The 72,089-nt window shown below is 43.1% G+C and overlaps 2 protein-coding genes across 11 annotated transcripts; both read right to left on the minus strand.

The window, feature by feature from the left end:
- Positions 1-2,590: 2,590 nt before the first annotated feature.
- Positions 2,591-34,499, minus strand: LOC118389859 (CMP-N-acetylneuraminate-beta-galactosamide-alpha-2,3-sialyltransferase 4-like). Of its 10 annotated transcripts, none has more exons than XM_035779779.2 (13): positions 33,346-34,499; positions 27,619-27,704; positions 21,604-21,675; positions 20,787-20,862; positions 17,770-17,922; positions 14,061-14,135; positions 13,342-13,439; positions 12,869-12,932; positions 12,559-12,654; positions 12,245-12,434; positions 10,512-10,655; positions 5,113-5,265; positions 2,591-4,667 (listed from the first exon to the last, which is right to left on the minus strand). In XM_035779779.2, exons 3-13 carry the CDS (start codon positions 21,623-21,625, stop codon positions 4,578-4,580), a joined length of 1,161 nt encoding a protein of 386 aa, XP_035635672.1. In that variant the 5' UTR covers positions 21,626-21,675; positions 27,619-27,704; positions 33,346-34,499; the 3' UTR covers positions 2,591-4,577. The 10 variants fall into 10 exon arrangements, with proteins under 10 accessions (XP_035635672.1, XP_035635674.1, XP_035635677.1 ...); XM_035779781.2 differs by having other exon boundaries at positions 17,770-17,930; XM_035779784.2 differs by lacking the exon at positions 17,770-17,922 and adding an exon at positions 14,623-14,681 and having other exon boundaries at positions 33,346-33,749.
- A 22,121-nt stretch (positions 34,500-56,620) lies between these two features.
- On the minus strand, positions 56,621-66,387 carry dcps (decapping enzyme, scavenger). The gene is made up of 6 exons (XM_035779788.2): positions 65,930-66,387; positions 65,325-65,475; positions 60,740-60,885; positions 59,914-60,027; positions 59,643-59,753; positions 56,621-59,204 (listed from the first exon to the last, which is right to left on the minus strand). The coding sequence occupies exons 1-6, from the start codon at positions 66,185-66,187 to the stop codon at positions 58,938-58,940; spliced, it is 1,047 nt and encodes a 348-aa protein (XP_035635681.1). The 5' UTR covers positions 66,188-66,387; the 3' UTR covers positions 56,621-58,937.
- Between the last annotated feature and the right edge of the window lie 5,702 nt (positions 66,388-72,089).

Raw genomic sequence — 72,089 nt, forward strand, 5'->3', positions numbered from 1 at the left:
CTTACTGTCTGCATATTTCAAAACATGGAATATGAGGGTGTAGTGAGATACATAATGGGCTGAACGATTCTCATCACTCATCTTGAAAAAAACGTATTGTAATGACCTGACTAGATCATAAATGAACAATTGTCCAGACAGAGGCTTGAGTTTGCGAATTGACGGTTTATTAAACCAACTTTACACAGGCTACTGTTTGGGCCGTAGCACACGCCAAATAGATGACAGATAACCCACAAGCCAATCGTGACCTTCTCTTGTGAAGCCCAGACGTAAGAGAGAGAGAACAAAGGCTGAACCTGGTCTTAACTTCCAATGCTCCACCCCCCTGCCCAACCCCCCTCCACGCCACTCCGCCAACCACCAGGATGCCCGGCATCAGAACATTCCAGGCATTCCCGTGATTGGCTGATAGCAGGTTGATTGACATGTCGGACCCCGCAAACACCGGGTACTGGTCAGTACAACACAACCACCTCCTAGCCTATTAACACATAACACACAGCTGTCTGTGCGGGTCGCTACAGTATATTAAAAACTTGGAAGTCAATCAATCCGCCATCATTGACACAATGGAAAATGTTTTATTATTGAAATAGGATGGGCAACCGAGAAAAAAACTAATTGGTAAAATTTAAGGCAAAGCGGCAAACAGTAATGCAGGCACTAAGGTTGGGGGTGTGAGCATGCGGGTATGAGCAGATGAGATGCAGGCACTAAGGTTGGGGGTGTGAGCATGCGGGTATGAGCAGATGAGATGCAGGCACTAAGGTTGGGGGTGTGAGCATGCGGGTATGAGCAGATGAGATGCAGGCACTAAGGTTGGGGGTGTGAGCATGCGGGTATGAGCAGATGAGATGCAGGCACTAAGGTTGGGGGTGTGAGCATGCAGGTATGAGCAGATGAGATGCAGGCACTAAGGTTGGGGGTGTGAGCATGCGGGTATGAGCAGATGAGATGCAGGCACTAAGGTTGGGGGTGTGAGCATGCGGGTATGAGCAGATGAGATGCAGGCATTGTTTGTGTTTGTCTTTAGGAGGTTTTTCGTATGCTTTTGAAGTGCAAAAAAAAGGACTCTAATGAATCTCTCCAATCTTTTACAGGAATGATGTGTCAAGCTCGAAGCTCCTATTTGGACACTGAGGTGCTGTGGGGTATCGCTTCACACCAGTCCTCTCCCTGGATAAGGGCTTCTATGAGGTGAACTACAACAGCTTCCATAGCATCTATGACACCAACACGCCCTGCTGTAGTGCCAAATATCTGGCAACCACCACAGCCAAAAAGGTCCACCTCGAATCAGGTCTGGTGGCACTACCAACTTCCAGACAGTCTGTGTCATCAATGTGACAGCCACTTTTCAGCTATTGTGTATTTTCTAAAATTGATATCTTATATTGTCGCATAATTTCCCTACTCTATTCTCGACCATGTGAATTAATGAATTAACGGCTCTATTCAATCTGTAGAGCTGAAAATCCGCTTTATAGTGATTGAGAATTAAAGACAATGTTTCTGTGGTCTGGGAGACTGCATTCACGGTAAGAGCTGCATATACGTTGGCTCAATCGGAACTTAGTCTACCTTTACATTTTAACACGGATCTTCGGCGATAGGGATTGAATCCAGGCCTAAATAAATGTTCTTTAATTTCAAAATAGGACAAAGGTTTCCAGAGTGAAAAGCAATACGATGCTATGTGCAAAGGTCACCTACAGGATAGGGAGGAATGTGTTGGAAATCTGTAGCAGTTTTATGAGAACATGGCAAAAACATTGTGTCCAGTTTTTTGTGGGTTAGGTAAATATTCCATCAACATCCCATCAAACATACACAGAACATGGTTGCCATGTTATCAGAATATAAGATATTAATGTTCTAGTCATTTTAGTACTGGCCAATGATTATGAAGATGAATCTGATCCAACCATAAGTTCATACATTGTGCATCTGGCCTGAGAGGATGGAAGTTCAATATGTAGCTAGGTAGGCAAATGTTAATTAGCTGGCTAATCGTTGCCCATGAACGGAAGTTAGGCTAGCGAGCAAGAATTTTAGCCAGGTAGCCTAGGATAACAAAACTAAAAGTAAGTACTGTAAGACAACATGAAGAGAGGAGGATGGCATTGGCATTTCTCTACAAGTAGGGTGAGTCAACATGTTTTTTCAACTTACACACAAAAATCAGTACCATGGACAACTACATGATATTTATCTTATGTTGATTGGACTAAATCGTTTTTGGAATCTTTTAGTTGGCACTGTATTAGACTAAGCAGAGGTGATTTGTTGAAGTTAAAATGGTCCTGGAATGGTGGAGGCAGTTCCTGTTTCTTTGCAACTTGCGTTAACTCTCCGGTGTTCTAAATCAATAGCTTTTTAGTAGTCCAAAAATGTTGGAAGCATTAACTTGATTAACCATGCTGTAGGTCATGTAACGGTTTGTTACATGCAATATGCTTTGTGGACTTCACCGGACAGATGTTGCTCTCTGGTTTTGTGATGAAAAACAAATGTGGTTGAATTTATTCTGCCACTGTGTCTTCTTATTGTCTCGGCCTTAGGCCTATATATCACAGTGGCAAGGCAAATGAACTAACACTTTATAGAGACAACACCGCAATTACAACAACACACAAGTCGGAAGTTTACATACACTTAGGTTGGAGTCATTAAAACTCGTTTTTCAACCACTCCACACGTTTTTTTTTTCATAAACTATAGTTTTGGCAAGTCGGTTAGGAAATCTACTTTGTGCATGACACAAGTAATTTTTCCAACAATTGTTTACAGACAGATTATGTCACTTATAATTCAATGTATCACAATTCCAGTGGGTCAGAAGTTTAAAAACACGAAGTTGACTGTGCCTTTAAACAGCTTGGAAAATTCCAGAAAATGATGTCATGGCTTTAGAAGCTTCTGATAGGCTAATTGACATTATTTGAGTCAATTGGAGGTGTACCTGTGCATGTATTTCAAGGTCTACCTTCAAACTCAGTGCCTCTTTGCTTGACATCATGGAAAAATCAAAAGATATCAGCCAAGTGCTCAGAAAATAAATTGTAGACCTCCACAAGTCTGGTTCATCCTTGGGAGCAATTTCCAAACGCCTGAAGGTACCACATAGCCGCCATACCTCACAGGAAGGAAACGCGTTCTGTCTCCTAGAGATTAATGTACTTTGGTGCGAAAAGTGCAAATCAATCCCAGAACAACAGCCAAGGACCTTGTGAAGATGCTGGAGGAAACAGGTACAAAAGTATCTATATCCACAGTAAAACGAGTCCTATATCTATATCGACATAACCTGAAAGGCTGCTCAGCAAGGAAGAAGCCACTGCTCCAAAACCTCTATAAGAAAGCTACAGTTTGCAACTGCACATGGGGACAAAGACTGTTATTTTTGGAGAAATGTCCTCTGGTCTGATGAAACAAAAATAGAACTGTTTGGCCATAATGACCATCGTTATGTTTGAAGGAAAAAGGGGGAGGCTTGCAAGCCGAAGAACACCATCCCAACCGTGAAGCACAAGGGTGGCAGCATCATGTTAGGGGGGTGCTTTGCTGCAGGAGGGACTGGTGCATGTCACAAAATAGATAGCATCATGAGGAGAAAAAATTATGTGGATATATTGAATCAACATCTCAAGAGATCAGTCAGGAAGTTAAAGCTTGGTCGCAAATGGATCTTCCAAATGGACAATGACCCCAAGCATACTTCCAAAGTTGTGGCTTAAGGACAACCAAGTCATGGTATTGGAGTGGCCATCACAAAGCCCTGACCTCAATCCTATAGAACATTTGTGGGCAGAACTGAAAAAGCGTGTGCGAGCAAGGAGGCCTACAAACCTGGAGGAATGGGCCAAGATTCACCCAACTTATTGTGGGAAGATTGTGGAAGGCTACCCAAAATGTTTGACCCAAGTTAAACAATTTAAAGGCAATGCTACCAAGTACTAATTGAGCGTATGTAAACTTCTGACCCACTTGGAATGTGATGAAAGAAATAAAAGCTGGAATAAATCATTCTCTCTACTATTATTCTGACATTTCACATTCTTAAAATGAAGTGGTGATCCTAACTGACCTAAAGCAGGGAATTTTTACTCCGATTAAATCTCAGGAATTGTGAAAAACTGAGTTTAAATGTATTTGGCTAAGGTGTATGTAAACTTCCGACTTCAATTGTAGGTTGTAATATGGCTTTTTTCTCCTGCCTTGGCTCCCCCAGTGATTTTCCCCACCCACTGCTACTGTGTGAAGTGTGCTCCTGGGACAGTCCCAAGATCCCAGATACCCATGTTAATCCCTAAAACACACTGGATGTGTAGGAAAAGATAGTCCTTTTTCAGTGTCCCAACTATCTTCCTTTACTGTGGTCCTGTGCAGCTCAGTTGGTACATTAGTCTGGATTGTGTGTTTGATTCCCGCTGGGGCCACCCATATGGAAATGTATGCTAATTTTATACCACGGCTGTCAGCCAATCAGCATTCAGGGCTCGAACCACCCAGTTGATAATATATTATATACAATTGTATCATTCACTTGTGCACTACTCTTAGTGTTGCATTGGTCAGGAGTGAGGGTGTAGGTATACAACAGCACCAGAGTCCTCTAGTCGCTTCAGAGCTTTCACCTCATGGGAGAGGTTGTGGTACGAATTCTGTCAGGAAGAGGAGAAATTTAAAAAATCTATTGATTTTCAAATATGTTAACACACCATGCAAAGTGGTTTGAAATTGTTCATGACAACAGAACGCCAAAGTCACTCCTCTGTATCAATACATTTAATTTGATGTGTCTCCACATGTCATATTCAATGTTATTCATATGTGACTTTGCATAGTGTTTTAGACAAGACAACTGATTGTTGATAGTCCAAGGGCTACATCCCAATTATCTTTCCTTCCTCCCAAAGTGTGCTCTCTTTCACTTGCTTTCACTGATTTGAAAGGAAATTACTGGTTTACAGAATTTGGTGGAAACTCCCTCTGGCCCATGCATCCACCAATCCAATGCTTTTAGATTTGTGGGAAGTAGTGAATGAGTGTACACTTCAGAAGAATGTAGATATTGTTGAAGCACCCCATTTCAATTTCCTCCCTCACCTTCATAGACTTCATGGTGTCATAGCCATAGTAGTGAATGGGGTGCTTCAGGTCTTTAGACTCTGGGTAGCCAAATCCAGCGATGTGGATCACGTCACAGTAGTTAAGGGCCACGTAGATGGCCAGAATGCCAGTTGTAGGGTGCGCTGGGATCTGTGAGGACAAGCGCAAGAGACACATTAGAGATATTATATTTTATTTCACCAGGAGGTGGCAGCACTAGTGTGTAAAAATAGTAATGAAAGACGATTAGTCTTCTCCATCACTACAACATCAGTTTTAATATAATAATAATATGATATTTACCATTTAGAAACGCTTTTATCCAAAGTGATTTTCAGTCATGGGTGCACACATTTTACACATGGGTGGCCCCAGGTATCGAATCCACAATCCTGGCATTGCAAGCACCATCGTCTACCAACTGAGCCATAATGCCTAAACACTGTACATACTTACAGCCGGTTTCACACACACAGGTGAAGCCTAGTCCTGGAGGGGGGTAGATCACCTTTGATATTGCAGATATATTGTAGGTTCTATGAATTTAATTGTTTGCATAATTTCTAATCCCCCTTATTTTAATTTTCTTTATACTTTTTCCCTCCTACCCTACCATCCCTATCCTGATTGGAGTAAACTGACGGACAGCAATACTGCTACTTACAGCTATTTTCGCTCACATCTACGGTACCTGTATACACTGTTGTTAAATGTTTGTGTGACAATGTTACCGTTCTTGTTTACAATGTCCTTCATAAATATTATACCCTTCTCGTAGTTTTTCCAAGAAATATACTTTTTTTCTCTATCAGTACATTGTGGAGTTTAGACATATTATTTGCTGTAATATTAGATCTTCCTTTTCTGGAGGATGAAATTGAAATTGTAGCCAACTCTGAAAGACTTCATTTAAAAAGGAAGATACTTTAAAGAGGGACCCATTGTCAAGGTTTTAATCTGCAAAAAAGCAGAGCCCACTCTTAAACATAGGATGGGGCTATCTTATAAGGCTTGCTCGAAAACCAGTTTGGATTTAGATACAATTTCAGTAAAATAGAGGCTTTAAGGGAGATATTTTATGCCTTAATATTTAATTGTTTTAAACCTCCAAACTCAAATATGCTTCTATAACGTTATCTGGTTTTCCATTCCAAATAAAGTGAAATATGTTTTTTTTTCGCATGATTTGAAAAAGGATTCTCCTGGAGTCGGTAGAGCAATGAATAAATACACTATATATAACACTATATATACAAAAGTATGTGTGGATTCTGCAAAAAAATTGTGGATTCAGCTATTTCAGCCACACCTGTTGCTGATAGGTGTATACAATTCAGCACACAGCCATGCAATGTCCATAGACAAACATTGGCAGTAGAATGTCCTTACTGAAGAGCTCACTGACTTTCAAAGTGGCACCGTCATTTATTTATTTTACCTTTATTTAACCAGATAGGCTTGTTGAGAACAAGTTCTCATTTACCACTGTGACCTGGCCAAGATTAAGCAAAGCAGTTCGACACATACAACAGATACAGTGGGGCAAAAAAGTATTTAGTCAGCCACCAATTGTGCTAGTTCTCCCACTTAAAAAGATGAGAGGCCTGTCATTTTCATCATAGGTACACTTCAACTATGACAGACAAAATCGAGAAAATCACATTGTAGGATTTTTTATGAATTTATTTGCAAATTATTGTGGAAAATAAGTATTTGATCACCTACAAACAAGCAAGATTTTTAGCTCTCACAGACCTCTAACTTCTTATTTAAGAGGCTCCTCTGTCCTCCACTTGTTACCTGTATTAATGGCACCTGTTTGAACTTGTTATCAGTATAAAAGACACCTGTCCACAACCTCAAACAGTCACACTCCAAACTCCACTACGGCCAAGACCAAAGAGCTGTCAAAGGACATCAGAAACAAAATTGTAGACCTGCACCAGGCTGGGAAGACTGAATCTGCAATAGGTAAGCAGCTTGGTTTGAAGAAATCAACTGTGGGAGCAATTATTAGGAAATGGAAGACATATAAGACCACTGATAATCTCCCTCGATCTTCATGCAGACTGACAGCACCTTGCAGACTGACAGCACCTTGCAGACTGACAGCTCCCTGCAGACTGGCAGCTCAGGCTGCTCCGAACAGGCAGGAGGCTCCGGCAGCGCTGTAGAGGAGGAAGGCTCTGATAGCGCTGAACAGGCGGGAGACTCCGACAGCGCAGGAGGGAAGGAAGGCTCTGGCTGTGCTGAACAGGCGAGGCGCACTGAAGGCCTGGTGCGTGGTGCTACAGGATCGAGGACACGCACAGGAAGCCTGGTGCGGGGAGCTGCTACCGGAGGACTGGTGTGTGGAGGTGGCTCTGGATAGACCGGACCGTGCAGGCGCACTGGAGCTCTTGAGCACCGAGCCTGCCCAACCTTACCTGGCTTGATGCTCACTCTAGCCCGGCCAATACGAAGGACTGGTATGAACCGCACCGGGCTATGCACCCGCACTGGAAACACCGTGTGCTCCATAGCATAACACGGTGTCTGCCCGGTCTCTCTAGCCCACCGGTAAGCACAGGGAGTTTGCGCAGGTCTCCTACCTGGCATAGCCATACTCCCTTTAAGCCCCCCCCAATAATTTTTTTGGGCTTGAGTTAAGATAAGGGAGGTAAGGCAATAAATAGGCCATGGTGGCGAAGAAATTACAATATACCAATTAAACACTGGAGTGATAGATGTGCAGAAGATGAATGTGCAAGTAGGGATACTGGTGTTCAAAGGAGCGAGATCAATAAATAAATACAGTATGGGGATGCCACCTGTCATAGGATGCCACCTTTCCAACAAGTCAGTTTGTAAAAGTTCTACCCTGTTAGAGCTGCCCCTGTCACCTGTAAGGGCTGTTATTGTGAAGTGGAAATGTCTAGGAGCAACAACGGCTCAGTGGCGAAAGGGTAGGTCACACAGGCTCACAGAACAGGACTGTGCTGAAGCACGTAGGGAGAAAAAAAGGTCTGTTCTCGGTTAAAACACTCACTACCGAGTTCCAAACTGCCTCTGGAAGCAACATCAGCACAATAACTGTTAGTCGGGAGCTTCATGAAATGGGTTTCCATGGCAGAGCAGCCGCACACAATCCTAAAATCACCATGTGCAATGCCAAGCGTCGGCTGGAGTGGTGTAAAGCTCGGCGCCATGGAACTCTGGAGCAGTGGAAACGCGTTCTCTGGGGTCATGAATCACACTTCACCATCTGGCAGTCCCACGGATGAATCGGGGTTTAGAGGATGCCAGGCCAGGAGAACATAACATACCCAAATGCATAGTGCCAACTGTAAAGTTTGGTGGAGGAGGAATAATGGTCTGGGGCTGTCTTTCATTGTTCAGGCTAGGCCCCATAGTTCCAGTAAAGGGAAACCTTAAAACTACAGCCTACAATTACATTCTAGATGATTCTGTGCTTCCAACTTAGTGGCAACAGTTTGGGGAAGGACCTTTCCTGTTTCAGCATGACAATGTCCCCATGCACAAAGCGAGGTCTCTACATAAATGGTTTGTTGAGATTGGTGTGGAAGAACTTGACTGGCCTGCACAGAGCCCTGACCTCAATCCCATTGAACACCTTTACGATGGATTGGAACGCTGACTGCAAGCAAGGCCTAATCGCCTAACATCAGTGCCTGACCTCACTAATGCTCTTGTGGCTGAATGGAAGTAAGTCCCAGTAGCAATATTCCAACAGCTAGTGGAAATCTTTCCAGAAGAGTGGAGGCTGTTATAGCAGCAATTGTGGGACCAACTCCATATTAATGTCCATGATTTTGGAATGAGATGTTCGACAAGCAGGTGTCCACATACTTTTGGTCATGTATGTAAACTGAGATATCACTAGAAAATGAATTAGGGTAATCTTCTCGTAAATGGAGAGGTGTTCTCAGAGAAGTAACTGTTATTTATTATTTTACATAAAGGTTTTTGAACAATACTTTTACCCATCTTAAGTTGAAAAAAACAGGCACAGATTCTAGACGTACTGTATCAAATGCTTTCTCAAGATCTGCTATAACGGTTATACATGGTTTACCTGCATTCTCATAGACAACTACTACAAATAATAGAAAACTAATGTTGTCTCCAATATATCTTCCCTCTAAGAATCCCGTCTGATTGTGATGAATTTAGCGTCTGCTAAATGGCATATAATGAATAACGTCCATAAATACCTTTTTTAGTCTATGAGCAATACATTTGGCCAATAATTTTGCATCACAACACTAAAGGGTCTAACTCATTGTTACCATCTTACTCATTGGTTACAAAGGACAACTAGTAACCCCAAGGACCAAAGCTCAGACACCAAGGTCTGTAGGTTCCAAAACATAGATGACTCTCCACCCTTTCAGTTATTTCCCTTACAAAACAAGGTTTGTTTTCTTAGTCACTCCTTCCAGAGAAAGAAGGAGACGAGAGAGGAAGGATAGCATCAGTGACCCAACTCCTAGCTGTGACTAATGGGAGGAGCGCTCTTCCCTAAAGTGACCTCATCAAGAGTGGCCATGTCACAGTCATTAAATAATTTGATCAAGTTTACAAGACACAGGCTAAGCTCTACTATTTAAAAAAAATGTTATATTGAACAGATAGAACAGTAGAGAGGAGACAGGAAAGATTGGAGGAGATAGAGCCAAAGGGCAGTGGGCGAATGCAAACCCATGCCGACTCTGTCCCTAGTGCAGTGGGGTCAGTGGCGAAACCACTGGACCACACAGAAAATGCATCCTCCTGTCTTCCCTTCTTTGAGGTAGTCATTGATCAGTGTGTGATTGTATAGGTGAAAGCAAAGGTCCCATAACATCATACCTTTCACCAATCCGTGAAGCGGTACAAGAGCGACAATTCTAGGTCCAAGAGACATCTGCAGCTGTACATAGTCTATAGGTAAATAGCTCACCCTTTTTCACCTACCTCATTCCCATACTGTTTTTATACTGTTTTTATTTATTTACTTTTCTGCTCTTTTGCACACCAATATCTCTACCTGTACATGCCCATCTGATCATTTATCACTCCAGTGTTAATCTGCAAAATTGTATTATTCGCCTACCTCCTCATGCCTTTTGCACACATTGTATATAGACTGCCCATTTTTTTCTACTGTGTTATTGACTTGCTAATTGTTTACTCCATGTGTAACTCTGTGTTGTCTGTTCACACTGCTATGCTTTATCTTGGCCAGGTCGCAGTTGCAAATGAGAACTTGTTCTCAACTAGCCTACCTGGTTAAATAAAGGTGAAATAAAAATAAAAATAAATAAATAAAAATAAACAGCTTCTACCCCCAAGCCATAAGAATCCTGAACAGCTAATCAAATGGCTACCCAGACTATTTGTATTGCAGCTTTCACCTGGTTGGTCTTTGGAGGTGTGTTGAGAGGCAAGCGGAGCAGGCGGCTGGCAGTTTGCTGCAGGAAGTAGGGGTCCAGGATGCGGATGTGGCTGGTTTTACCCAACCAGATCTCAGGAGGGGGTTTCCAGAAGCCCTTTCTGATCTGAAGCCACAGATAGGGTGAATAGAGTGAGTCTAGTTAGAAAGAGTCCTGCTGGTGTGGAACGTAAACCTACTGGTGAAGCTGTTTTAACCAGAAGCCGTATGTATCAAGCGTCTCAGATTAAGTGTGCTGATCTAGGATCAGGTCCCCTTGTCCATCTATTCTTATTCATTATGAATGCAAAACTGATCCTAGATCAGGACTCCACTCTGAGACGCTTGATAAATACGGCTTCTGGTTAAAACAGCTTCACCAGTAGGTTTACGTTCCACACCAGCACACTACTTAGTAGGGCCAATATCCACACCAGCACACTACTTCGAATCAGACCTGGGTTCAAGTACTATTTGAAATCATTTCAAATACTTTCGCTCGGTTTGATTGAGCTCGCAAGGCGTAATGGAATTGTTGCAAAAGTGCAAACCCTACCCATCTAGGACTGCAGGCAGACTACACCAAACACTAGAAGTATTTGAAAAATGTCAAATTGTATTTTAACCCAGGTTTGCTTAGGATGCAATCCCAATACATTGCTTAATTTTACAGTGCCATAAACATTTATTTGCCCCCTTTCTGATTTTCTCTATTTTTGATATTGACTGTTATCAGATCTTCAACCAAAACCTAATATTAGATAAAAGCAACCTGAGTTTACAAATAACAAAACAAATTACACTTATTTAATTTCTTTAATTAGCAAAGTTATGCAACACCCAATTCCCCTGTGTGAAAAAGTTATTGCCCCCATACTCTTATTAACTGGTTGTGCCACCTTTAGCTGCAATGACTGTAACCAAATGCTTCCTGTAGTTGAATTGGACATGGCATAACTTTTAAATAAATAAAATAAGTATAATTTTTGGGGGTTATTTGCAAACTCAGCTTCCCTTTATCTAATATTAGGTTTTGGTTTGAAGATCTAATAACATTCAGTATGAAAAATTTAGAAAATCAGAAAGAGGGCAAATACTTTTTCACAGCACTGTATGTGTTAAACTAGCGTGGAAATTACAACAGAGCCTAGATCTAAGTATTAACTCCTGCCCAGTCATTGGTTGCTCACACGTGCCTTCTCGTCCCTCTTAGAATTAGACAACTGTGTAAATGAGGGTGGCATGACCCTACACCCCAAGGCCGTTCCTTTCAACATTATTATTAGACACTGCTCCAACACAACCTACTAACAGAGCCTCAGGGTAGGGAGATCGGGTGGGAAATACAATGTTCCAGCAGGTGAGGGTGATCATGTTTAAACGGACAGGGTGTTTTAATGTGGCATTGGGGAGAGAAGAGTGTGTGTATGGATCTATGTGTGTGTGTGTGTATGTGTGTGAATGAAACAGAAAGAGGTAGACAAGACTAACTAGAAAGAGTAATCAGTTCTATAATCCCCTGTCCTCCATTCATGTTTTTTTTAACCTCAATATGATACTGTATGTCCTGTAATCAGTTTTAAAGTTACAAGGCACATTTCTGTATAAACAGACAATAAAACCTGACTTAATCTCATCATATGTTGTCTTAAAGGTAGATGGAGAGTAATGGGCATCCCTGTCTTTGTGTTGAAAATATCACATCCAGTATAGTACCCTCTTCTCATTGTACAGGATCTCTTTGAGCCAGCGCACGTCCTGCTGCTTGAAAGGCACGAGGACCATGAGGGTGTCAGGGTCATTGTGGATGCTGGGGTTGTAGGAAGCCGACTCAGGGTAGAAGAGGCGCATGGTAGTCTTGTTCCCCACGTCGGCCTCATACCCCCGAACTGGTGCATCGTTCAATCTGGGTATGACCAATAAGACATTGCATGAACCATAGTCACACAGCCTACATACTGCTGTTATAACCATGACATAATGTGAAATAAATGTGACATAGCAAGACATAAAGCACTCAGTCTCTTTACCTGATCACTATGTCATACTTGTTAATGGCACTTCCTAACGAGGTGTTCTTGATCGCGAACCCATTTCCAACCACCATGCAGGTTTTGCAAGGCAAACTGAGAGCAGGAAGAGGACAAAACAGTACAGCTCAACCAAGGTATCATGGTAGACCTTTTAAAAACATGAATTGTCCATCAGGAATGTGTCAACTGTCAGCTGAATAAAATATTAACATCAATAGATTCATAAACTAGATTGTAATCTTATGCAAACAATGACTAGTTTCTACAGTAGCGTCATTGTCAGGGATGAGATGTACTTTGACCTAACTGTTTTATCGTCTCAGGCATGTCATAGCTAGCCATGGCTGCCAATGCTTTCATGAGAAAAAGCTCTGGAAAACAGAAAATTAACATAAGCATCTCACAGAAAAAATGTAAACATGAGACACAGACATGGTTAATGCAGATAACACTAGTAACATTGATGCTTGCAATTACATGTCAGTAATAACACTGTCATAAGAATAACATAACATGCACTAGTCGAGTCCAAAAGCATAATTCAAATGTAAGCACACTGAAAAGCACCTTGAACAGAATATGCATTTTGTATGAAGTACCCAGAGGAGGCTGGTGAAGGGGACGGCGGCTCATAGAAATGGATTGAATGGTGTCAAACACATGTTTGATGTGTTTGATACCGTTCCGTGCCAGCCATTACAATAAGCCTGCCATTCTATTTAAAATGCCACCAGCCACCACTGGAAATACCCTTTGAAGTAGAGGATGGTGACAACATACCACTGCCCTTAACACCATAAGGCAAGGCTAACGTGGACAAGTAGCGTCGCCAGAAGAAATCCTCCAGCTTCAAGAAAAGTTGAGAATTCCTGCTCACACTGGTAGGACAAAACACAGGTAGAAATACATACACCTGCTGATAAGAAATATTAAATCAATGTGGCATAGACTTACATAGACTCACTTAAAATAACTATGATTTTGGAAGGAAGTTAGATGTTATATACTTGCTTCGAAAGCCTGATTTAGATACGAATTTGTTAAGAATCACACTTGTGTTGAGAAACAAACCCAAACTCATTGTATCATTGCAAAACCAAAGTCGTTTGGTCGAAAAAAAGAAAAAAACTTCTGTTACAATGGCAAAACATGACACACCTAACTGGTCACATTTCCAAGAAACCACAAAGTAAAAAAAAAAACAGAAGAGAAACATGCACATGTTTTGAATGGCTATTTGTGATATTGTTGTCACTACCAAAGTTGCAGATGTATTTTTTTTCCTTACATTAATTATTCAAATAGAGCCTATGACCCAAATATTTGGCAGTTGAGAAAGAAAAGCTTCATCTTATCTGCAGCGGAGAGTGAGAGAGAGGAAGAAAGGGATAAAGAATGAGAGAATGAGAGTGAAAGAGGGAGAAAGAAAGACAAATCAAATAAAAACAAATCAACTCCCTCTCCTCCATGTTTCTTATCAAGTAGACTTTATTACTCACTTGAAGTTGAGTCTCTCCCACTTCTGAGAGATATTCCAGCTGTCACAGAGGGCCTGACTGAAAGCCATTTCACTACTGAAAGACACAGAACATGGAAACAAAACAGAAACAGAAACACACAATTGAAATAGAGACTCGACTGAAACACACACAGTAGGGGGTCAGTTTCCACTGTGGATATATGTGGTAGAAATTAGCCACCTGTGGTAAACTGTGGGGTGTTGGGTTGAGCGTGTAGAGATTGACACAGAGACAGAGAGGCTTTAGTCCGCAAAAACAACTTTACTAAGACTCAGTCTTCCTTCTCTCTCTTAACTGTCTCTCTCCCTTCTCTCCCGCGGTGTGCCATCGTGCTCCTTTTATTTAGCCTCCACAACTGGTTGGCACTTTCCTCTAATTACCTTCACTTAGCTGTCCGTGTCGGGGTGCCCAGCTCACGTATTCCCAGCAGAGGGAGCCAACATCGCCTCAAGTACCTCACTTCTATTACCATCCCCCGGGGTAGACCTCCTGGGATGCCACCCCACCCCCTTGGCCCTGACTATGAGGGAGGCATGCTTACGGCTAGGTTTGCATCCCTCCTGGATAGGGCGTCCACATTGTCGTGCTGGGCCCCCCGACCTGTGGATGACAGAGAAAGAGAATCGCTGTAAGGACAGGAACCAGCGGGTGACAGGGTCATTCGTGTCCTTAAATCGTGCCATCCACGTGAGGGGGGCATGGTCAGTAATCAGGGTGAACTTCCTCCCGAGGAGGTAATGCTTGAGGGTGGTGAGGGCCCACTTCACGGCGAGGCAGTCCTTCTCGACAATTGAGTATTCCTTCTCCCTCGGGAGAAGCTTCCTGCTGACATACATGATGGGGTGCTCCTCGCCTTCCTGCTCTTGGGACAAAAAGGCCCCTACCCCGGTGTCAGACGCATCTGTCTGGACCAGGATTTTTTTGAGAAATCCGGGGTGACTTGTACCGGGTGCAAACATAGCACACACAACGCCGCCTCTGTGTCCTCCGCCCATCGCACCGTCTGGGGTAGTTGTGTCTTGGATAAATCTGTGAGGGGAGAAGCTATTGCGGCAAAGTTAGGTACAAATCTACTAGCAAATTGTTTTTCTTGTGGTTTCAAATTTCCCCTCCCGATCTGATATCCCAGATACTCCACTTCGGCGTAGCCCAGCTTGCACTGTTGTGGCCAGGTCCACGTTACGCACAGCGCCTTGCGTGGGTGCCATTTCTTCAGTAAATTCACATGGTAAAGCTGGGGGGGGGGTTTCTCTGCACTGGTTGGCGGACCTTATAATTGACGTCGCCTACCCGCTCAATGATGTCGTAGGGTAATGCCACATACAGTGGGGAGAACAAGTATTTGATACACTGCCGATTTTGCAGGTTTTCCTACTTACAAAGCATGTAGAGGTCTGTAATTTTTATCATAGGTACACTTCAACTATGAGAGACGGAATCTAAAACAAAAATCCAGAAAATCACATTGTATGATTTTTAAGTAATTAATTAGCATTTTATTGCATGACATAAGTATTTGATACATCAGACAAGCAGAACTTAATATTTGGTACAGAAACCTTTGTTTGCAATTACAGAGATCATACGTTTCCTGTAGTTCTGGACCAGGTTTGCATACACTGCAGCAGGGATTTTCACCCACTCCTCCATACAGACCATACAAATCCTTCAGGTTTCGGGGCTGTCGCTGGGCAATACGGACATTCAGCTCCCTCCAAAGATGTTCTAATGGGTTCAGGTCTGGAGACTGGCTAGGCCACTCCAGGACCTTGAGATGCTTCTTACGGAGCCACTCCTTAGTTGCCCTGGCTGTGTGTTTCTGGTCGTTGTCGTGCTGGAAGAACCAGCCACAACCCATCTTCAATGCTCTTACTGAGGGAAGGAGGTTGTTGGCCAAGATCTCGCGATACATGGCCCCATCCATCCTCCCCTCACTACGGTGCAGTCGTCCTGTCTCCTTTGCAGAAAAGCATCCGCAAAGAACAATGTTTCCACCTCCATGCTTCACGGTTGGGATGGTGTTCTTGGGGTTGTAGTCATCCTTCTTCTTCCTCCAAACACGTCGAGTGGCGTTTAGACCAAAAAGCTCTATTTTTGTCTCATCAGACCATATGACCTTCTCCCATTCCTCCTCTGGATCATCCAGATGGTCATTGGCAAACTTCAGACGGGCTTGGACATGCGCTGGCTTGAGCAGGGGGATCTTGCGTGCGCTACAGGATTTTAATCCATGACGGGGTAGTGTGTTACTAATGGTTTTCTTTGAGACTGTGGTCCCAGTTCTCTTCAGGTCATTGACCAGGTCCTGCCGTGTAGTTCTGGGCTGATCCCTCACCTTCCTCATGATCATTGATGCCCCACGAGGTGAGATCTTGCATGGAGCCCCAGACTGAGGGTGATTGATCGTCATCTTGAACTTCTTCCATTTTCTAATAATTGAGCCAACAGTTGTTGCCTTCTCACCAAGCTGCTTGACTATTGTCCTGTAGCCCATCCCAGCCTTGTGCGGGTCTACAATTTTATCCCTGATGTCCTTACACAGCTCTCTGGTATTGGCCATTGTGGAGAGGTTGGAGTCTGTTTGATTGAGTGTGTGGACAGGTATTTTATACAGGTAACAAATTCAAACAGGTGCAGTTAATACAGGTAATGAGTGGAGAACAGGAGTGAATCTAAAAGAAAAACTAACAGGTCTGTGGGAGCCGGAATTCTTACTGGTTGGTAGATGATCAAATACTTATGTCATGTGTAACGGATGTGAAACGGCTAGCTTAGTTAGCGGTGTGCGCTAAATAGCGTTTCAATCGGTTACGTCACTTGCTCTGAGACCTTGAAGTAGTAGTTCCCCTTGCTCTGCAAGGGCCGCGGCTTTTGTGGAGCGATGGGTAACGATGCTTTGAGGGTGACTGTTGTCGATGTGTGCAGAGGGTCCCTGGTTCGCGCCCGGGTATGGGCGAGGGGGCGGTTTAAAATGATATTGTTACATTGATGCTGTTGACCCGGGATACTAGTTCCTGCGGAAAAAGGAGGAAGGTCAAAAGGGGGGTGAGTGTAACGGATGTGAAACGGCTAGCTTAGTTAGCGGTGTGCGCTAAATAGCGTTTCAATCGGTTACGTCACTTGCTCTGAGACCTTGAAGTAGTAGTTCCCCTTGCTCTGCAAGGGCCGCGGCTTTTGTGGAGCGATGGGTAACGATGCTTCGTGGGTGACTGTTGTTGATGTGTGCAGAGGGTCCCTGGTTCGCGCCCGGGTATGGGTGAGGGGACGGACGTAAAGTTATACTTTTACACATGCAATAAAATGCTAATTAACTACTTAACTCAGACAATATGATTTTCCGGGTTTTTGTTTTAGATTCCGTCTCTCACAGTTGAAGTGTACCTATGATAAAAATTACAGACCTCTACATGCTTTGTAAGTAGGAAAACCTGCAAAATCGGCAGTGTATCAAATACAGTGGGGCAAAAAAGTATTTAGTCAGCCACCAATTGTGCAAGTTCTCCCACTTAAAAAGATGAGAGAGGCCTGTAATTATCATCATAGGTACACTTCAACTATGACAGACAAAATGAAAAAATAAATCCAGAAAATCATATTGTAGGATTTTTTATGAATTTATTTGCAAATTATGGTGGAAAATAAGTATTTGGTCAATAACAAAAGTTTATCTCAATACTTTGTGATATACCCTTTGTTGGCAATGACAGAGGTCAAACGGCAGTAGTCCTCCACGGCGCACTTGACTCCGGGCCAGTGGAACTGGTTCACGATCTGCTCCCTGGTTTTCTCAATCCCCTGGTGTGCCCCAAACAGGTGGATGTGGGCAAGCTGCAACACAGTCCTAACATACTGTCTGGGTATGAGTAACAAGTCTTTTGTCTCCCCATTATGCCTTACTACCTGATACAATAAATTATGCTTGATTGCGAAGTGGGGGTAGCACCAATCACTTACCCCAGGTAACAGTAAGCCATCCACCACAATCACCTGGCCCCTAGCATTCTGGGGATTTGAGTTTTCTAATTGGGCCATCCCAAACTGACCCGTGAGGATTCCCGTGTCGGGAGGTCCGTCTCGGGCCTCCACCTCCATAAAGTGGAGCCTGAGGGCTTCCTCATGCGGTGGCTCGCTTGCTGGAGCGGGGTCGTCTCCCTCCTCTGGGTCCGACTCGGGCCCAGTGGACACCTCTTGTGGCGGGGGTTGGGTTGCACAGGCCACCGTCTTTTTTCGTTTTCTTCCTACCTCAAGTGCTCGCCTACCCAGGTCCCTCCTCCACAGTGCCTGGAAGAGAGGGCAGTCTCGACCCAGGAGAATGGACACGGGTAGGTTAGGAACAGCTCCCACGCATATCTAGCACTCCCCCTTTGGGGTGGTTATCCTCACCAGCACCGTTGGGTACCTCTTCGTGTACACAAGACACTGTCACCTCCTCGTCCCCCGGTTCCTCGTTCCCCTCTCGTGTGAACCACTGCTGGTGGGCCTGGGTCACCATGCTGCTGGAGTCCAGCAGAGCGCTGGTGTCGATGCCATCGATTTGTACCAGAACCATCGGAGGGGCCGTCTCGGTGTGCGCCCAACAGGAATTGATGTAACTCGCCATCCGGGTTGTCCCAGAGTTGGGGGGTGCAGAGGGCATGGCCTCCTACCGGACTGGACAGCTCCACACGAGGTGCCCCGGCTCACCGCACTCATAGCAGAGTCTCTGATCGGGGTCCAGCAGCCGCTGGCGTCGTCGGTTTGAGTCACCCTCCCGCTTCACAGCCTTGGCTGGTTCCGTCCGGGCCCCCTTCAGCTCCTCGCCTCTCTTTGTGTTGGTCGCCCCCCTCGCCACGTCTCCTTTCTCCGCTCGGGCCCCTCTCAGCAGGTCCTGGGTGTTCTGGTGAATTTCCACCACTGTCAGCAATTCCTCCAAGCTCTGGGGGTTCTGCATGCTCACCATCTTCTTCATCTCGTAGGGCAGGGCCCGAAGGTATTTATCCAGGACAAGTTTGTCGAGCATCGGGAGGGACGGTACTTCCGTCAGTAGCCAACCACACCAGGTCGCTTATCTGCGCACGGGGGGACAGGGTGGGGTCAAAGTCCCAGTCGTGGACCAGTTGTGCACGGCGTGCGAGATTGAACCCATAACGGCCTAGTATCTCCCGTTAGAGTTCCTCATAATTTGCGGCCTGGTCAGTGTTCAAATCAAAGTAGGCCTTCTGGGCCTTCCCAGAGGTAGGGTGCCGACAGGCTGGCCCACTGGGGTTTGGGCCATCCTTCCCGCTGTGCCGTCCTCTCGAAGGTGCACAGATACGGCTCCACGTCATCTTCCTTCCTTAACTGAATCAAGAACTGATTCGGGCCAGACTCCTGAGCCCTCCCAACCTTCAACTGGGCTACCTCAGCTACCAGTCTGCGGTTTTGTTGGAGCTGCTCCTCCAGCGCTTGCTCCTGGAGAGCCTGTTGCTACTGCTGGCTGAGTATGAACTGAGCCACCAGCTCCTCCATGGTAATCTCCGCACACTCGACCCCACGGCACCCAAATCTATTGAGTTCCCCGCATCTCCACCATATGTGGTAAACCGTAAATATATCAAAGAAATAACTTAGGTTTTGCTTCAGTCTTCCTTCCTGTTTCCGCAGGTAGCTAAAAACTAAATTATCATGACATGAGCTGAATTAAATGTAAAAGGCTTTGAAAATAAAAAGCTTGTTTTTGTGAGAAAAGTTTGAAAAATAACAGGAATTTCTAATTAAAATATTCTACTAAAATATGAAAATACTACATGTCATGTCTCTATGTTGTTTTATGTCCTGCGGATTTGAGACGAAAGATGACAAGTTCAATGGGAAAGTGAGCCTGTCAGGTAAGCCATTAGCCTTAATTCTGGCACAGAATCCAGCCTCGCTGACGCGGTGCAATTTTCCTGATTTTTGATCACTGTTTTTTTCTCTGGTCTCCGTTGATTTAGTCACCGTAATTCTGCTATCATACAAGGGTAAAAACTCAAATAACCTTTGAACAGATAATGACAGACATGGTTTGGACTACTGGTTTTCTTAGACGATTATCTAGACAATTAACATATCATTTTACCCATTGGTCAAAAGATGCAAATCCTGAACTTGATGGGATGGTCTGGTCGAAGCTATCTGTCATCGATACTGCTCTATTTTTCTCTTATACATACAATTTGTAATGTTCTGTAATTGTTCTGTTTAGATAGCTATACTGAATAAAATGTGCCGCTTATCGAAGTCTAGCAAACCCACTTATCTGACATTTTGGCCAAAAAGATAACGTGCAAAGGAACGTTGTGTTTGCATTTGGCCAACACCTCATGCAAAGAGACGTTGAGCTTCTCCTCTGTCTTTCTCTAACAGTGCCTGGTCAGGGCAGCCCTGAACCAAGCTTAATCTCTCCCCCCAGCTGTGCTAAAGAGTACATGGGTACGTCCCAAATGGCACCCTATTCCCTATATAGTGCACTACATTTGACCAGGGTACATAGGCACTATTTTTGACCGGAGCCCTATGGGCCCTGGTCAAAAAGTAGCACACTATATAGGGAATAGTGTGCCATTTGAGACGCAGCCTGTATCTCTCTTACAAGCCACACCGTGCTTACATAAACTCTGCCATCCTCTGTAGCACTCAAATCCTGTCAAATGCAGAAGGACCTTGAGGAGGACCAGGTGGCTGAATGAAGACAAAAGGGAGGTTTACCTCTGAAGGAAGAAATGTGAATAGTAGTAGGACACACAGCACAGCAGCAGCACAGGTACAAGTACTCTGGACCATGCTGCAAATTAACACAGAGAGGTGATTTTAATGTACAGATACCCTTTGCACGCTTCACAGCACAGCATGCCATTCTCGCCTGGGTCAAAATCCGTAAAAGAAAGGCAGACACAAAATAATTTCCCTGGTGGTGTTGAAGACACAAGGGCATTTGTTATTTCAATTTAATGCAATAAAATATTTTTCACTAGCCGATTTTGACCCAGGCGAGTGCAACATGCTGTGCAATGCTGTGACACAAATAACAAAAAAAAGACTGGTCAAACTCAAGCTCTGGGGGCTGTATATATCAATCCAATATCAGTTTATCCTTTCAGATAATAATATATGAGTCATTGAAAATCTGAACTTTAAGTGAACTGAACTTGACCTTCAAGACAGTGAAAACGTCCTGGAATTTGACTAATGGTAACGGAACTGTTTTTCAACACATTACACATAGCAGAGTAGCAACAAGACAACGTCTGGGGTGCGTATTAACAATAAGGCGTTACAAGCAACACATTTCAATATATTCACAAAGAAAAGCCCTTTTTTTTTACTAACCTCCCCTCACATTTGAACTGACTAATGTTAAGGAAAACCCAACAGCAGAATATACAATAACATAATACCATGACTGGTTTAGTCATAACTGACTAAATTACCTGGCATTAGGTTATCTGAAATCTGAAGAATCTGTTCATTCTCAAACTGATAGAATTGGATATAATTCATTGAAATACTGGTTTAAATCACTTACTTTTGGTGTTCTTCAGGGACATCTTCACCTGCTCCTTCTCATGTCTGGAGTGTTTGTGGCGATGGTTTCACCCTGAGTGAGTGAGTGAGTGAGTGAGTGGAACATCCCATTTAATAGATCACCCAATCAGCTAGCCACCAGTCAGCTGTAACAACTGCCCTTTTCCTCCCTCCCCTCATAGGTTGGTCTACACACACAAAAGCCAATCCCCCACCCTAATACACACACACACACACACACACACACACACACACACACACACACACACACACACACACACACACACACACACACACACACACACACACACACACACACACACACACAAGCTAGGAATTGCCAGGGTCCTCACAATACAATATTATCACAATGCTTAGGTGCCGATACGATATGTATTGCGATTCTACATGCTTTGCCATTAAATAATGTGATTTTATTGAGATTCCATAGTCCAAACATATTGGGACATGAGAGAGCCATAATAAACTGTTTTGGTCAATCATGGAAATAAAAGTGCTGAAAACAAATTGGCTCCTTATTTAAAAAGATGATGGAGAACAAACTATGAAGGAAAAATACTGGAGTTTTGGTGCAGGTACAACCAATTAGTGCAAAAAAATAATACTGCGATATTGTCAAAAAGATATCTTGTCAAAAATAATATTCCGATATGTAAAAACAATTCAGCATCACTAACACACACAAATCTAATTTTATTTGTCAAATGTGCCGAATACAACAAGTGTAGACCTTACCGTGAAATGCTTACTTACAAGCCCTTACCCATTAATGTTGAATTTTTTTTAAAGTAAGAAAATATTTGCAAAAATAAATAAACATAAAATAAGCTAAAGTAACAGTAACAAGGCTATATACAGGTGGTACCAGTACCTAGTCAATGTGAGGGGGTCAGAGCATGTGAGCGGAGTTGAGCAGTTGGAAATCTCACTCATGGAGCTGTGCTTGCAGACAGCTCCAGCGCTCCATGTGGCATTGAACGTTTTAGCAGGATTCTTTGTCTTCACAACTGGCTACATGATTATTGCAGCTCAATGGGTGTAATTTTGTTGACAATTTTGATACCTTTTGGATACAAAACACGTTTTATAAGGAATATGGGATCCAACCAAATCATTTGGGTTCCTGGATCCTTTCACAGCATTATAAGGCTACGTTGAGACAATGACTTATCAATGCCCCAAGCCCAAATACGTTAATCCCTACCATTGTGTCTCTGAGTCGTCATAATGCTTTAGCAAATGTACATTATACCAGGGGCGTTGGTAGACACAACGTAAGTAACCTAATTTATGTCCCTCTAACTGCCCTGAATGCCTCTGCTGATCCTACAGCTATTGTATGCAGCAATCATGTGCCTATGAACCAGATTTATGCTGTTTGTACTGAGCAGGTGTGCCCTAGTAGGAAGGCCACTGTGTGCAGCTCACCCTGCACTAACATAAATAACATGAGCATATCTACTTCTGCTAAGCTTCCCAGTAAAGCAATGAAAAGCATCACAGAACAGAGCTCAAAACAGCCCATGTTAACATATGTAGCTTAAGAAACAAGGTTCATGAAATGAATAACTGGCTAGTAACAGATGACATTCATATTCCGACTATCTCTGAAACTCACTTAGATAATACATTTGATGATACAGTGGTAGCAATACAACGTTATAACATTTACAGAAAATGTGCTTAAAATCAGTATCCAGATCCATCGGATGTAGTGATCACAATATAGTAGTCATATATAGGAAAACCAAAGTTCCAAAGGCTGGGTCTAATATAGTGTATAAGAGGACATACAATTCATGTTTTAGTGATTCCTATGTTATTGATGTAAAGAATATTTGTTGGTCTGTGGTGTGTCATGAGATGCAAACAAACGCTGCACTTAACACATTTGCAAAATTGCTTATCCCAATTACTAATAGGCATGCACCCAATAAGAAAATGACTAAAACTATTAAATCATCGTGATTGATAAGGAAGCGAAAAATTATGGTTGAGAGGGATGAGGCAAAAATAATGGCAAATAAGTCTGGCTGCACAACCGACTCCAAACATACTGCAAGTTGAGAAATCATGTCACTAAACTGAATCAAAAGTAGAAACTACATGATGAAACAAAGATAAATGACATAAAGAATGATAGTACAAAGCCTTAGAGCACCTTGAATTAATAAAAAAAAGGCTAACGCTTATTCATCACAAAACCGACAGATATTGCCAACTACTTGATTAACTAATTCTTTTTTTCATTGGCAAGAATAGCAAACTTAGGCATATGACATGCCAACGACAACCGCTGATACGACAAATCCAAGTATATCGGAACAAATTATGAAAGACAACCCTAAGTAAAGTTTAGAAAAAAATGTGTTTGACCAGATACAATGCTATTTTACAGTAAACAATTTGACAACAGACTTTCATCGCCCTTGTAGGGAAGAACATTCAACAAGCACAGCACTTACACAAATGACTGATGATTGGCTGAGAGAAACTGATGATAAAAAGATTGTGAGGATGTTATGTTAGACTTCAGTGCAGCTTTTGACATTACCCATCATAGTCTGCTGCTGGAAAAACATATATGTTATGGTTTTACATCCCCTGCTATATTGTGGATAAAGAGTTACCTGTCTAACAGAATACAGAAGGTGTTCTGCAAGAAGCACCAGTGACACGGTCTATAAAAAAATGGTCAGATGAAGCAGATGCTAAACTACAGGACTGCTTTGCTATCACAGACTGGAACATGTTTCAGGATTCTTCCGATGACATTGAGGAATACACCACATCAGTCACTTGCTTTATCAATAAGTGCATTGACGACGTCGTCCCCACAGTGACTGTACGTACATACCCTAACCAGAAGCCATGGATTACAGGCAACATTCATACTGAGCTAAAGGGTAGAGCTGCCGCTTTCAAGGTGCGGGACACTAACCCGGAAGCTTACAAGAAATCCCACTATGCCCTGCGACGAACCATCAAACAGGCAAAGCGTCAATACAGGGTCAAGATTGAATCATACTACACTGGCTCCAACGCTGGTCCGATGTGGCAGGGCTTGCAAACTATTACAGACTACAAAGGGAAGCACAGCAGCAAGCTGCCCAGTGACACGAGCCTACCAGATGAGCTAAATCACTTCTATGGTCTACGTTTTGATCGTCCTGTAACCCTTTGTTACCCTTGTGCTCTGACACTTTGTGTGGATCGGGTGCAGGAACGTAGCGAACAGGTCGATTGTAGCGGTAGTCGTTTCGATGGCGACGTACTTTACAGTTATTTTGACCGCGGAGGTTATTGGAATCGTGGTTTCGTGGTAGAAACCGTTGTTGAAACCGTCAACGCTCCAATACCTAATAATGCACCCTCTAACTGGAGTGAGTGCTCCTGGTCAAACTTCAAAACCGAGTGGTCAGGGCTCTTAGCGTTGTGAACTTTTGATGCCTCAAAAGCTGTGCTTGCATTCTCTCTGAGTTGTAAGATAGTCAAGCCAACGTGGGCTGCAGGGCCCAAGTAGGTAATGAAGGTGGGATACATGTTTGATAGAAACATTTGTTTGAATGGTAACAGCTCTTCCATTCCTGTTTCAGTGAGTAGACCAAAGTAAGCTGAACGAAGTCTATGATAATAAGCTTGTGGGTGTTCGTTCCGAGCTTGTTTGACGATGTTAGCCAGTTAACTATCATGTTTGCGAGATGCAAAACCACTGAATTCTAATTTCAAAGCTATGGCAAGTTTAGCGTAGTTATTTAGCACGTGTTGATTGAACCCCGTCACGTGTCTATTTGATGTTCGCTTCAACAGGTAAACTCTGTCAGAACCCGTAGCATCCGGTTAGCCATCCAATGCGTTCTCTATGTCAGCTAGGAACGTCTCAGTATCGGTTGGCTGACTTGGAACAGCATCAAAGGTGGGGAAATTCTTGACCAGTTTGTCAAGGTATTCTGAGACAAGCGGGCGGACAGGTTTGGCTTCCTCCCGTGGGAAAATTGGGGCCGAAAGGCCAAGAGGAGAAGCCAAGCTTTGGCTTTGTTGGCAAAGAGGCACCATATTACTCAGTGCCGAATGGCCAAGAGGAGAAGACTGAGGGACACATGAGGGAGGCAGTTCCAGAGATAGCAGAATTTTGCGTGAGGGGGAACCCACAATCTATACCCAGAAAAGGCCACGTCATGACAACACCTTGCTATATTGTTAGCTAGCTAACTACAGCTACTGACACAGATTGTAATTTTGCTATGTTTTGGGCTTAATTTCATACAAGCATATCTTCGTCCACATTACCTCACCTCACTGCCACTCCACGATTACTTTTGGCGTTTTTAAAAAGGAGGCAAGAGAGGACGGAGGACAGGACACAGGATTTTAGCAAATTCAACTGCGAAAAGGCCTGTGTACCAAACCACCACCATTCTCAATGTGTTCCTCCCTCTGAGGCCCTACCGTAGTAGTGTTGTCGTGTTTGGGAGTCTAGACACTACAGCTTGCCAGCAGGCCTTGGTCAACCCGCAGAGGGAAGGAAAGGGAGCGACTGTGATAGTACTGGGAGTCTGCCTGGAGGTTCTGGATCAAGTCCGAAAGCAGGTGGGCATGCTCCACCCCACAGCCTGGGGCCTTGTAGCTCAGGGCGGTGAAGTGGATGTGGAAGTGGTAGTAGGAACAACTGGTAGTGGAGGTGCACCTTCAGCTTACTGGCTGCCAAATAAACAGTCAGTATTCCTAGGAAAAGTAAGTCCCATCCCTCTAACAATCGCAATACGCTCAACAAGCAAGGTATAAATATATCCTATAAATCACATTGGCTATGGATGCCTGTCTGCATCAAACTTTAAACATTTCATCAACTATTAACTTAGGTCCGCCTGAAGCTTGAGCTAGTGAACTTGCAACATTGTATAAAATATTCTGGGGTCTCAGAGTTTCCTGCACCAGTGAGCTTGGGACAGACACAGCTGTAGGCTATTTGCGCAAGGGATAAGAAACGATGCTTGACTTGGGCAGGAGTTCACCAGAGCTGAGTACCGGCACCTCAATTTTTCTACTGCTTGAGCTCGTTCCTCCTATAGAATATTAGCTCAAAGGTAATGTGGAGCTCCTGCACCTACATATGAACAGTACCAGCACCCAAAATGAGTACCGGAACCTATTTCAGTCCAAGTCAAGCACTGATAAGAAGTAATCAGGTAGGCCTATTTTATGACGTTTCCACTGGATCAGAACATTACATTTTCACCTTTCACGCTGAGTGGTTATCGAGTGGTTATCGAAAGGGAGAGGTGGAAAGATTTTTCAAATACATTGAGGAACTATTGTAATTCTAAATAATGTTCAAACATACCATGTTTGCTTGCTGTTTGAGGTGAAGTAAACATTACTTTGAGAAGCTCCACAGGTCATTAGTGGTGGTATGTTAAGCCAATCAGAAATACTATCAGATCCCCAAATGGGCACATTTATATGCCTCCATTTGCGCACAGGCCAGGTAGCCTATAGGCCTACCTCTATGCTTGCGCGTTCTTACTAAACATTGACAGGAGCGCTCCAAACAAAAGACAATGACTAATCGACAAAACATAAAGTTGAGTGAGCTAGGACGAAAATAGTTAATATAACTATTTGTTCAGCACTTTTGAAATGTACAGCGACAGAATTCAGAAAAAGGGGCCAGTCTTACAGTATTCTCCCTGTACACCAAGTCAGAAACGCAAGATAAATAAAGGGGGCATATAGGCAGACAATGAAAGCTCTTTCAATATTCAATGATTACATTTCTCTAAAACAGGCTATAGGCTACATGTGCACCACTAAGTCAGAACAGTAGATTAAGTTATGAGGGGGAAAGGACCACATTATTAGGGTGAGGCACGTAGGCTACTAACAGCTAACTACACAACATACACTTAGTATCACTTTCTTAGCAACAGTATGCATATCTCCCTGTCATATTACATAATTTATGCAGCGGCATACAATATTTGTTTTGACTCACCTTGTTGTGCTGTCCTCACTTGAAAAGAAAGGTGGTGCGGCCGTCCTTCTTGCGGGCAAATGCTGGTATCAAAGAGACCCTTAAACCTAAATTTGGACCACACATCCACTCCACTGAATAGCAGTGATTGCTTTCCAACGTATGCAGTTAGCCAATGATTCCTTCCAAATCACTCATTTTTTAATTTGCCATTTCCAAATAGTTGTGTAATATTTATGTCCAATGAGCACCAATACGTTTTTTTCTATAATTTATCTTCATATGACAAGGATTTAAAAGGATTTGCCAGTAGATTGTGGACTTGATTCATGATGATGACTGCTAGTCTATCTTGCTAGCAAAGATTTTGAAAGTATGATGTTGACATCAGTCCAATCAAAGCTATGGTAGATATAATGTGATTTGACGTCATTTTATCTGCGACCTTGAGCCTTCTCGGATGGGCACTTTGAATGTAACTCTATGGTAGCACCCAAGGGGCTTGGAATTGTTGTCCCCATGAGTGACATAACACTGAGTCAATCACGGTGCAACTAGAGATCATTACCAACCCCGACACTCTGTATATTCCCGCTGGCTGACTCACCACCAAAGAAAGCAATGAGCAACCTGCATGTTGGAGGTGCCTTACTCAAGAAAGCAAAAAAGAGACCATTTTCCTATGCGGCAAAGCTGTCATAAAGGTAAATGGTGGCAACTTTGAAGGATCTCAATTATAAAATATATATTTATTTGTTTAACACTTTTTTTTGTTGCTACATGATTCCATATGTGTCATTTCATATTCACTATTTATTCTACAATGTGGAAAATAGTACAAATAAAGAAAAACCTTGGAATAAGTCGGTGTGTCCAAACATTTGACTGGTACTGTATATATTTGTTTCTGCTCGACTAAAACAATTTGAGTCGACTAACAGCATAACAACCAAACAATCTACTAGTCGACTAATTGGGGTTAGCCTTATTATTTACGCAAAGAAAGATTCTACAAGAGAACATTGTGAGAGCTATTCATTTTATGGTCCTGCCAACCGTCCTACGCATATAGAGTGCCTTGCGAAAGTATTCGGCCCCCTTGAACTTTGCGACCTTTTGACACATTTCAGGCTTCAAACATAAAGATATAAAACTGTATTTTTTTGTGAAGAATCAACAACAAGTGGGACACAATCATGAAGTGGAACGACATTTATTGGATATTTCAAACTTTTTTAACAAATCAAAAACTGAAAAATTGGGCGTGCAAAATTATTCAGCCCCTTTACTTTCAGTGCAGCAAACTCTCTCCAGAAGTTCAGTGAGGATCTCTGAATGATCCAATGTTGACCTAAATGACTAATGATGTTAAATACAATCCACCTGTGTGTAATCAAGTCTCCGTATAAATGCACCTGCACTGTGATAGTCTCAGAGGTCCGTTAAAAGCTCAGAGAGCATCATGAAGAACAGGGAACACACCAGACAGGTCCGAGATACTGCTGTGAAGAAGTTTAAAGCCAGATTTGGATACAAAAAGATTTCCCAAGCTTTAAACATCCCAAGGAGCACTGTGCAAGCGATAATATTGAAATGGAAGGAGTATCAGACCACTGCAAATCTACCAAGACCTGGCCGTCCCTCTAAACTTTCAGCTCATACAAGGAGAAGACTGATCAGAGATGCAGCCAAGAGGCCTATGATCACTCTGGATGAACTGCAGAGATCTACAGCTGAGGTGGGAGACTCTGTCCATAGGACAACAATCAGTCGTATATTGCACAAATCTGGCCTTTATGGAAGAGTGGCAAGAAGAAAGCCATTTCTTAAAGATATCCATAAAAAAGTGTTGTTTAAAGTTTGCCACAAGCCACCTGGGAGACACACCAAACATGTGGAAGAAGGTGCTCTGGTCAGACGAAACCAAAATTGAACTTTTTGGCAACAATGCAAAACGTTATGTTTGGCGTAAAAGCAACACAGCTCATCACCCTGAAGACACCATCCCCACTGTCAAACATGGTGGTGGCAGCATCATGGTTTGGGCCTGCTTTTCTTCAGCAGGGACAGGGAAGATGGTTAAAATTTATGGGAAGATGGATGGAGCCAAATACAGGAACATTCTGGAAGAAAACCTGATGGAGTCTGCAAAAGACCTGAGACTGGGACGGAGATTTGTCTTCCAACAAGACAATGATCCAAAACATAAAGCAAAATCTACAATGGAATGGTTCAAAAATAAACATATCCAGGTGTTAGAATGGCCAAGTCAAAGTCCAGACCTGAATCCAATCGAGAATCTGTGGAAAGAACTGAAAACTGCTGTTCACAAATGCTCTCCATCCAACCACACTGAGCTCGAGCTGTTTTGCAAGGAGGAATGGGAAAAAATGTCAGTCTCTCGATGTGCAAAACTGATAGAGACATACCCCAAGCGACTTACAGCTATAATCGCAGCAAAAGGTGGCGCTACAAAGTATTAACTTAAGGGGGCTGAATCATTTTGAACGCCCAATTTTTCAGTTTTTGATGTTAAAAAAGTGTGAAATATCCAATAAATGTTGTTCCACTTCATGATTGTGTCCCATTTGTTGTTGATTCTTCACAAAGAAATACAGTTTTATATGTTTATGTTTGAAGCCTGAAATGTGGCAAAAGGTCGCAAAGTTCAAGGGGGCTGAATACTTTCGCAAGGCACTGTATATATATTTTTTTACTTTATTTAACTAGGTAAGTCAGTTAATAAGAACAATGCTTTGCGGGTCCAATGCTTTGCGTTTCTGCTTCGGACGGCCTATGTTAAGATTGAAGATTAGTTTGGATTAATAATGTCATTGACGTCACACGTGGCAGTTCGTATCGTACAGAACACCGTTTGGGATTGAATATTAGGCTATATCGTGCTTTACTGTCTGTAGAAATTACAGTGAATGGACAAAGCCAATACAACAACAAAAAATACAAAAATAAAGCAAAATAGAATGAATGTTGTGTGGTACCCTAAATGAACACATAACTGTTGTACTTGTTATTATTGCACTTAATAGCACCACCGCCAATTTCGCTAATAACTGCTGCTTTTCAGGAAGATTTTTCTTGCAATAACTGTGATATGTAGTTGTTTTACCTTCCTTATCTGAATGCACTGACTGTAAATCACTCTGATAAAAACTAAATGACCAAAATGGAAATTAATGTCACACTCCTGAAAATAACAAATGACCCGTATAAGAAGAAAGAAACACAAGAAACTATTGCTGTGTCAGTTGGATGTGAAACATTGACTAAACCGGAAATCACACAGAGGAGGAAACAGCACCAAGACCACACTTGACTCTGTAAAAAACAGCATTTTTCTCTATCTAGTATAAGTTCTCTCTATATCTAGCATAAGTTCTCTATCTCATAAGTGATTTATCTCGCTATCTCGCTAAATCACCCATTAAGGTCAGGGGTTGAGCTTTCCAAAATAATTTTCATACCATTGATTGAAATATGGTCATTACTGTGGATCTGTAGTTGTTCCACTCACAAGGTAGTGAAACTCTCACATGGTAGTGAATTTGAGAGTGGTTACATTACATACATACTTTCCCAGCCCCACCACTCAGCTTTCTACCAAACAGAAAACATTGGTTAACTGCTTGCGATGGTGGCAGAGGTGGTAAGAGATGCCAAAGCAAATTCCAGGTAAATATATAGTCCCAGCCCACTCATCTGAAAGTGGCACATCCTACGTTGTTTGTGACACATTTGTAAACAAAATATGACCCCAATCTTAATGGTGTCTGTAGGCTGCAGTACCACTGCAATTTGAAATATATTTGAGAGTACTCACGTACACACACACAGACATGTCTAAATTAGAGTAATGGTGAAGCAATTCAAGGTTGCAGTGGGAAAGATATGCTACGATTGGCTGTATAATACACCAATTGCCATTATACACACTCACCACTCATTGCCCAGACCAGCACAATCTTAGCAGGATCTACATCATCATTATGAAACTTTCCCAGACATTACTGTGTAACCAATAGACCTGCCCCAACAGGACAGAAACAGACTATTTTAGTGAACAATGCTTTCATTTTAGTGAACAATGCTTTTTTTCAGAACTCGGCATCAAGCACATGGCTCCCCACTGGAAAACAGGGTTAATATCCTGTCTCCACCCTTCCTCCTGTGTCTCCCTCATTTCTATCTCCCCATATGTGTCCATTAACAAAGCCTGATAAAAATACCTTAAAGTAGAGTGGATATTCCACTCTTTTTTTAAAAACAAAGGTCACTTAAAGGTAAAGTAAAAGACGCAAAAACTAAACTTAAGAACAGGAAGCATATAAATAACGCACATAGAACAGATCTACCTCTTCTTAGACTTGCTTTCAATGAGAATGACAGATCTATAACTAAACATTTCTATGTGAAATTGATCAGGTTGATTGTGTTTCACAGAGAAGACAAACACTGCACCTTGAATTTGTATCTCTACATCAGATAAGCATTTTGAAATAGTAGCCTGTAGTCACTCCCTATCAGTTTCTTGAGAAGCACCTGCATCGAGGATAAGATTACTTCAATGTGACTGTTCACAAACAGCCTAAAAAACTTTGTCACATAGTTGACTGAAATTCACTCCAGTTGACGAGTCAAAATTGCTCAGTCTCACTTTATGTGATTAGTCACATTTCTACATTCATAACATCTTTAGGATTATGAAAAAATGTGATTCCTCAGGATATATCAAATGTTATGGTGTTCATTATTGTTTTGAAAAATTAAGCACATTAATAAAAGGGTTCTTCTATTAAGGTATTTTTCACACGAAAGGTTAAGGTTAGGATTGAGGGAGGGAGGGGAAGCTGATCCTAGAGCTGTACCTAGGGAAACTTCACCTCGGAAACCAATAGCAGCAGACCCAATGCCTTTCAGAGGACTGTAGCAGTGAAATCCTGGATGAAGATCCATAAAATGTTTGCGGCATGGAACTAGCCCATTGTGACGGAGCACACATCAACAAGATTAGGCTTTAAGGCCTGCTCTGTGATCACTTATTTTTACCAAGGCCCAGTGCACTAATTTATAGGGAATAGGCCATTTGGGACAGAGTCGATGTATCATTTCAAAACAAAATGAATACAATACAATGTTGCAAAAGTAACCTCTTTAACGTCTATCTGGCTGCTATAGGCCTACACACCATGTTTAATGTTTCCTCTATTCTACTTGACATGTAATTATCTGGTGCTATTACTACTATAAAACACCCAATCAACATGGTTCTGTGTCTTGATAGTCTGTAATGGGTTGGTGTGTTTGCAAAGAATCACACTATTCTTCACCATCCCTTCTTCTCATATTGTTTGAGAACTTTAAGTCCCCAGTTGAAATTAGATTATTTATTATGAATATATAGTTATATGGCATTATCATATTCCTTAATCCAAACATCATCCCTATAAATTAGTGTAGGCTACATTAGTTAAAATGTAATTCTGCAATGTTGGTAGCCTAATAAAAACTGCATGAATTCAATAAATTATACACAAAATACACATTATTCAGTGATGCCATGTGTTTTTGCAACTGGCATTGTTATTCATGCCAAAGATTCAGAATTTTACCAACAGTCCACAACTTGTTACATGTAATAAACATGTATTATTTCTAATGAATGTCTTACCATAAATAGATTTAGAAAATAGTAAATACATTTAGAAAACCGAAGAAAAGCAGAGAACTTACCCTGTAGAACCACAAATATTGTTCCCTGTAGCTGTCAACTGAAGGTAGGTCTCTACAGTGGATAAATGCATACAAGACTGAGGGATGGTGGCTATGCGTCTCACTATTCTTTAGGGTCAAATATGACACAATTCAGAAAGATAACAATATTTGAAGACGATGTTTTCAAAAGTACACCATTTGAAACGCTGTTGTCAAGAAACAACTGCTTTTACGCACGATATTGGACAAATACCCGATGACTTCTAGGCTACACTTAAACGCATGAGCCATGCACTGGAAATTTGTCACTGCAGAAGAATCTTTCGGTTTTTACCAACTGTACAATGCGAATGGCGCTGAGGGGATGGCTGCCATTTTACGATCCCGTAACTAATTGTGCTATTGTGTATGTTTTTTCGCGTTATTTGAAACCTATTTTGTATTGTAGAGGACTGCTAATTCTTATGTAGGTGACATTACACTACTATAGCTGGGACAACGTATTTTCATAGTAAAACAGGTTGGGCCCCATACAGGATATCTCTCACACACACACTCACTTTGATCATCCAGAACACTGTCACAACAGGATACTCCTAGCCACAGGTGCTAGCCGGCAGTTCGGCCACAACTCCCCTGAAGATAGGGACGCACACACATTACACACGGACTCTTGAGGACAGGACAGGGACGCATACGCTCTTACACACTGACCCCAGAAGACAGGGACGACGCACATACAGTACACACATAGCTGCCGAGGACACCCAGATAAAACACCCACAGATTGGCTTGAAAGCCTAGACTTAGAGACAAACTAGCACACACACATAATCTCCCTCCCAGCCGAACATTGTGTGACTGAAGATAGTGCACACACCAGATCTCCTTTTCAGCTGAACATGGTGTGACGACCAAGAACAGGCATGGGAGGATTCTACGATGACGGACAGACAACAGAGCCAATGCCGGATGACTACACCCCAGCCTGATCCAATCCGAAGATCCGATCTCCTAGAAATCAACCTACTTTCTGGTGTATATGATGCTTGTACTCACTGTTAGCAAGGTTCCTTTCTGCTAGACTCTGATGAGCTAACAGAGGGGCCCGTATATACGCTGTACCAGATATCTTCACTCTGAATAAACCTGTCACTTGTCGTACAATCTACCACCTTGTCTGCATCGATCCTTGACCGACTCACCCTTTATCTTATCCCATTATCAACAGTATGTGTCTTATGACCGAAAAGAACTTCTAGATATCAGGACAGAGATTACTCACCCCGTACTGGAGAGTCGGGCGGGAATGATTTACTTTAGACGCCCGAAAATGCCCTCATCCCCGTCACTCGCAGGAGAAAGAGACGGAGGTATCAGGGACGAGGGTCCGGGTGCCTTGTAAGGATCCGACGCGAGAGCGAAATCTACCTTTACCATCCAGCATACCACCCTGCATACCACTGCTGGCTTGCTTCTGAAGCTAATCAGGATTGGTCCTGGTCAGTCCCTGGATGGGAGACCAGATGCTGCTGGAAGTGGTGTAGGAGGCACTCTTTCTTCTGGTCTAAAAAATATCCTAAAGCCCCAGGGCAGTGATTGGGGACATTGTGCTGTGTAGGGTAAGGTCTTTCAGACGGGATGTTAAATGGGTGTCCTGACTCTCTGAGGACATTAAAGATTCCATGGCACTTATCATAAGGGTGTTAACCCTGGTGACCTGGCTAAATTCCCAATCTGTCCCTCAAACCATCATGGTCACTTAATAATCCACCATTTACAATTGGCTCATTCATCCCCTGTAACTATTCCCCAGGTCGTTGCTGTAAATGAGAATGTGTTCTCTGTCAATTTACTTGGTAAAATAATGGATAAATAAATAAAATATTAGCCAATGTACAATCAATCAATAATAAAATAGACAAACTATGACAGCGTCCACTACAGTTGAAAAGATTGGGGTCACTTAGAAATGTCCTTATTTTTTAAAGAAAAGCAGATTTTTTTGTCCATTAAAATAACTTCAAATTGATCAGAAACACAGTGTAGACATTGTAAATGACTATTGTAGCTGGAAACGGCAGATTATTATGGAATATTGTTGGGGTTGCGTCAATTCGAATCTGATATCAGGATAAATATGACATTGAGTCACCGATTGTATACTATGTATTTTTTACGGAGTACCACTCTCCATATTGTTTGAGTGGCTGAGTTAGTTTTGACATAAATCTGCTTGAAAATCTATGGCAAGACTTAAAATGGTTGTCAAGCAATGATCAACAACCAATTTGACAGAGCTTGAAGAATTCTGAAAAGAATAATAGGCAAATATTGTACGATCCAGGTGTGCAAGGCCCTTCGAAACGTACCAAGGAAGCTCACATCTGCAATTGCTGCCAAAGGTGATTCTAACATGTATTTTCTCAGGGTATGTAAATGATATATCTGTATTTCATTTTCAATATATTAGCAAAAATGTTTTTATTTAATTTATTTTTTACATGTTTTCACTTTGTCATTATGGGCTATTGTGTGCAGATGGGTGAGAATTGTTTATCTCCATTTTGAATTCAGGCTGCAACAACAAAATGTGGAATAAGTCAAGGGGTATGAATACTTTTTGAAGGCACCGTATGTTTAGTATCTGGCAAAATTATTATGAATTTTTTTTTGCATCAATATTTTCTCTAAAACTGATTTTTGGTTTGTAAGTGAATTTCAAAGTGGCAGACATTTGTGGCCTTGTTTCATTTGGTGAAAAGTCCATCCACCCTCTCTCCTCCGTGACCAGGATGTCGAGGAGATGTCAATCCGTTAATAGGCGAACGGAAGAGTGTCCTCCTTTCATCGATAGCCACCTTTCATTGATGATAAACATGCAGGTCCTTCGTGGAAGAGTTTTGAAATCTCCCAAACCCCCTTTGAATCAGCTTTAGTTTTTTCTGGGGAGAAAAACATGCCTCCTTGAGCTGGCTGAGCAGGCCTTGGTCAGCCCACAGGAGGAAGGAGAGGGGGCAACTGTGGTAGTCCAGGGAGTCTGCCTGGAGGTTCTGGATGACATCCGAAAGCAGGTGGGCATGCTCCACCCCACAGCCCGGGGTCTTGTAGCTCAGGGCGGTGAAGTGGATGTGGAAGTAGTAGTAGGAACAGCTGGTAGTGAAAGTGCACCTTCAGCTTACTGGATGCCAAATAAACAATCAGTATTCCTAGGAAAAGTAAGTCCCATCCCTCTAACATTCGCAAAACACTCAACAAGCAAGGTAGAAAAATGTCCTGGTCAAAATAAATATCCTATAAATCACATTGGCTACGCATGCCTGTCTGCAACAAACTAAATATTGCATCAACTATTAACTTAGTTCCGGCCCGAAGCTTGCGCTAGTGAACTTGCAACATTGTATAAAATATTCTGGGCGCAGTGGTGTAAGCCACCTAGCTGTGCCACCAGAGACTCTGGGTTCGAGCCCAGGCTCTGTCGCAGCCGGCCGCGGCCGGGAGTTCCATGAGGTGTGCACAATTGGCCTAGCGTCGTCTGGGTTAGGCAGGGTTTGGCCGGTAGGGATATCCTTGTCTCATCGTGCACTAGCGACTTCTGTGGCGGGCCAGGTGCAGTGCACGCTGACCAGGTGCTTCCAGGTTGGATGCTCGCTGTGTTAAGAAGCAGTTCGGCTTGGTTGGGTTGTGTTTCATAGGACGCATGGCTCTCAACCTCAGTCTCTCCCGAGCCCATACGGGAGTTGTAGCATGAAACAAGACAGTAACTACTAATAATTGGGTACTACGAAATTGGGGAGAACCAGAGCTGAGGACTAGCACCTCAAATTTTCAACTGCTTGAGCTCCTGTTCCTCTTATAGAGTATTAGCTCAAAGTATCGTGGAGCTCCTGCACCTACATATAAACCGTACCAGCACCCAAAATGAGTACCGGAACCTATTTCAGTCCAAGTCAAGCACTGATAAGAAGTAATCAGGTAGGCCTATTTTATGACGTTTCCACTGGATCAGAACATTACATTTTTACCTTTCACGCTGAGTGGTTAGCAAGAGTTTATCGAAAAGGAGAGCGATGGAAAGATATTTAATATATGCCATTTAGCAGACGCTTTTATCCAAAGCGACTTACAGTCATGTGTGCATACATTCTACGTATGGGTGGTCCCGGGAATCGAACCCACTACCCTGGCGTTACAATCGCCATGCTCTACCAACTGAGCTACAGAAGGACCTGAGCTACAGAAGGACCTGTATATTTCATATACATTGAGGGACTATTGTAAATCTAAATCATGAACTTGTTTGCTTGCTGTTTGAGGTGAAGAAAACATTACTTTGAGAAGCTCCACAGTTCATTAGTGGTGGTGTGTTAGGCCAATCAGAAATACTATTAGATCCCCAAATAGGCACATTTATATACCTACATTTGCACGCAGGCCAGGTAGCCTATTGGCCTACATCTATGCTTGTGCCTCCTTACTCAACATTGACAGGAGCGCTCCAAACAAAGGACAATGACTAAATTGACAAAACTCGTAAATGGAATTAAATAAACCTAAACTTGTGCGGGCTAAAACTGAAATAGTCAATTTACCTATTTTTTCAGCACTTTTGAAATGTACAGCGACAGAACTCAGATCATGGGCCAGTTTTACAGTATTCTCCCTGTACACCAGAACCACAAGATAAATAAAGGGGGCATATAGGCAGACAATGAAAGCTCTTACAATATTCAATGATTACATTTCTCTAAAACAGACTATAGGCTACATGTGCACCACTAAGTCAGAACAGTAGGCTAAGTTATGAGGGGGAAAGGAACCACATTATTAGGGTGAGGCACATGGGCTACTAAAAGCTTACTAGACAACATACACAGTATTACTTTCTTAGCTACAGTATGCATATATCCCTGTCATATTACATAATTTATGCAGCAGCATACAACACATTTTTGGGCTCACCTTGTTGTGCTGTGCTCACTCGAACAGGAAGGTGGTGTGGCGGTCCTTCTTGTGGGTAAATTTAGTCATCAAAGATACCCTTAAACCTAGACCATACGCCTACTGGCTACTTTCAAGAATCTCAATTATAAAATCTATTTTTATTTGTTTGACTTTTTTGGTTACTACATGATTCCATATGTGATATTTCATAGTTTGAATGTCTATAAAATAAAGAAAAACCCTGAAATGAGTTTACTGGTACTGTATATATGTGTTACTGCTCAACTAAAACAATTTCGCTCGACCAACAGCATAACAACCAATCAATCTATCAGTCGACTAATTGGGGTAAGCCCTATAAAAATCAACCATGAATTTGTGCTCTGTATAAATTGTGATCATTTACCATGAGTTATGATCAATACCAAATCAGAGAAATTCCATGAATTTACACAAAGAAAGATTCTACAAGAGAACATTGTGAGAGCTATTGGTTTTATGGTCCTGCCAACCCTCCTTAGCATTTAAAAAATATATATCTTTGTTTTACCTTTATTTAACTAGGTAAGTCAGTTAAGAACAAATTATTATTTACAATGACGGCCAAACGGACGACGCTGGGCCAACTGTGCCCGCCCTATGGGACTCCCAATCACGGCCTGATGTGATACAGCCTGGATTCTAACCAGGTTACTGTAGAGATGCCTTTTGCTCTGAGATGCAGTGCCTTAGACTGCTGCACCACTCGGGAGCCCCTAATAGCATACACATAATTCATAAACCAAGCACACATCTCATTTATGCTCCTATATCCATGGCCTACTCCTATGCTCTCTCTACACACTGTCCTTTATCTACAAGTTTTCATGTGTTGTAACTTTAATGTGTTTGAGTTAATGTTTAAGTTCATTCTTTGAGCTGAGATATTTGAGATAATTCTTTAGATTTATTTGCATATGTAATTGTATTGGGTTGTGTTGAATTCTGTTTTTTGACTGCAAGTCCCAGAATGCCTTGCGAGAGGAATGAGTGATAACGCGCCAATTATGAGCAGGTGCGGGGAATGGTGGCTGATTTTCCGACAGCATCTTACCTGGATTGCTCTGTACCACAACCATTGTTGTTAAATGTAACGTAACCAAGTATTCTTACTAAAAGAAGTCTTCTTATCAAACCCGACGTCCCGAGTCATTCATTTGAAGGAAATATGAGCTGCGACGAAGAAGTGGCTGAAATGGCTGAGGAGGAACGTCGGCATGAAGCAGAAAGAATGAGACGAAAGCGGGGTACCATTCGAGGCGCAACAACGCGGATTTTGAATCAGATTGATGTGGAAATATCCCAGTCAAATCCGGATACCGATCACTTGAGTACATTGTTGGAATTGTTATCAGCTAAGGAGCAGTTAACGCCATTGGACGGATTGGAGGCAGATATTGCATGCACGGAGGATTATAAAGAACACATTATCATGCTGAAGAGCCGTGCACAAAGAGTGATAACGAAGAAACAGTACGTCAATCCACTACCCGGGTGAGTGACGGGTGAGTGACGCTAACTCAAACATATCACAGAGACAATCAGTAAGGCTTCCGAAGTTGATTATTGAGAAATTCTATGGAGATGTCAGTATGTGGCAGGAGTTTTGGAGCCAGTATGAGACTGCTATTCACAAAAATGATTCACTGTGTAAAAAAGAGAAGTTTATCTATCTGAAAACATATCTCACTGGACCAGCTGTTATGCAGGTGAATGAGGACCCAAAAGCGACTTGGCGAAAACAGAGTCTTTATTCCAGTAAAGGATAAAAGCAATACTCCAGGACAATCAGAGCAGAAAACAAAACATAAAAAACTTAAATCCACTCGTAGTGACGAGGACAGACTGGAGACTCGACCATTAACTGTAGGTTGCCTCGGGAAGGCACCGACCGTAGCGGACTCAGACACCTGCTCACACGCAGCATCTGAAGGAGACAAGACACGACAGGGCGAGACAAAGACACAGCACAGCGAACATCCTACAAGGATCCGACAGGACAGAAACGGAAAACAAGGGGAGAAATAGGGACTCTAATCAGAGGACAAGATAGGGAACAGGTGTGAAAAGACTAAATGAGTGAGTAGGAGAATGGGGAACAGCTGGGAGCAGGAACGGAACGATAGAGAGAGGAGAGAGAGGGAAGGAGAGAGAAAACGGAACGAACCTAATAAGACCAGCAGGGGAAACGAACAGAAGGGAAAGCATAATGACAAGACAATATAAGACAAAACATGACAGTACCCCCCCACTCACCGAGCGCCTCCTGGCGCACTCGAGGAGGAATCCTGGCGGCAACGGAGGAAATCATCAATCAGCGAACGGTCCAGCACGTCCCGAGATGGAACCCAACTCCTCTCCTCAGGACCGTAACCCTCCCAATCCACTAAGTATTGGTGACCCCGTCCCCGAGAACGCATGTCCATGATCCTACGTACCTTGTAAATAGGTGCGCCCTCGACAAGGACGGGGGGGGAAGACGAACGGGGTGCGAAGAAAGGGCTTGACACAGGAGACATGGAAGACAGGATGGACGCGACGAAGATGTCGCGGAAGAAGCAGTCGCACAGCGACAGGATTGACGACCTGGGAGACACGGAACGGACCAATGAACCGCGGAGTCAACTTACGAGAAGCTGTCGTAAGGGGAAGGTTACGAGTGGAAAGCCACACTCTCTGGCCGCAACAATACCTAGGACTCTTAATCCTACGTTTATTGGCGGCTCTCACAGTCTGTGCCCTGTAACGGCAAAGTGCAGACCTCACCCTCCTCCAGGTGCGCTCACAACGTTGGACAAACGCCTGAGCGGAGGGAACGCTGGACTCGGCAAGCTGGGACGAGAACAGAGGAGGCTGGTAACCCAGACTACTCTGAAACGGAGATAACCCGGTAGCAGACGAAGGAAGCGAGTTGTGAGCGTATTCTGCCCAGGGGAGCTGTTCTGCCCAAGACGCAGGGTTTCTAAAAGAAAGGCTGCGTAGTATGCGACCAATCGTCTGATTGGCCCTTTCTGCTTGACCGTTAGACTGGGGATGAAACCCGGAAGAGAGACTGACGGACGCACCAATCAAACGACAGAACTCCCTCCAAAACTGTGACGTGAATTGCGGACCTCTGTCTGAAACGGCGTCTAACGGGAGGCCATGAATTCTGAACACATTCTCGATGATGATTTGTGCCGTCTCCTTAGCGGAAGGAAGCTTAGCGAGGGGAATGAAATGTGCCGCCTTAGAGAACCTATCGACAACCGTAAGAATCACAGTCTTCCCCGCAGACAAAGGCAGACCGGTAATGAAGTCTAAGGCGATGTGAGACCATGGTCGAGAAGGAATGGGAAGCGGTCTGAGACGACCGGCAGGAGGAGAGTTACCTGACTTAGTCTGCGCGCAGCCCGAACAAGCAGCCACGAAACGGCGCGTGTCACGCTCCTGAGTAGGCCACCAAAAGCGCTGGTGAATAGAAGCAAGAGTACCTCGAACGCCGGGATGACCAGCTAACTTGGCAGAGTGAGCCCACTGAAGAACAGCCAGACGAGTAGAAACAGGAACGAAAAGAAGGTTACTAGGACAAGCGCGCGGCGACGTAGTGTGAGTGAGTGCTTGCTTAACCTGTCTCTCAATTCCCCAGACTGTCAACCCGACAACACGCCCATAAGGAAGAATCCCCTCGGGATCAGTAGAAGCCACAGAAGAACTAAAGAGACGGGATAAGGCATCAGGCTTGGTGTTCTTATTACCCGGACGATAAGAAATCACAAACTCGAAACGAGCGAAAAACAACGCCCAACGAGCTTGACGTGCATTAAGTCGTTTGGCAGAACGGATGTACTCAAGGTTCTTATGGTCAGTCCAAACGACAAAAGGAACGGTCGCCCCCTCCAACCACTGTCGCCATTCGCCTAGGGCTAAGCGGATGGCGAGCAGTTCGTGGTTACCCACATCATAGTTGCGTTCCGATGGCGACAGGCGATGAGAAAAATAAGCGCAAGGATGAACCTTATCGTCAGACTGGAAGCGCTGGGATAGAATGGCTCCCACGCCCACCTCTGAAGCGTCAACCTCGACAATTAATTGTTTAGTGACGTCAGGAGTAACGAGGATAGGAGCGGACGTAAAACGTTTCTTGAGGAGATCAAAAGCTCCCTGGGCGGAACCGGACCACTTAAAGCACGTCTTGACAGAAGTAAGAGCTGAGAGAGGGGCAGCAACTTGACCGAAATTACGAATGAAACGCCGATAGAAATTAGCGAAACCTAGAAAGCGCTGCAACTCGACACGTGACCTTGGAACGGACCAATCACTGACAGCCTGGACCTTAGCGGGATCCATCTGAATGCCTTCAGCGGAAATAACAGAACCGAGAAAAGTGACGGAGGAGACATGAAAGGCGCACTTCTCAGCCTTCACGTAGAGACAATTCTCTAAAAGGCGCTGGAGTACACGTCGAACGTGCTGAACATGAATCTCGAGTGACGGTGAAAAAAATCAGGATATCGTCAAGGTAGACAAAAACAAAGATGTTCAGCATGTCTCTCAGTACATCATTAACTAATGCCTGAAAAACAGCTGGAGCATTAGCGAGACCAAACAGCAGAACCCGGTACTCAAAATGCCCTAACGGAGTGTTAAACGCCGTTTTCCACTCGTCCCCCTCTCTGATGCGCACGAGATGGTAAGCGTTACGAAGGTCCAACTTAGTAAAGAACCTGGCTCCCTGCATAATCTCGAAGGCTGATGACATAAGGGGAAGCGGATAACGATTCTTAACCGTTATGTCATTCAGCCCTCGATAATCCACGCAGGGGCGCAGAGTACCGTCCTTCTTCTTAACAAAAAAAAAACCCCGCCCCGGCAGGAGAGGAAGAAGGCACTACGGTGCCGGCGTCAAGAGACGCAGACAAATAATCCTCGAGAGCCTTACGTTCGGGAGCCGACAGAGAGTATAGTCTACCCCGAGGAGGAGTGGTCCCCGGAAGGAGATCAATACTACAATCATACGACCGGTGAGGAGGAAGGGAGTTGGCTCTGGACCGACTGAAGACCGTGCGCAGATCATGATATTCCTCCGGCACTCCTGTCAAATCACCAGGTTCCTCCTGAGAAGAGGGGACAGAAGAAACAGGAGGGATAGCAGACATTAAACACTTCACATGACAAGAAACGTTCCAGGATAGGATAGAATTACTAGACCAATTAATAGAAGGATTATGACATACTAGCCAGGGATGACCCAAAACAACAGGTGTAAAAGGTGAACGAAAAATCAAAAAGGAAATAGTCTCACTGTGGTTACCAGATACTGTGAGGGTTAAAGGTAGTGTCTCATATCTGATACTGGGGAGATGACTACCATCTAAGGCGAACATGGGCGTAGGCTTCCCTAACTGTCTGAGAGGAATGTCATGTTTCCGAGCCTATGCTTCGTCCATAAAACAACCCTCAGCCCCAGAGTCTATCAAGGCACTGCATGTAGCACCCGAACCGGTCCAGCGTAGATGGACCGACATAGTAGTACAGGATCTTGATGGAGAGACCTGAGTAGTAGCGCTCACCAGTAGCCCTCCGCTTACTGATGAGCTCTGGCTTCTTACTGGACATGAATTGACAAAATGTCCAGCAAGTCCGCAATAGAGGCACAGGCGGTTGGTGATCCTCCGTTCCCTCTCCTTAGTCGAGATGCGAATACCTCCCAGCTGCATGGGCTCAGTCTCTGAGCCGGAGGAGGGAGATGGTTGCGATGCGGAGAGGGGAAACACCGTTAACGCGAGCTCTCTTCCACGAGCTCGGTGACGAAGATCTACCCGTCGTTCTATGCGGATGGCGAGTGCAATCAAAGAGTCCACACTGGAAGGAACCTCCCGGGAGAGAATCTCATCCTTAATCTCTGCGTGGAGTCCCTCCAGAAAACGAGCGAGCAGCGCCGGCTCGTTCCAGTCACTAGAGGCAGCAAGAGTGCGAAACTCTATAGAGTAATCCGTTATGGATCGATCACCTTGACATAGGGAAGCCAGGGCCCTAGAAGCCTCCCTACCAAAAACTGAACCATCAAAAACCCGTATCATCTCCTCTTTAAAGTTCAGGTAATTGTTAGAACAATCAGCCCTTGCCTCCCAGATAGCTGTGCCCCACTCTCGAGCCCGGCCAGTAAGGAGTGATATGACGTAAGCAACCCGAGCTCTCTCTCTTGAGTATGTGTTGGGTTGGAGAGAGAACACAATATCACACTGGGTGAGAAAAGAGCGGCACTCAGTGGGCTGCCCGGAGTAACAAGGTGGGTTATTAACCCTAGGTTCCGGAGACTCGGCAGACCAGGAAGTAGCAGGTGGCACGAGACGAAGACTCTGGAACTGTCCAGAGAGGTCGGAAACCTGAGCGGCCAGGGTCTCAACGGCATGACGAGCAGCAGACAATTCCTGCTCGTGTCTGCCGAGCATGGCTCCCTGGATCTCGACGGCAGTGTTACGAGAATCCGTAGTCGCTGGGTCCATTCTTGGTCGGATCCTTCTGTTATGCAGGTGAATGAGGACCCAAAAGCGACTTGGCGAAAACAGAGTCTTTATTCCAGTAAAGGATAAAAGCAATACTCCAGGACAATCAGAGCAGAAAACAAAACATAAAAAACTTAAATCCACTCGTAGTGACGAGGACAGACTGGAGACTCGACCATTAACTGTAGGTTGCCTCGGGAAGGCACCGACCGTAGCGGACTCAGACACCTGCTCACACGCAGCATCTGAAGGAGACAAGACACGACAGGGCGAGACAAAGACACAGCACAGCGAACATCCTACAAGGATCCGACAGGACAGAAACGGAAAACAAGGGGAGAAATAGGGACTCTAATCAGAGGACAAGATAGGGAACAGGTGTGAAAAGACTAAATGAGTGAGTAGGAGAATGGGGAACAGCTGGGAGCAGGAACGGAACGATAGAGAGAGGAGAGAGAGGGAAGGAGAGAGAAAAAGGGAACGAACCTAATAAGACCAGCAGGGGGAAACGAACAGAAGGGAAAGCATAATGACAAGACAATATAAGACAAAACATGACACCAGCTGCTAAGGCAATAGCAGGACTGATGTTAACAGACAGTAACTATGATAATGCAATCACTCTACTCAAGAGCAGATTTGGAAGGAAAGACCTTGTGATTAGTGCTCATATGTCAAAGCTGCTGAATCTCACACCTGTGAAGAAATCCTCTGATCTAAATGCATTGAGGCAGCTATATGATGAATGTGAAATTCAGATTAGGAGCCTGGAATCCCTGGGTGTGGTGTCCGAATCCTATGGAAGCCTACTATTCCCAATCTTACTGCAGATGATTCCAGAGGACATAGCTCTTGACTATAGTCGTCAGAGGGGAGTAGATGATGAATGGAAAGTGTCTGAGATTATCAGTTTCCTACAGAAAGAGGTTCAGAGCAGGGAGAGAGCGCTACAAATGACAAGATCATACAACCAACAGAAAGAGAGCAAACCATGGAACAAGTCATGCTTCTCCAATTAAATGAAACCAAGAAGACCCAACATGCCCTCTGCTGCAGCACTGCATACAGCCAGCCAGAAGGAACAGCAAACGTGTCTATTTTGTGACAGTGCAGACCACAAATCAGAAAACTGCCCTGACTACAATATTGCTACACGCAAAGAGAAACTAAAGAACATGGGAAGATGCTTTGTATGTTTAGGACAGAGACACATAGCAAAATTCTGTAAAGTCAAAGATGTGTCATGTGCAACATGTGGAAGCAGACATCACATTGCGGTGTGTACCAGTAAGAGGAGTGAGGTGCAACCCCCTACTGTTTCTGTAGACGCTGTTGTTTCCTCAGTTATTCCCCATTCAGTGAAGATGAAACCAGATGGACAGAACACTGTGTTGCTACAAACGGCAAAGGCATGGGTAGAAGGCCCATTGGGCAGGAAGATAGCTCGTTGCTTACTAGATGGAGGCAGTCAGAGAAGCTTCATACATGAAAACCTTGTGAAGGGCTTGAAGCTACCAGTAATCAGACAAGAGGCACTCACTCTTCACACGTTTGGCTCCTCTGCCCCAGCAACGTCCCAACGCAACACAGTGAAAGTCATCTTGGAGAATGTCTGGGACAAACAGCAGAGAATAGAGATAGAGGCAATTGAAACCCCACAAGTGTGCACAGCTGTGATGAAGGTTCCTGGTGAACGGATTCAGTATGAGCTCAGTAAAAGGGGACTGCAGCTCGCAGACTTTCCAGGAGATGACAATGATCCTGAACTCTCTGTCCTGATAGGAGCAGACTACTACTGGCAGATAGTATCAGGCAGAGTGGAGCGACTGACAGACACGCTAGTTGCTTTAGAGAGCACCTTTGGATGGTCGGTGCAGGGACCCGTGTCCATGTCAAGTGTCGCCGAGGAAACCTGCATGTTCATCCCACTTGATGAAGACACATTAGTCTCCAAGCAACTGCATGCATTCTGGGAGCTTGAGTCGCTGGGTATTCTAAGCGAGAAGACACAGAACTCAGAGGAAAACGAGGCTCTTCAAAGGTTCGAGGAAACAACCACCTTCAAAGATGGGCGATACCATGTGGAGTTGCCATGGAAATGAGAAATGCCAGAACTCCAAGACAACTATAGAATCGCCAAGAAACGGTTTGAATGTCTGAAGAAAAGACTGAAGAAGGATGTGACGTTGTACAGCAGATACAATGAAGTAGAAGACTACTTACAACAAGATATGGCAGAGGACGTGCCCAAGGACAACGCATCAAGTGCAGACAACGTAAAATACTACTTACCTCACCATGCAGTACTCAGAGAAGATAAGGTGACAACAAAACTGAGTGTGGTGTTTGATGCCTCGTCCCATGAAGATGGCTGTCCATCTCTCAATGATTGTCTACTCACAGGACCGAACCTGAATCCGGATCTGCTCAGCGTTCTGATAAAGTTCAGACTACATGAGATCGCATTCATGGCAGACATCAAGAAAGCTTTCCTGCAGATATCCCTAGCAGAGAGAGACAGAGACGCCGTGATATTTCTATGGCTCACTGGCCCACCAAGGGGAGAAAATGAAGAGGAGCTGCGTGTGCTGAGGATGAAAAGAGTGGTATTTGGAGCTTCCCCAAGTCCATTTTTGCTGGCAGCTACAATCAGGAAGCACCTGAAACAATATGAAACAGAACAACCAGAAATTGTAGAGATACTGAGAGAGTCACTCTACGTAGATGACTTCATTGCAAGTTCACGCAATGTTGAAGAGGCTTACCTTGTGACAACAACTGCAAAGCGAATGCTGTCGATTGCAGGCATGGACCTCTGCAAATGGATGACCAATTCTCCTGAATTGAAAACGAATTGGGAGGAGAGTACGACAACTGACCACCCGTTGACGTTACAAACACAAGGATTAGTGCTGAAGGTTTTAGGTTTAGTATGGAGGCCGGAAACGGATGACTTTGTGTTTGACCTCAGGCCACTACTGAGCATTCTAAGGCAAAAGGAAAACACAAAGAGAAGTGTTCTGCAGTCGTCTGCACGTATCTTCGACCCTCTTGGTTTCTTAACTCCCTTCACCATCAGGATCAAGTGCATGTTCCAGGAAATGTGGGAGAGGGGACTCAGCTGGGACGAAGAATTACCACCTGATCTGACACGAGAATGGCAACAGTGGCGTTCAGAACTACCCCAGTTACACCAGCTCACCATACCAAGGTGGTACAGAACAGACATGCGGCCACAGAATAACCACACCCTGAAACTACACGTGTTCTGTGATGCAAGTGAAAGGGCTTACAGTGCAGTAGCTTACTTACACGGTGAGTCACAAGACAGGGAAAGAACAAGTCTAGTCGCATCCAAGTCCAGGGTAGCCCCACTTAAGAAAATGACGCTGCCACGCCTGGAGCTCATGGGAGCTGTGATTGGAGCGAGACTAGCAAACAACTTGATGACCACACTGAAAATGGAAGAAAAACAGATCAAAATGTGGACAGACTCGATGATCGTGCTGCATTGGATTTGCAGCTCAGCTCAGAAATGGAAGCAGTTTGTTGCGAACAGAGTGACGGAGATCCAGTCCTTGACCAATCCAGAGTCATGGTCACATATTGAAGGAAAACTAATCCAGCCGACCTCCCTACCAGAGGACAAACTGTTCGAAACTTGACACAGAGCGAGCTATGGTGGAATGGACCCAGAATTCTGACTTCACCCAATCAGTCCGAAGAGACTGATGATAACAAGGTTCCGGATGAGGTGAATATAGAACTCAAGTCCAGTTGCCAGGTTACTGTACAACTTGCAGCAAACAGCACAGACAGCACTGAACCTGTGTTGGAGCTTGAAAGGTACAGCAAACTGAAAAGAGTGTTCAGAGTCACCGCCTGGATAAAGAGATTCATAGCCAATGCTCGTACAACGATAAAGATGCAAGGTGAACTGACTGCTGACGAACTGTTCGATGCAGAAAGGTACTGGATTAAGGTAACACAACAACAGGGTTTCGGACAGGAGATCAAACTACTGAAGGCAGGAAAAAGCCTAAACAATGACTGTAAAATCAGAGAACTGAAACCTTTCCTGGACGAACACGCACTACTCAGTGTAGGAGGAAGACTGCAACAGTCCAACTTCACATTCAGAGAGCAGCACCCATGGGTTCTGCCCAATAAGTCCAGATACTCAGAAATGCTGATACAGTACCATCATGAGAAGGTGATGCATTCTGGAGCAAGAGACACTCTAGTTCAAATCAGAGAGCGATACTGGATCTTGAGTTCTAGGCAGCTAGTCAAGAGCACAGTGGCAAGATGTATAGTGTGCAAGAGATTCAAGGCAAGGGCCGGACAGCAGGTCACTGCGCCTTTACCAAAAGACAGAATAACTGAATCCCCACCATTCGAAGTCACAGGTGTGGATTTTGCAGGACCGCTCTATGTGAAAGAAAATGGTTCTGTGAAGAAGTCGTACATTGCACTGTTCACTTGTGCTGTAACCAGAGCAGTGCATTTGGAACTGGTCTCCGATCAGTCAACAGAGACATTCCTGTTAGCTCTAAAAAGATTAATCTCAAGGAGAGGATTATGCAAGGTAATCTACTCAGATAATGCAAAAACGTTCAAGAGAGCTGATCAGGACTTGAAAGAGCTGTGGAAGGCAATCGAAGAGCCCCAACTCTTGGCGTTCTTCTCAGAAAGGGGCATGACCTGGAGGTTCATCGCAGAGCGAGCAGCCTGGTGGGGCGGATTCTGGGAAAGACTCGTCAGGTCAGTAAAAACATGCCTGCGAAAGGTTCTTGGGAGAGCTTCACTTAATTTTGAAGAGATGTGCACAGTCCTGACAGAGGTTGAAGCTATCCTAAATTCTAGGCCTCTGACCTTCGTGCACAATGAGGTGGATGAACCACAACCCCTGAACCCAGCACACTTCCTGGTGGGTAAAAGACTGACCTCTTTGCCTCCAAGGCCATTTCCAGCTGACACTCAGCACCCAACGTTAAACAAGGGGGAAATGACACGCAGATGGAAGTACAGGCAGAGACTTGTGACCAGTTTCTGGAACAGTTGGCGAAGAGACTACTTGCTGGATCTAAAGTCAGCACACCGCTGTGACACACCACAGCCCACCCCACTGAAGGCGGGTGACGTTGTACTCATTGGAGAAGATAACACACCCAGACAAACCTGGAAACTAGGAAAGATTGAGGAACTGTTTCCAGGCCGAGATGGCTTAGTTAGATCATGTTCAGTTCGTACTGCTTCAGGGACTTTGTTGAGGAGACCTATTCAGTTGATATACTGCCTAGAGATTTAGATTAACATAATTGTTCATCGGGGGGGAGGATGTTGTAACTTTAATGTGTTTGAGTTAATGTTTAAGTTCATTCTTTGAGCTGAGATATTTGAGATAATTCTTTAGATTTATTTGCATATGTAATTGTATTGGGTTGTGTTGAATTCTGTTTTTTGACTGCAAGTCCCAGAATGCCTTGCGAGAGGAATGAGTGATAACGCGCCAATTATGTGCAGGTGCGGGGAATGGTGGCTGACTTTCCGACAGCATCTTACCTGCATTGCTCTGTACCACAACCATTGTTGTTAAATGTAACGTAACCAAGTATTCTTACTAAAAGAAGTCTTCTTATCAAACCCGAGTCATTAATTTGAAGTTAGCAAATCTAAAATCATGCAGCCTCACATGGAAATAACATGTTTGGCAACAAACAGTTGGTCCATAAGAGAAGGGCTGACTACATCATATCCCAGTGTATAGAACAGATAAGGGCTACACTTACAGTACCATTCAAACACATGGCGACAAACTGTCCATAACACAAAGACAAGGCGGACCTATAATCTGTCATTGTCGCCTATAGAAAAGGGGTCAAATGATTTGCGGTTCTGCTTCAGACGGCCTATGTTAAGATTGAAGATTAGTTGGGATTAATAGTGTCATTGGTGTCACACGTGGCAGTTGGTATCGTACAGAATACCGTTTGGGATTGAATATTAGGCTTTATCATCCATTCACTGTAATTTCTAGACAGACAGTATGGCACAAAGCCAATACAAAAAAAAAAAACACAAAAAAAAGCCAAATAGAATTAATGCATGTTGTGTGGTACCCTAAATGAACACATAACTGTTGTACTTGTTATTATTGCACTTAATAGCACCACCACCAATTTTGCTAATAACTGCTGCTTTTTAGGAAGATTTTACTTGCAATAACTGTGATATGTAGTTGTTTTACCTTCCTTATCTGAATGCACTGACTGTAAATCACTCTGATATAAACTAAATGACCAAAATGGAAATGAATGTCACACTGCTGAAAATAACAAATGACCCATATAAGAAAGAAACACAATTAACTATTGTTTTGTCAGGTGGATGTGAAAATCTGTTGATGTGCCCTTGAGCAAGGCACTTCACCACAACTGCTCCTGTAAGTTGCTCTGGATAAGAGCGGCTGCTAAATGACTAAAATGCCAAATGTCTGCAAAGGTGATGCAGAACTCGGCATCAAGCACATGGCTCCCCACTGGAAACGGGGTTCATTTCCTGTCTCCACCCTTCCTCCTGTGTCTCCCTCATTTCTATCTCCCCATATGTGTCCATGCCTGTCTTAACAAAGCCTGATAAAAATATGTTAAAGTAGAGTGGATATCCACTCTCTTTAAAAAACAAAGGTGACTTAAACGTTCAATATGCAGAAATCGCTCCCGCCATTTCCTGGTAGCGAAAATTCAGATAGTTCGCCTAATTTCAGTTTATGTGACAAAGCAATAAATGTAGAGAATTATTGTAACATCTAAACTGCTGTGAAATATCCTTTCAATAACAAACCATATTGAGTTTTCAGCTGTTTGAAGTTGCTGTACAAAACAAAGTAAAAGACGCAAAAACTAAACTTAAGAACAGGAAGCATATAAATAACACACATCGAACAGATCTACCACTTCTTAGACTTGCTTTCAATGAGAATGACAGATCTATAACTAAACATTTCTATGTGAAATTGGTCAGATTAATGGTGTTTCACAATGAAGACAAACACTGCACCTTGAATCTGTATCTCTACATCAGATAAGAATTTTGTAGTCACTCCCTATCAGTTTCTTGAGAAGCACCTGCATCAAGGATAAGATGACTTCAATGTGACTGTTCACAAACAACCTAAAAAACGTTGTCACTTAGTTGAAATTCACCCCAGTTGACGGGTCAGAATTTCTCAGTCTCACTTTATGTGATTAGTGACATTTCTACATTCATAAAATCTTTAGGGATTATGAAAAAATGTGATTCCTCAGGATATATCAAAGGTTATGGTGTTCATTATTGTTAAAAAAAAATGATGCACATTAAAAGTGGTATTCTTTTGAGGTCTCACAATTCTCTCTGGGCTGATACCCAAACAATGACTCTACACCAAGACTCTCCAACACTGTTCCGGAAGAGCTACCGTCCTGTAGGTTTATTCCAACTCTAATCTAGCGCACCTGATTCTAATAATTAGCTGGTTGTGTTGCTGAATCAGGATGGTTACACCAGGAGTTGGAGCGAAAACCCACAGGAGGGTAGGTCTCCATGGACAGGATTGGGGAGCACTGCAGAGAGATAAGCTGACACGGGACTTAACATACACCTGCTTACAAACTAAAAAACAACAGCCTTAAGGTGACATTTAATTTTTGAACTATCCCAACACAGTTAAAACAGTATGTGTGTGTTAAATGTGTGAGAGAGTGTGTCTGTATGTCCTGTGAGAAAGTGAAGTGGATGTGAGGGAGACTACTCTTGTGTTGAATGTGTGAGAATAAATGTTTCCACCACCATCACTACAGGCACACTACTGTGTGCACAACAAAGGGGTTTGAAATGAGTATTATTGAGTTGTCTGTTGACTGAGCCACACAGGAGCTCCCAAATACCTATAGATTGTAGTGAGATGTTGGTCCTAGATGCTGATCTTGGGTCAGTTTAGCATTTTTCACATGAAAGGTTAAGGTTAGGATTGAGGGAGGGAGGGAGGGAGGGAGGGGAAGCTTATCCTAGAGCTGTACCTAGGGAAAGTTCACCTCGGCAGACCCGATGTCTGTAGCAGTGAACTCCTGGATGAAGACCTATAAAGTTTACGGCATGGAACTAGCCCATTGTGACGGAGCACACATCAACAAGATTAGGCTTTAAGGCCTGCTCTGTGATCACTTATTTTGACCAAAGCCCAGTGCACTAATTTATAAGGAATAAGCAATTTGGGACAGAGTCTATGTATAATTTCAAAAGAAAATGAATACAATGTAGCAAAAGTAACCCCTTTAGCGTCTATTTGGCTGCTATAGGCCTACACACCATATTTAATGTTTCCCCAATTAGCACCAGCTAATTACATGTCTGTAATGGATTGGTGAGTTTGTATTGAATCAAACTACTATTCACCGTCCCCTCTTTTATCTAGCATGTCACATTTGAGTTGTGTAAAAAGAAAGTCAATTTAATCATCTTAAATCCTTCACCAGTCTGATAAATGTAGCCTATTCTTAAAATCAATGTTCTCATATTGTTTGAGAACTTTAAGTCCCCAGTTCAAATTATATCATTTTTTATGAACATGAAATAATATGGCATGATCATAGTACAAACATCATCATATAAATTAGTGTAGGCTAGATTAGGTCAAATGTAATGCTGCAATTTTGGTAGCCTAACAAAAATTGCATGAATTCGATAAATTATACACATTATTCAGTGATGCGATCCCAGCTAGCACAGTGGATCTGGGCCGCTTCCCGGTTGAGTTGGGGCACTTGGCTGAAAGTCAGCCTCCCTCTAACACCATATCCAAACCGCACTCACGCATGCGGCATCTTGCGCAAATTGATTTTGACCCCACACCAAACGCGATCACGACAAGCAGGTTGAAATATCAAAACAAACTTTGAACCAATTACATTAATTTAGGGACAGGTCGAAAAGCATGAACACACCGCTCGCATCGTAAACATAGATGTTATTCAATTATTGCACCCATTCCGCTGGCGCACACCAACAAGCGTCTGCGTTGCCAGGCGCTAAAATAGAAGTTGCTTCAATTTGTGGTGCAGAACGCACTGCAAGTCCTGCCTCTCCCATCTCCTCATTGGCTTTGAAGCATATGCCCACGTGCCATCTCCCCATTGGTTATACCCACTTTGGTGATTTAAAGATGAACTGAGTTCGGTCGGTTGTAGTGATAACTATGAAAGTTAGATGCCAATCGCCATATAAAGTCCAAAGAAAAATCCTGAAAGGAGGAGAGATGACTAGAAACGATTCGGCTGACTGTTTTATGTGTGGTTTAATTGTCATAGTAGAGGACCTTGTGCATTTCAGGTAAAATAACAAAGCAAAGTTTATATCCCAGAACAAATTAGCTAGCAACAGCAAGCTAGCTAAAACAGACAAATTAGCTAGCAACTACAAGCTAGCGAGCTAAATTGCCATGAATGTTCAAAGCTTTTCAACCTGTCCCCAAATTAATATAATTGGTTCAGCGATTGTTTTGATCATAAAAACCTGCATTGGCCCAGCGCCGTTGGAGGGTTTGGTCGGCCGGGATGTCCTTGTCCCAACATGCTGTAGCGACTCTTGTGGCGGGCCAGGTGCATGCAAGCTGACACGGTCATCATGTGTATGGCGTTTCCTCCAACACAAACTGTTTTTTTTTTGTGGATGAGTCTCATTTGTATGTATAAAATGTATAATAGTAATATTTAAAATTTTTACAATTGGGTAATTTTGTATACATGTATTTAAATTTGCATCAGCTGGGGAGATTCTGGTAAGATGCCGGCAAAGTCGGCTCAATTCTGGTAGACAGAAACGCTCGGTGTACTTGAATGACTGCCCAGAATCGGCCCATTTTGATTCACTTAAACGCATGCGCCATGCACTGGAAAATGGTCATACAGAAGAATCGTTTGGTTATTACCAACTGTACTAGGTCGAGTCGGTCCATCCCTTCTAAATACCTGTTATTTAGACATGTTTCCTAAATGTGCTATTCAGGTATTAAAATGGTTTCTCTAAACTTGGTTGTTTTTCCTCCCAAAATGTTTTTTAGTGTAGCCAGTGGCACACTATCATATTCCACCAAACCAGTGGTTTAAAGTAAAAATACTTTGAAGTACTAATTAAGTAGTTTTTTGTTATATCTGTATATATCAGTCGTGGCCTTGTTTTGAGAATGACACATTTAAATTTTCACAAAGTCTGCTACTTCAGTGTCTTCAGATATTTTTGTCAGATGTTACTATGGAATACTTACGCATAATTACAAGCATTTCATGAGAGCCAATGTTTGCAGTGTTGACCCTTCTTTTTCAAGACCTCTGCAATCCGCCCTGGCATGCTGTCAATTAACTTCTGGGCCACATCCTGACTGATGGCAGCCCATTCTTGCATAATCAATGCTTGGAGTTTGTCAGAATATCTGGGTTTATGTTTGTCCATCCACCTCTTGAGGATTGACCACAAGTTCTCAATGGGATTAAGGTCTGGGGAGTTTCCTGGCCTTGCACCCAAAATATCGATGTTTTATTCCCCAAGCCACTTAGGAAAAGGCATTGTTCGTCATCAAACTGTTTCTGGATGGTTGGGAAAAGTTGTTCTCGGAGGATGTGTTGATACCATTCTTTATTCATGGCTGTGTTCTTAGGCAAAATTGTGAGTGAGCCCACTCCCTTGGCTGAGAAGCAACCCCACACATGAATGGTCTCAGGGTACTTTACTGTTGGCATGACACAGGACTGATGGTAGCACTCACCTTGTATTCTCCGGACAAGCTTTTTTCCAGATGCCCCAAACAATCGTTAAGGGGATTCATCAGAGAAAATTACTTTACCCCACTCCTCAGCAGTCCAATCCCTGTACCTTTTGCAGAATATCTGTCAGTCCCTGATGTTTTTCCTGGAAAGAAGTGGCTTCTTTGCTGCCCTTCTTGACACCAGATGCACTCTGCTGCTGCTGCCATTTCTGAGCAAGCTCTGTACTGGTGGTGCCCCGATCCCGCAGCGGAATCAACTTTAGGAGACGGTCCTGGAGCTTGCTGGACTTTCTTGGGCACCCTGAAGCCTTCTTCACAACAATTGAACCACTCTCCTTGAAGTTCTTGATGATTCGATAAATGGTTGATTTAGGTGCAATCTTACTGGCAGTAATATCCTTGCCTGTGAAGCACATTTTGTGCAAAGCAATGATGACAGCATGTGTTTCCTTGCAGGTAACCGTGGTTGACAGAGGAAGAACAATGATTCCAAGCAACACCCTCCTTTTGAAGCTTCCAGTCTGTTTTTCCAACTCAATCAGCATGACAGAGTGATCTCCAGCCTTGTCCTCGTCAACACTCACACCTGTGTTAACGAGAGAATCATTGATATGTCAGCTGGTCCTTTTGTGGCAGGGCTGAAATGCAGTGGAAATGTTTTTTGGGGGATTCAGTTAATTTGCATGGCAAAGAGGGACTTTACAATTAATTGCAATTCATCTGATCACTCTTCATAACATTCTGGAATATATGCAAATTGCCATCATACAAACTGAGGCAGCAGACATTGTTAAAATTAATATTTGTGTCATTCTCAAAACTTTTGGCCACGACTGTACTTTACTATTTATATTTATGACAATTTAGTACTTTTTGCACCACTAGACTTAAGTACATTTAAAACCAGATCTTTTTAGACTTTTACTCATATAGTATTTTACTGGGTGACTCCCTTGAGTCAGTTTCTATTGTCCAAATACATCAAGCATCTTCAGATAAGTCACAACTGGCAAACAAAAATGGTTGTACAATTCTTTATTTCTGTTCAACAAATATATTTTTAAAAAGTTTAACAAAAAATGAGCAACTGCAAATTCTGAATCCACCAAGGCAATACAGTACAACTACAGTTGAACCTCAATCCTCAGGACTTGTATTAAAAACAAAATAATCTATAGGCTACAGAGAAACAAATACAGTGCTTTCAGAAAGTATTCACACCCCTTGACTTTTTCAACATTGTGTTACAGCCTGGATTTAAAACAGATTAAATAGATTTTTTGGTAAAAAATTAAAAGCTTGAATGTCTTGAGTCAATAAGTATTCAACTCCTTTGTTATGGGAAGCCTAAAGTTCAGGAGTATTTTTTTTTTTTTTGCTTAAGTCACAGAAATTTAATCGACTCACTCTGTGCAATAAATGTTTAACATGATGTTTGAATGGCTACATCTCTGTACCTCACACTTACAGATAATTGTACGGTCCCTCAGTCGAGCAGTGAATTTCAAACACAGATTCAACCACAAAGGTTTTCCAATGCCTCACAAAGAAGGGAATCTATTGGTAGATGGGTAAAAAAAAAAAGACATCAAATATTACTTTGAACATAGTGAAGTTAATAATTACACTTTGGATGGTGTATCAACACACACAGTCACTAAAGTTACAGGTGTCCATCCTAACGCAGTTGCCGGAGAGGAAGGAAACCGCTCAGGGATTTCACCATGAGGCCAATAGTGACTTTAAAACAGTTACAGAGTTTAATGGCTGTGATAAGAGAAAAGGGAGGATGGATCAACAACATTGTATTTACTCCACAATACTAACCTAATTGAGTGTGAAAAGGAAGCCTGTACAGAATGAAAAATATTCCAAAAACATACATCCTGTTTGCAACAAGAGACTAAAGTAATAGTGCCAAAAAATGTGGAAAAGCAATTCATTTTTTGTCCAGAATATAAAGTGTTTGGGGCAAATCCAATACTGAGTACCACTCTCAATATTTTCAAGCATATTGGTGGATTCATCATGTTATGGGTATTCTTGTAATCGTTAAGGAGTGGGGTGTTTTTCAGGATAAAAAATAAAAACATCATGGAGCTAAGCACAGGCAAAATCCTAGAGGGATACCTGGTTGTGTGCTTTCCACCAGACTGGGAGGTGAATTCCCCTTTCAGTAGGACAATAACCTAAAACACAAGGCCAAGTCTACACTGCAGTTTCTTACCAAGACACAATGTTTGAGTGGCTGAGTTAGTTTTCACTTAAATATGCTTGAAAATCTATGGCAAGACTTAAATGGTTGCCAAGCAATGATCAACAACCAACTTGAGGTTGAAGAATTCTGAAAAGAATAATGGGCAAATATTGTACGATCCAAGTGTGCAAAGTTCTTAGAAACGTACCCAGAAAGACTCGCAGCTGTAATCGCTGCCAAAGGTGATTCTAACATGTATTGACTCAGTGGTGTGAATATGTATATAAATGAGATGCATTTCATTTGAAATACATTTGCAAAAATGTTGTAAAAAAAACAACAACAAAAACAGGTTTTCACTTTGTCATTATGGGCTATTGTGTGTAGATGGGTGAGACTTTTTTTTCTCCATTTTGAATTCAGGCTGTAACAAAATGTAGAATAAATTAAGGGGTATGAATACTTTCTGAAGGCACTGTATGTACAGTATCTGGCTAAATTATTAGAAAACAAAATCTGCATGAATATTTTCTAATACTGATTTTTGGTTTGTAAGTGAATGTCAAAGTGACAGACATTTGTGGCCTTTTCTCATTTGGGAAAAGGTCTGTCCTCCACCCTCTCTCCTCCATGACCAGGAACCCGATAAGTGGTTGAGGAGATGTCAATTCGTTAATAGGCGAGGATAAACATGCAAGTCCTTCGTGGAAGAGTTCTGAAATCTGCCAAACCCGCTTTGAATCAGCGTTAGTTTTTTCTGAGGAGAAAAGCATGCACACGTTGAAAATCAATATGCTACTTATCGTTGTATCTATAAAATGTCTGGCCCAACTAACTTTATTTGTCTTTATCACTTATCACATGTATTTTTAGATTTACCCCTGTAAACGTAATTCATGCAACACGCGAGTGGAGGAGTAATTTCATACAAGCATATTTTCGTCCACATTTACCTCTCTTCGCTGCCTCTCCATGACCTTTTTAAAAAGGAGGCGAGAGAGGACGGAGAAGAGAAGATACAGGATTTTAGTAAATTCAATTGCGAAAAAGACAGAGTTCCAAACCACCACCATTCCCAACGTGTTCATCCCTCTGAGGTCCTTCCGTAGTAGTGTTGTCGTGTTTGGGCGTCTTGACACTACAGCTTGCCAGCATCCTTGAACTTGCTGAGCAGGCCTTGGTCAGCCCGCAGGGGGAAGGAGAGGGAGCGACTGTGGTAGTACTGGGAGTCTGCCTGGAGGTTCTGGATGACGTCCGAAAGCAGGTGGGCATGCTCCACCCCGCAGCCCGGGGCCTCGTAGCTCAGGGCATTGAAGTGGATGTGGAGGTGGTAGTAGGACGGTTGGTAGTGGAGGTACACCTTCAGCTTACTGGCTGCCACACCGTATCGCTTCAGAATGCTCTCCTGTGATAGGGGAAAGCACCATGAAAAACAAGCACAACTATATGACAGAGTAAGGAGTAGTTGCCCCAAGACCCATCAAACTCAACTCTGAACCTCAAAGACAGTTCAACTGCAGTTGTTCATTGTTCCCCTCTAATCAAGGACTGATTTAGACCTGGGACACCAGGTGTCACAATGAATTATCAGGTAGAACAGAAAACTAGCAGGCTACAGACCATGTAGTGTAAGAGTTAAGTAGTGAGGCAGATCATTAATCTGTACCTATGGGAAACTTCACCACAGAATGTATTTGACAGGAAAAGGAAATGGTTTAATGACAAGAAGGTTGCTAAATAAACAGTCAGTATTCCTAGGCAAATCCCATCCCTCAAACAATCGCAATACGCTCAACAAGAAAATGTAAATATGAAAATATATGTATTATAGGATCTTTCTCACCTCTCCCTTCTTGCGGATGTTAGTCAGCAATGGCAGATGCAGCGCTGTCAGGCCTCGCAAACTTTTGATGTCCCTTCGATGAACGATGGCAATCAAATGCAAGTCATCCAACTAGGGGGGTGAAAGTAACCATGTGTTCAAGAATAGGCTTGAATGGCATCTCCATTGTCCACTTTGGCCCTATGTATAAAGTGTCTCAAAGTTGAAGTTCTGATTTAGGATAGGTTTAGACTTTTAGATCACTTGGACAGAATCATACAAGGTATCTCACCTGCTTTTGATCCCACTTGAAGTCTGGGAGCAGGACAAAGCCGACGTCCTGGTCTGGGTCCTCATAAACGATGCGCTCTGCCTCCGCTTTCTTCTCCAAGATGTTGTACACCCACTGGAGGGGAAATACACAGAAACAAGAAAATCATTAACACATAAATCATAGAAGTGCAGGTTTACAAATCACAATCTTTCAATATTGGCAACCATTAATTGGATATTTGAGTGATATAAAAGTAAACTATACCTGACAAGTATGAGAAGTTTAGGTTAATTTCCCCATCCTTTGTGGGCTCTACCTGTCAAGCAGCAGAAGGGCGTATTTGCCGATGTACTGTTACTGTACACTGTTTCAAATACCTGCCATTTGTTAAAAATTGCCCACTCGTGTTCTATGTGGTGATGCAAAGACCTTTATTAGTGAAAGTCATTTCAAGTCTTTTCAGTTAGCCTTTTCATTCCGCTTTGTTCACCTAAAAGAGCTGGCTCCAAACACCTCTTTGTTCAGTAGCCATGATTGTGTTAAATAAACATGGATGGGGCCTCAGACTGGCCTCTGACAGAGGCCTCCAAATAACTAGTCCACCCCTGACAGCGGCATCACGTTAACCCTTTAAGATCGGAGGAAAGCCCTTACTAATGACCTCTCAAGCATCCGTGACGCATTGCCCAATCTGGCTCTTTTATATGGATGGTATTGTAATCCCAGATTGAGGATGATCACCTGTAAGAACCGTGCATTTACTGAGTCGACAATCAAGGCCTTCGGATGTGGAGTGGGAGACTGTGTGACTAATATTTTCACCTTGAAAGCAATGAAATGCTACCTGTACACTGAAGCTCTGACTCTGAATGTAAGGTAGGGTGATAGAGCGGTAGTCCTCCCCAGTCTCCTGCACCAAGTAGGTCTCCTGGCGCAGGTATTTCTTCACATGCTTCTCTGTGGCCGGACACACCACTGTGGTCTTCATCTCTTTGGAACCAAGAAACAAGACAAGGATCAATATCACATCAGATTTCAGTCAGAGATTTGAATTCCATTAGGAAATGATAATGGTGCCACTTCGCATTGCAGAATTATTTGATTTGGTCCAATGTATTGAATCTACAGCTGTCTACAACTGAAGCAAATCTTGGTCGACCGAGAGTCGTTCTGTTCCAATCGATTGGTCAAGATGTTTAAACCTGTTTTTCCATATAATCGACAGACACACCTTGTGTTTGAATAAAACCAACGACATATGAACTGAGCTTGTCTGATGCTTTAAGCACACTGTTTGATTCAATAATTAGGACACACACACACACACGACTCAAGAAAGAGCCTGATGGTCACACACAGTTTTAAAAAATGACAGCGATTGCCTGTGTGACTGGCGCACATTTTCTCGCTCTCCTCCTTACTGCAGCAAAAAATGCACAACAAGTCTTTATTGCGCTGTCTGTGTTGAAGCTGCAACAATTTCAGACATTTAGTTTACTTGTTCTTAAATGAGAAATTTGATAGAAATCCCTCATTTGTTTAAGAAATCCCTCATTTGTTTAGGAAAAAACATTCCCTATTCCCTCAACCCTTGCTGTCTTTACTCATGTGAGCATGTGAAACATGTGAGCATTGCATGCATGTGACCAATAGGGCATGACCTATAGCCAATCAGTCACATCAATGAACTGGTTATAACCAACTCCGAACACAGTAATGTCGACAGCAAAATGGATGCGGAGGATGTGAAAAAGAAACTTGAAATGGGCAAATGTTTACAGGTTGTTCAGGAGGAAAAGAGGAAGTCAGATCTGTGGAAGACATTTGACTTAGTTGTGGAAACTACTGGAGATCTAATATAATAATAATAAATGCCATTTAGCAGACGCTTTTATCCAAAGCGACTTACAGTCATGTGTGCATACATTCTACGTATGGGTGGTCCCGGGAATCGAACCCACTACCCTGGCGTTACACGCGCCATGCTCTACCAACTGAGCTACAGAAGGACCATCTAGAAAAAGTAGGGTTTTGGAGCAAGTGTTGCATGAGTATTGTGTGCCAAACAGTTGCTGTTAGATTACAATATTATTTTTTCTGACCGGTTGGACCAGTGTAAACGGTAAATACATTTGTGTACTAGAGAGTCTAGTAGATTTGGATAAAAAACACTGAATTTTCTAAAACGGTTTGAATCATGTCTGTGAGTATACTGTTGTCAACAGTCTTTAGAAATTGGTTGAGGTTATTCCTTTGTAATGAAGAAGTACGGCCATCTTGAACTCGGGTCACTTGAAGTGTACTGTTAGATAGAGGCGCGTGACCAGAAAGCTAGCTACAGTTTGTTTTCCTCCTGTTTTGAACACAGATCATCCAGTCTTCAATTTTATCGATTATTTACGTTAAAAATTACCTACAGTTGTATTACAAAAGTAGTTTGAAATGTTTTGGCAAAGTTTACAGGTAACTTTTGAGATATTTTGTAGTCACGTTGCGCAAGTTGGAACTGGTGTTTTTCTGGATCAAACGCGCCAAATAAATGGACATTTTGGATATATATCGACGGAATTAATCGAACAAAAGGACCATTTGTGATGTTTATGGGACAGAAACTCGTCAAAGGTAAGGCATGAATTATATTTTTATTTCTGCGTTGTGTGTCGCGCCTGAAATATGGTTTCTCTCTTTGTTTACGGTGGTGCCATTCTCAGATAATAGCATCGTTTGGTTTCGCCGAAAAGCCTTTTTGAAATCTGACATGTTGGCTGGATTCACAACAAGTGTAGCTTTAATTTGCTATCTTGACTGTGTGATTTAATGAAATTTAGATTTTTATGGTAATTTATTTGAATTTGGCGCTCTGCATTTCCCCCGGCTTTAAAAAAAAAATGTATACCTTTATTTTACTAGGCAAGTCAGTTAAGAACAAATTCTTATTTTCAATGACGGCCTAGGAACAGTGGGTTAACTGCCTGTTCAGGGGCAGAACGACAGCTCGGGGATTCGAACTTGCAACCTTTCAGTTACTAGTCCAACGCTCTAAACACTAGGCTACCCTGCCGCCCCACCTATCCCAGAGAGGTTGACTGACTTGCCTAGTTAAATAAAAGGTTACATTTCCCAAACTGACTCCTGTAATTCTTATTTTTTTTCCAATGAATTGACAGTTATGATGGAAGCCTGGAGTTTTTTTTCTAGACTTTTTCTATACTTCAGAAGCGAGGTAAACAGTGCACTTGGGATGCGTTTTCAGGCCATGCTTGCGAAAGTGAACTTATAATTTCCAAATGTTTAGGTCAGTTGTATGCTGTTTGTGATCTAGTACACAGGAAGGGCTAAGTTAAATAGGCGAGAAAAAAAATACTAACACAAAAGGGAAACCCAGCCACGAGCTGCCCAGTGACTTGAGCCACCCAGACGAGATAAATGCCTTTTGTGCTCGCTTTGAGGGAAGCAACACTGAAGCATGTATGAGAGCACCACCTGTTCCAGTCGACTGTGTGATCACGCTCTCCGTAGCCGATGTGAGCAAGACCTTTAAACAGGTTAACATTCACATGGCCGCGGGGCCTGACGGATTACCAGGATGTGTACTCAGAGCATGTGTGGACCAACTGGCAAGTGTCTTCACTGACATTTTCCACCTCTCCGTGACCAAGTCTGCAATACATACATGTTTCAAGCAGACCACCATAGTCCCTGTGCCCAAGAAAGCGAAGGTAACCTGCCTAAATGACTGCCACCCCGAAGCACTCATGTCAGTAGCCATGAAGTGCTTTGAAAGGCTGGTTATGGCTCAAATCACCATCATCCCAGAAATGCTAGACCCACTCCAATTTGCATACCGCCCCAGCAGATCCACAGATGAAGCAATCTCAATCACACTGCCCTTTCCCACTTGGACAAAAGGAACACCTATGTGAGAATGCTGTTCATTGACTACAGCTTAGCGTTCAAAGCCATAGTGCCCACAAAGCTCATCACTAAGTTAAGGACCCTGGGACTACACACCTCTCTCTACAACTGGATCCTGGACTTCATGACGGGCCGCACCCAGGTGTTAAGGTTAGGCAAAGCTACATCTGCCACGCTGATCCTCAACACGGTGGCCACTCAGGGGTGCATGCTTAGTCCCCTCTTGTAAGCACGACACCAACACCAGCGTTAGGTTTGCTGACGACACAACAGTGGTAGGCCTGATCAACAACAACAACGAGACAGCCTATAGGGAGGTCAGAGACCGTGTGGTGCAAGGACAACAACCTCTCCCTTAACGAGATCAAGGCAAAGGAGATGATTGTGGACTACAGGAAAAAGGAGGACTGAGTACACCCTCATTCTCACTGACGAGGCTGTAGTGGAGCAGGTTGAGAGCTTTAAGTTCCTTGGCGTCCACATCCCCAACAAACTAACATGGTCCAAGCACACCAAGACAGTCGTGAAGAGGGCACGACAAAACCTATTCCCCCTCAGGAGAATGAAAAGATTTTGCATAGGTCCTCAGATCCTCAAAAGGTTTTACAGCTGCACCATTGAGAGCATCCTGACAGGTTACATCACTGCCTGGTATGGCAACTGCTCAGCCTCCGACCACAAGGCACTACATAGGGTAGTGCGTACAGCCCAGTACATCACCGGGGCCAAGCTTCCTGCCATCCAGGGCCTCTATACCAGGCGGTGTCAGAGGAAGTCCCTACAAATGGTCAAAGACTCCAGCCACGCTAGTTATAGACTGTTCTCTCTGCTACCGCCTGGTATAGAGCGCCAAGTCTAGGTCCAAGAGGCTTCGAAACAGCTTCTACCCCCAAGCCACCCTGAACAGCTAATCAAATGGCTACCCAGACTATTTGCATTTGCGCTCCCCCACCCACCCATCTTCTACGCTGCTGCTACTCTGTTATTATTTATGCATAGTCACTTTAAGAACTCTACCTACATGTACATATTACCTCAATTACCTTCACACCGGTACCCCCTGTATATATCCCTGCTTTAGTTATTTTACTGCACTCTAATTATTTGACATTTCTCTCTTTTTAAAAGTATTTTCTTAACTGCATTGTTGGTTAAGGGCTTGTAAAGTAATCATTTCACTGTATGTTTTCTGACAAGCGAGCACTTAGATATGGTCATTTTCACATTTATATGTTTGAGAATTACTTACAGTAAGGATTTGTGAAAACTATAGCAATATAGAGTGGGAAAGCGGCAGTGCATTTGGACAATTAATAGAGACTGCAGTAAATAATACATAATACCTTTGTCATGTCCAGGCCCGGATTCTACACAGACCAGTGAGACATAGCCAATCATAGGTACAGTAGGACCTATATGCAAGTAAGCTCCCTCTCAAGGGAATCACGAATTTTCATATCATAACTGTTCAAGTCATTTTGGAACAGATCTAGCTTATGTATCCGAGGGCATACCATTCAAATGAGCAGGGGGTTGGAGTTGATACGTGCTGTAGATATCATTCCTCATGTCCAACTTCAGTCTGGAGCCATTGAAAATCTCCAACAGGGTGTCTTCCCTGATAGGGGTCTTCTCCAGAATGATGACCGCATCCTGGTCGTTCAACTGATAGGGTATCAAGGAAATAATACATTGTTGTTTGAGATTCAATGGACTGTACACCTTGTTAACTAGCTACCTAGACAATCGAACGTTAACAAGGTTAAGTATTTAACTACATGTATTGTTGTCATATAGTTGGACAGGACACGCATGATACAAATAAACCATTTTATTCAACTAACGACACCTCGCGGCCCTAGGCAGCCATCGCTAAATTGTTTCGTACACTGACGACTGGTCACTTTGACAACAGGCACGCAAGACGAATTATGCGATGCGAGCTTCTACCAAGCTACTAACATTTGAAGTTTAAGTGGCCGCAACCACAGATTTCCAACCTATAAAATATAGCTATGTAACGTCACCACTTATAAACATCTATAAGCTTTTTGGTTTTAGAATAGCTAGCTATTAGCCAACATTGACGAACTAGCTAGATACCAGTAACGTTAGCCACCTTTCCGTGTATGAACATATTTTTCTCCCGTGCAGAGTCCCGCAGAACCGTTGTTGTTTTAAATCCGAACAAAGGATTTGCAGATGCTGATTCATTATGATTATCTTGGTCACTATTCGGGTCATTCTTTAGTCGTTTGGCCTTAGCAGTATCAGTTTCGTTTCTGTCCGCAAAATCAACTTCACGTTTACCAGTCTCCGCCATTTTTATTCTGAGGCACCTCTTCTTTGGTGGGGTTTTACGGCAGACTGACGACATGTTTATTGCCTCGACCTACTGGTTGGGGAGAAAACTGAGAAACTTTAACATAGGAAATAAACGAAGGGTGAAAAAAAACACTCATATTGCCCCAAAACAAACAGCCCAAAATAATATATATTATTCTATAAATAATAATCTCCTTCTTATTCATGTCTACTGTTAGAGTTGCGTAAATTCAAATCTGGTATCAGGATAAATATAACAATGAGTCACCGATTTTATACTATGTCTTTTTTATTAGCTAAGTAATAAATGGCAAATGCAACTTTCGTATATACGGGCTCACTGTAATACCACGCAGGGCAGAACAGGGAACTGACAGGATGTATGTAAACAGTATTCTTTCTACTGTGATAGACAGTTCCAACCCGTCTGTTGGCCTATCACAGTAGAGACTGGGCGTGGTTTAAACTTGCTCAGCCTATTGCAGGCGCTCAGGCGGGTTCCCGCCTCTTGGCGCTTCTGTTGATAGATGTAACTTGCTTGTGAAGAACATCCAGGCTCCCATGCTCCATACCGTTATCTCGCATCTGGCTCCTGTTATCTAACAAAAGACTGCTTGTTCTCGCAACACAACAAGATACAACAAGTCACACCATGTGCTCAAGATTGTTACATACAAACACAAGGACAAAGCATCTGCTGGGCTGTTATCTACAGTTTTGCAACATGCAGGTCACACCATGTTACTCAGTTCTTGCCACACACAAACAGGCAAGTAGCAAGCAGTTGTTTAATCTCATAAATGATGCTCCAGTACACAAATGCAGACACCTCACACAACCAACATCAGATAATATTTCCCCCTTCTGATGACCAGGTGGCGAATCGCATCTCTGCATGTCTGGCAGACATATCAGTGTGGATGACGGATCAACACCTCAAGCTGAACCTCGGCAAGACGGAGCTGCTCTTCCTCCCGGGGAAGGACTGCCCGTTCCATGATCTCGCCATCACGGTTGACAACTCCATTGTGTCCTCCTCCCAGAGCGCTAAGAACCTTGGCGTGATCCTGGACAACACCCTGTCGTTCTCAACTAACATCAAGGCGGTGGCCCGTTCCTGTAGGTTCATGCTCTACAACATCCGCAGAGTACGACCCTGCCTCACACAGGAAGCGGCGCAGGTCCTAATCCAGGCACTTGTCATCTCCCGTCTGGATTACTGCAACTCGCTGTTGGCTGGGCTCCCTGCCTGTGCCATTAAACCCCTACAACTCATCCAGAACGCCGCAGCCCGTCTGGTGTTCAACCTTCCCAAGTTCTCTCACGTCACCCCGCTCCTCCGCTCTCTCCACTGGCTTCCAGTTGAAGCTCGCATCCGCTACAAGACCATGGTGCTTGCCTACGGAGCTGTGAGGGAACGGCACCTCAGTACCTCCAGGCTCTGATCAGGCCCTACACCCAAACAATGGCACTGCGTTCATCCACCTCTGGCCTGCTCGCCTCCCTACCACTGAGGAAGTACAGTTCCCGCTCAGCCCAGTCAAAACTGTTCGCTGCTCTGGCTCCCCAATGGTGGAACACACTCCCTCACGACGCCAGGACAGCGGAGTCAATCACCACCTTCCGGAGACACCTGAAACCCCACCTCTTTAAGGAATACCTAGGATAGGATAAAGTAATCCTTCTCACCCCCCTTAAAAGATTTAGATGCACTATTGTAAAGTGGCTGTTCCACTGGATGTCATAAGGTGAATGCACCAATTTGTAAGTCGCTCTGGATAAGAGCGTCTGCTAAATGACTTAAATGTAATGTAAATGTAATAATATTTAATCATATATATCTAATGGCTATAATGTAAAATACAGGATCCAACACTACTCAGATCCCTACACAGGCTCTGGGGCCTGAGAGGGGGAACTTATTTGGACAATATTCCTTGCAATATTTCAGCGAATAAGTTACGTAGATCCAAAAGCCTTTTAGACCCTTTCACAATGATTTCCAATTTCTGCTGGTTTGGCCAGTACAATGTATCACCTGCTCAATGAATGCAACAAAAATACACTTTCTTCACGATCATTAAGGCCTATATCAGGAACGCAACTGTTGAACAACATTCTCATACACTGCCATGTCTTCCTCATCTTCATTTGGTCTAACTATGTCCACTGCCTCCTGATATTTGCTACTTCAATCCAGTAGCTGTGTGTGGGTAAAATCACTGAGGAAGCCAAGCCAAGCCAGTAAAAAAGCCAAATTGCAACCTGTTGTGATAATTGCATTGTTTGCTCTATAACCCATTTGTTCATAAGCCATCATGATATACAATAAGGTCATGACAACAAAAAGACGACAGCCACACAGTAGGGGAATAAATTAAACTACACATACATTTGTTTCATCACAAAACCAGAGAGCAACATCTGTCCAATAACAAATATTGCATGTAACAAACAGGTATATCACCTGCAGCATGGTCAAACAAGTTCATGTTTTCGCCAGTTTACTAAACAGTGTTGTGTCTTTGGCTATGCTGGATTAAGTGATATGACATGCTATTCTATAAGATAATTTCTCTGTCATTAATATTACCTGATTGAGCTAATCATGTAAATGTAATTAACTAGAGTCGGGCACCACAAAATAATATCTATAGAGCTGTTATCTTCCAAATAAACTCTTAAAGACCTAGTAATATTTTACATCAATAGCAGTCAATATTAATCGTCATCTTAATTCAGTCTCATCTGAAAGTTGCAAATTCTTAGTTATCTGCACGAACCCTGGCTCACAAGTTGAATCAGCAATACAAAATTGGGTTTAATTATATATTTACTAAATACCTAACTAATCACACAGAATTACACATACACATAATTAAATCATAACATGATTACAAATGACGTCATAAAGGAAAACGTCCCTAGCGGGCGGAACCGATATGACAGCTTGTTACAGAAAAGAAAAGGGGCTGGGTTTGAGTGAAAGAGCGGGAAGACTGAGAAACAAAGGGAAGAAGCTGTGCTATCGTAAATACAGTATCTTATGCATTCTAAATTACCGCCTATTTGGAAAAGGAAAATGCAATAAATATTTACTCTGAGCTGCGCTTCGGTAGGTTGGTGGTAGATGGAAGGCCGTGTTGCCCAACCGAGTCCTTTGAAGAATGTCTCTGCTGGTAAATTGGATACGTTGTAGTAACGTCGTTGTCTGGTAGACAGGAAACTCTGTCTGTTCCTTCTTAACCTGCGTTTGCAAACTCAACTGCTAGGAGGTATCACTTCTGTAGTGAATAAGAGTTCAAAGTTCATACCATTCGCAGCCAAAGCTCACGCTGATGTTGGCTTCGTTCTGTAGTTATTATCTGAACCATTCTGTATAGGACCGTCGTCCTCACGTCCTCGGAACAGCTATTATCTGAACCCTTCTGACATCGGACCATCATCCTAATGTACCCGGAACAGGAGGTTACATTTTTGTCAAGGGCTTATATAGTGGAGGGAGAAGGGTGTAGTTTACAGCCCATGTCTCTTCACAGGGACGGGCCACTGATTGAGCAGAGCCCTAACCTCCATCCATGACGTAGAAAGGGCCGATTTAGCAAGTTAGCTACTGCAGGACAATAACACAAGTAGACCAGAAACAGAAGTTTTTCTGAAAATGACATTTTGCTTAGGAAGTGATTTGATTGATTTGAAGCTAAATCAAATCTGGCCTCCCTTGGTGGGTGTTTTGCTGCACCAGGACAACCCTAAGTTGAGCTCACCTGAATGCTTATTGGCTAATTATTTATATGCTTGCTGGCATCAATCAATCAAATGCTACGACAGCTACATGTTATGTACTGTACTCTTTTGGTCAGACAGCATCAGATACCTGGGCTACACATACTGAGACAGAAAAGGGGCGCTGTTTCCCTCACTCAGATGATTTCTCCGGTGAGATTCAGGAAAATTAAGAAAACAAAGAGAGAGAAGATACATTTTATTATTTTCTTGGTAAAACAAAATTGGCAAGCCTGGCTTCCCTTGGCATCCATGAATACACGCCACTACTTCAATCTCCTTCATCCTAACCGGACACTCCTGGAAGAATGATACTTTTGTAACATTGTTGATCCTTAGACTCTACTTAAGTGATAATGCCCGCGAAGCCGGTGTTTGTAGGATATATTGGCATGGGTGTTGTTAGGCTCGAGACAAAGTCGAGGGATGGCAAACCGTGCCACTATATCCTCCAAACACCGGCTTTGTGGGCATTATCACTTATTTTGATTAATTTTTTCATACTATTTTATCCTTCCACAAAATATAGTCCCGACACAAATCTAGGGTTTCTACCCAAGCCGGCTGGTCATTTGTTCTATTGGTTCAGTTGTCAGAGACGCAAGCCAGTCATTCAGTCTTTTTGTTCTGTATCTATAGACGCTACCCAGTCGTTCGTTCTAAATGTTCCATTGCCATACTGGCTGGCAACATTCTTATCCCATGCTTGCTAGCTCGCCAACTACGGCTAACTTACAGTCACGTCAAACAGTGCAGCCAGAATAACAGCAAAGTAGACACTTGCCAGTAGTCCAAACTTCCTACACTTGCAACATTGTAGTGGCTTTTGCACAAATGCTCTCACCACATATTTTATATATGAGCCATGATTACATGGAACTCTATTCCACAACAGGTAACTGATGCAAGCAGTAGAATCAGATTTTACAATTATTTTGCACGCCCAATTTGTCAGTTTTTGATTTGTTAAAAAAGTTTGAAATATCCAATAAATGTCGTTCCACTTCATGATTGTGTCCCACTTGTTGTTGATTCTTCACAAAAAAATACAGTTTTATATCTTTATGTTTGAAGCCTGAAATGTGGCAAAAGGTCGCAAAGTTCAAGGGGGCCGAATACTTTCGCAAGGCACTGTATATATATATATATATATATATATATACACACCTTTTGGAACAGTGGGGACTGTGAAGCAACAAACATAGGCACAGACACATGCATACACACACATGATAACATACGCACTATACACACACGTACACATAGATTTTGTGTTGTAGATGTGGTAGTGGAGTAGGGGCCTGAGGGTACATAGTGTGTTGTGAAATCTGTTATGAACATATTGTAATGTTTTTACAATTGTATAACTGCCTTAATTTTGCCAAACCCCAGGAAGAGTAGCTGCTGCCTTGGCAGCAACTAATGAAGATCCATAATAACTACAAATATCTCTCAAAAACCCTTCTCTGTAGGGTTTTTGCATGCCAAACATTTTTTTTAGAAACATATGCCGATATGCCCCTTATCTTTCATATCAGCAAGAAATAAAATGTTCAATAAAAATATACACTTACTGTAGCAGTTTTGCACAGATTAATACATTATGTGTGCCTCCAGTTGAAGAAACTACACTTCCTTCCTAGTTATGCTAACACACTGCCATGTGTTCAGAGAACTCTAGATCACTAATCAGCACAAGTTGGCACCTTTGCCTTCCGTCTGTCTTCCATAAACAAACACTGTAACATGGAGATATGGCCGTGTGGGAACACTAATCCTAACCCTAGTTAGCTGGGTTAATATACCCCAGCATTCTGCAGGGAGAATGTCATCAAACATCACTAGACCGCTGGTCCTTGGAGCCTTAGTGCCTTCTTCTTCTGCTCTTTGGGTAGCCAATCACTCGACTTCAAAAGCAGTACCTCTTGTGGCAAAACTGCAGATACTGCATTTCGTAATGCATTGCTAGGCTACTGTATTTTTTAAGGGTGGCTGAACTTCCTGACATTAAATTTAAAATGTTTTATCATCGACATTTGGAACTATGGACATTTTACAATATTGTCCCATTGTGTCATTTACTGATGGTCCATAACTAGCCCCATAGGGATTACAATTGGATCAAGTGCAGTTGCACTCTGAATTGATGATTACTTGGGTGTCTCCAG

This window comes from Oncorhynchus keta, chromosome 11, assembly GCF_023373465.1.
Source record: "Oncorhynchus keta strain PuntledgeMale-10-30-2019 chromosome 11, Oket_V2, whole genome shotgun sequence".
NCBI classification, from domain to species: domain Eukaryota; kingdom Metazoa; phylum Chordata; class Actinopteri; order Salmoniformes; family Salmonidae; genus Oncorhynchus; species Oncorhynchus keta.

Excerpts from the sequence above, each read along its gene's own strand:
- dcps (XM_035779788.2), bottom strand. The coding sequence starts at position 66,187 with ATGTCGTCAGTCTGCCGTAAAACCCCACCAAAGAAGAGGTGCCTCAGA. Across the intron at positions 65,476-65,929 it reads ATATGTTCATACACGGAAAG|TTGAACGACCAGGATGCGGT; the intron begins GTGGCTAACGTT and ends ATACCCTATCAG. Across the intron at positions 59,754-59,913 it reads TCAAGTGGGATCAAAAGCAG|TTGGATGACTTGCATTTGAT; the intron begins GTGAGATACCTT and ends TCACCCCCCTAG.
- LOC118389859 (XM_035779777.2), bottom strand. The coding sequence starts at position 21,625 with ATGTCCCTGAAGAACACCAAAA. Across the intron at positions 14,136-17,769 it reads TCTGTCATTGCCAACAAAGG|TAGTGAAATGGCTTTCAGTC; the intron begins GTATATCACAAA and ends TGTGTCTTTCAG. Across the intron at positions 12,655-12,868 it reads ATGCCTGAGACGATAAAACA|TTTGCCTTGCAAAACCTGCA; the intron begins GTTAGGTCAAAG and ends TCCTGCTCTCAG.